The sequence below is a fragment of the Canis lupus genome, chromosome 1 (genome assembly GCF_048164855.1).
Source record: "Canis lupus baileyi chromosome 1, mCanLup2.hap1, whole genome shotgun sequence".
Taxonomy (NCBI): domain Eukaryota; kingdom Metazoa; phylum Chordata; class Mammalia; order Carnivora; family Canidae; genus Canis; species Canis lupus.
Window position 1 is genome coordinate 99115564 of NC_132838.1, and position 71617 is coordinate 99187180.

At 50.0% G+C, this 71617-nt stretch overlaps 1 long non-coding RNA gene and 2 pseudogenes across 1 annotated transcript in view; all 3 read left to right on the forward strand.

The window, feature by feature from the left end:
• Positions 1–21535: 21535 nt before the first annotated feature.
• Positions 21536–22777, forward strand: LOC140623272 (protein SEC13 homolog pseudogene; annotated as a pseudogene).
• Positions 22778–24082: 1305 nt separating this feature from the next.
• LOC140606485 (RNA polymerase II subunit A C-terminal domain phosphatase SSU72 pseudogene) lies at positions 24083–24650 on the forward strand (annotated as a pseudogene).
• A 44534-nt stretch (positions 24651–69184) lies between these two features.
• LOC140641750 (uncharacterized) overlaps positions 69185–71617 on the forward strand; it is a 7413-nt gene continuing 4980 nt past the window's right edge. Inside the window, exons 1-2 of the long non-coding RNA XR_012038349.1 lie at positions 69185–69695; positions 71318–71617. The exon at positions 71318–71617 is cut by the window's right edge and continues 763 nt beyond it. This is a non-coding gene — a long non-coding RNA (uncharacterized lncRNA). The remainder of the gene's footprint in view (positions 69696–71317) is intronic.

Genomic DNA, 71617 nt, shown 5'->3' on the forward strand with positions numbered 1-71617 from the left:
GATTTCTCTTATTATTTCTTCTTGAACCCCTGGCTATTTAAGATTATGCTGTTTAATTTCCATATATTTGTAAATTTCCCAGATTTTCTCTGTTACTGATTTTTAGCTTCATTCTATTGTGGTCAGAGAAGCTACTTTGTATATTTATCTTTTAAAATCTACTGAGACTTGTTTTGTGGTCTAACATATGTTGTATCCCAGAGAATGTTCCAGAGAAAAATGTGTATTTTACTGTTGTTGGGTTGAGTGTTTTATATGTTTATTGGATCTAGTTGGATTAGAGTATTGTTCAAGTCCTCTATTTTCAGGATGCCTGGGTGGCTCAGTGGTTGAGTGATCCTGGAGTTCCAGGATCGAGTCCCACCTCAGGCTCCCCTGTGGGAAGAGGGAGCCTGCTTCTCTCGCTGCCTGTGTCTCTGCCTCTCTCTCTCTCTCTCTGTATATCTCTTGTGAATAAATAAATAAATCTTTAAAAGAAGTCCTCTATTTTCTTATTAATTTTCTGTCTATACATTGTATCTCTTATTGAAAGTAGAATTTTGCCGTTTACAATTATTAATGTAGACCTATTTCTTCCTTGAAATCTGACAAAGTTTGGAGCTGTTTTTTCCATCTTTATTGAGACATAATTGATATATAACAATGTGTAAGTTTATGGTGTATAACATTACGATTTGATACATGTATATTGCACAATGATTACCACCGTAGGGTTATACCTAACACCTCCATTACCTTACATAGTTATCCTTTTGGTAGTGGTGAGAAATTTTAGGACCAGAGCAACCTTCAAGTGTACGTTACAGTACAGTTAACTACAGTCATCATGCTGTACTTCAGATCTGCAGAATTATTCATCTTATAACTGGAAGTTTGTACCACCAATGACTTTCACATCACACACCATCCCACCCCTGACAACTATCAATCTACTTTCCCTTTCTAGCTTAGTTTTTAAAAGATTACACATATAAGAAAGTTCATACAGTTATTTGTTTTCCTCTCTCTGATTTATTTCACTTAGCATAATGTCCTCAAGATTCACCTATGTTGCTACAAATGGCAGGATTTCCTTCTTTTCTTTGGCTGAATAATATCCCTTTACATCAAGCACATTTTTTTTATCCGTTTGTCTGCTGATGGGCTCTTAGGTTGTTTCCATGTCTTAGCTGTTGTAAATTGTGCTGCAACAAACATGGGAAGGTGGATATCTCTTGAAAATAGTGATTTTGTTTCCTTTGGATCTATTTCCAGATGTGGAATCATTGGATTATATGGTAATTACATTTTTTAATTTTAAAGGAATTTACATATTATTTTCCATAGTGGCTGCATGAATTTACATGCACCAACAGTGCATGAGGGTTACCTTCTTTCCAGATTCTTATGAACACTTGTTGTTATTTCTTGTCTTTTTGATAATAGTCTAATATGTGTGAGGTGATGTCTTGTCGTGATTTTGATTTGTATTTCCTTGGTGATTAATGATTGAGCACCACTTCATGTACCTCTTGGCCATTTGTGTGTCTTTTTTAGAAAAAAAATGTCTATTCGTGTTCTTTGTCCATTTTTTGATCAGATTTTTTTTCGCTTTTGGATTGTATATGTTCCTTAAATGTTATGTATATTAACCCCTTATCAGATACATGGTGGGCAAATATTTTCTTCCATTCCATACCTTGCCTTTTCATTTTCTTGATTACTTCCGTTACTGTGCAGAACATTTCAGTTTGGTGTAGTCCCATGTATTCATTTTTGGTCATTCCTTGTGCTCTTGGTATTAAACAAACAAACAAACAAACAAAATCATTGTGATGACCAATGTCTGAAGGTTTTTCCACATGTTCTCTTCTAGGACTTTTACAGTTTCAGTTCTTATATTTAAGTCTTTCATCCGGTTTGAGTTGATGTTTTGCTATGGTGTAAGATAGGGATCCAGTTTCATTCTTTTGCATGGGGATATCCAGTTTCCCCAACACCATTTATTGAAGAGACTCTCTTTTCCCCTATTGAGTATTTTTGTCATCCTTGTCAAGTATTAGTTGACCATCTATGCATGAGTTTATTTCTCAGGTATTGCTCTGTTCCATTGGTCTATGTGTCTATTTTTATGCCAGTACCATACTGTTTGGATGACTAGAGCTTTGTAATATAGCGTGAGATCAGGAAGTGTGATACCTCCAGCTTTGTTCTTCCTTCTCAAGATTGCTTTGGCTATTGAGCTATTTTATGGTTTTATACAAATTTTATGATTGTTTTTTCTATTTCTGTAAACAATGCCATTGGATTTGATAGGGATTGCACTGAATCTATAGATGGATTTGGATAGTGTGGGCATTTTAACAATATTAATTCTTCTAATTCATGAACACAAGACATATTGGCACTGACTTCTTGGCTTCCAAGGTTTTTGTTTTTTCTTTTTTAATTTAAAGTCAATTAGCCAATATATAGTACATCATTAGTTTTAGACATAGACGTCAGTAATTCATCTGTGGTGTGTAACACCCATTGCTCATCACATCATGTGCCCTCCTTAATGCCCATCACCCAGTTACCCATACCCAGCTTCCAAGATTTCTGATAAGAAATCAGCTGTTGATATTTTAAAAGATCCCTTGTATGTAATTAATCACTTCTCTTTTGCTTTGCTTTCAAGATTTTTTTCTTTGTCTTTGTTTTTCAGCAGTTTGATTACAATGTATTTCAGTGTGGGGTCTCTTTGAGTTTATCCTCTGAGCTTGTTGAGCTCCTTGGATTTGTAGATTTATCAAATTTGTGAAATATTTGGCTACTACTTATCCAGAGTATTCTTCCTACACCTTTCTCTCTCTCCTCTTGGTTTTGAGACTCCCATTATGCATATGTTGGCCCACTTGATGCATTCCACAGGTTCTTTACGCTTCACTCACTTTTCTGCATATTTTCTTGGTCTATGTTTCTGCTCTTCAGATTCAATAATTTCAATTGGCCTGCCCTCAAGTTTGATGATTTTTTTTCCTGCTCAAATATGCTGTTAAACCCCTTTAGTGAATTTTTATTTCAGTTATTGTACTTTACAGTTCCAGAACTTTTGTTTGCTTTCTTTCTATAATTTCTTTGTCTTTATTCAAAATCTCATATTGTTTATGTATTATTTTTTTCTGATTTTCTTTAGTTCTTTGTCCATGTTTAAAGTCTTTGTCATCTAGTAAGTCTGGTGTCTGGGCTTCCTCAGGAACAATTTTTGTCAATATATTTTTTCCTTTGAATAGATCTCTCTCTCTCTATCTCTCTCATATGCCTTGTGATTTTTTTGTTGTTGTTGAAAAATAGACATTGATGTTATACTGTGGTAACTTTGAAAATCAGATTCTTCCTCTTTCTCAGTATTTGCTGTTTTGTTTTGATTGTTGAAAGATGTAGTTTTAGTAGTATATTTATTTAGGGACTTTCCCAAAGTATTTTTGCAAAGACTTCAATTTTTGTCATGTGTGCTTATTAAACTCTTGTTCTTTACCTCATGTTCAGCTAATATTTTGACAGAGATTTCCTCACATGTCAGGAACTTAAAGAAAAGGAGAGAAAAAAACAAACAAACAAACAATAAACAAAAGCAAACACCTCTCCCAGCCTTTTGAATTGTCTCTCTGCTGGGGTCCTCCAACACTTAGGCAGGCTTGCACTCAGCATCAGGATAATCCCAGCATGAAAGCTTATGATCTTCTCATGTTATTTCTGAGCAAGTATCTTGTCCTGGGTATTTGTGTGGCTTTCAAAGATCCTCTGTATTTTTGATGCTTTTGAATATTCTTTTTTTCCCAAAGAATCAAGAATCTCCCAGTTTTTCCTCTTGGGCCTTAGGCAGTTGTTATAGGTCTCAACCATAATCTTTGTCCAAACCATTTGTGGGTTGTTAGTTTGCCTTGCAAAACTAAAGGCAACACTCACCCCTTTTGTAGACTGAGGTCTGAGTCAGGGGAAATAGAGATGGCTTCCTTGCGTCAGTCCTCCAGGTGGCCCCCAGACCAGTTAGAACAGACATACACATTAATTCTCAAATAAGGTCTTTTTGCTCCCTTGAATCAGGGACCAGAACTTCAGACTTGGAATTTGGGCTGCTGCCATGTGAAGACTATCACCACACCAGGGAAGAGGTAGGTAGGCCAAAGGCAAGTAAAATGCCCCAGAGCTTTCCTGCTGTTCTTCTTGATTTGTTTTTTATTTGGTTGGCGTAAACCTTTGACTGCTTTCCAGAGTTCTGACAGTTTCTGCTTGTTTCTCGATGTTTCTGTAAAGGGACGGACATTTGGAGCTCCTCTGCTGACTCCCTGTCATCATGCATTCTTAATCTCGTTGGATTATGTCTATCAAGCCCTACTCTTACTGGTTCCCTCTTTCCACAAAGATCTAGCAGCTGTTGCCAGAGCCCTTCTTGGTGATGGTGAGCTGAGCATAATACAGTGTCCAGATTCATAGCAGTTCCTCATCCTTATTGCTCCAGAGAGGAAACATCCTCTGAATCCTTCCTGGGAGCATAGTCAGCAGGAGGGTTCTCAGGACTTAGGAGACGTTGTTTCAAGCACCCTAACTTCTCTAAGTGTCTGATCCCAACCACATCACCAAGCCAAAGTGTTCTGACATCTGCATCTCATTCAGGCAGACCACCATTTCTTCCAAGCTTCCAGGAGCTGTCCCAATGAGGCATTAAGACCAGCTCCGGGCACCCTAACTGGTGTGGTCTTAGTTTATAGCTCAGGCTGCTATAATCAAATGCCACAGGATGGGGGTGCCTAAGCAGCTCCAGGAGGGGGTACAACCTGGCTATCACCATGGGTCAGCCCTGGAGACCCTGCGAAGAGGGTCTTAGCAGTTGTTATAGGTTTTGGGACTCCTGACCTTCTGGCCTATGCAACAGTAAGAGGATGATTTTTTGACCCCCCTGAGGACTCAGGGTGAAGCTGAGAATTCAGTCTTCCCTGTGGTTTGGCCACTCTCAGCTCCTCCCAGTCCACTGTCCAGCTGTAGGCAATGAGAGGCTTTTAACACAGTCACGAGGCCTGGTGTACCCTGCAGGGAGACAGATGGACAGTCCTCCAGAGCCCTCTGGTGGGGATGAGGGACTGAGTGGCCATATTGCCCCACTTTGTTGAATGAACAAAAGGACATTGAGATGTTCCCTGTTGGGGTCACTTACTCATCTGAGCACACCTGCCTCTTCTGCTTCCGATACCCAACTATGCACATCCCGGCTTGGAAAAGAAGATGCTCTGAGTCCTGGGGTTGGCTGGCAGGAGGTGCTGAGGAAATCTTCCTGGAAGAAGAGTTAGCAAAGAGGATCTCTTACATAAAGACAGCAAGTAAACCATCCTGCAGCAGCAAATGGGGATCCCTTTGCGCCAGAGGCCAGGAGAGGCTGTGAGTCTGGTGGTGTTGGGATGACCCTGTCCCCTGCCAGCTCGGTTGGTCAGGGGAGTCATCAGCCCCTGGACTTCAGTTTCTGCACCCATAAGAGGAAGGAATTCCTGAATTGGAGCAGGTTGTCAGAGGCGCCTGGGCTCAATCACAGGGTAAGCGTGTGACTGTGGCCAGGCATCATAGCCTCACACATTGAGTTCCCTGTTTGGGAGCCCCAGGGCCACTGGGAGGGCTGAGAACCATGTGAGTGTATATGAATGTGTGTACGTGTGTGGTATGTGTGTGGCAGGGTGTATGTGAGGGTCTGTGTGTGCCTATGTGTCACATGTATATGTGGTGTGTACATGGGTACATGTGTGGTTTCTATGCATGTGGTGTGTATATATGTGTACATGTTGTGTGTATACACGTGTGGTGTGTGTGTCTGTGAGTCATCCCTTACCCTCCTGTTCTCTCCCAGGTGAACCCTACAAGCTGCAGGACCTTGGCTGGGGCAGGCAGTGGCCATGCCCCTGGGCCTGTCCCCTTAGACTGCTTCTGCCCCAGCGCTGGCCTCTTGAGTAGCAAGCAAACAGGTGGAGCCCAATGTCCAGGGCCTGGTCTGGGGCTCTCAGAGGAGGAAAGGCAGGACACAGAGGACAGCCTGATGGTTGGCTGGCGTTTCCTCCCCACGGGGGCAGTCCATCAGGGCAGGGCTCCCTGGCAGCCACCTCCACTAGTGTGCAGCAGACGTAGGAGCTCTGGCTCATCCTTGGCCCTCGCCATTGCCAGGCCAGGAAAACGGGAGGGGCTCACAGCAGAACGTGGCCTTGTCCCCCACGTGCTTTCCAGAGGCCTCCACCCACAGCTTCAGTGCACAGGGAGCCCAGGTTTTGATGGTGAGGGCTCTTTCCCTACAAATGTGCCACTTCTCAGGTCCCAGAGGCCTGCTCCAGCTCAGAGCCAGGACTCCTGGTGGGAGCAGGCAGAGGAACCTGGCAAGAGCCAGCCCTATGGTATAGATCGCATCCCACCACACACAGCCTGAAGCAAAGTCCGGGAAGCCCCAGGAGCTCCCAGGCTGGGTGCCACCCTCATGCCTCACTTGGACAGTGGTCACAGGTTTGTGCCTTTTATGCATAAATTGTGATTATTTGTGTGTGAAATGCTAATTGTTTTCATCTGGGTGAGTTAACCAGAGCCCCAGTGCCTGTTCTGGGCCCCACCCCAGAGGCCTGCTCTGACGTGCTTACTGTTGCTGTTTGTCTGGGGTCTGTCCCCTGAACACACAGTGTTTTATGCAAGAGAGTTCTTGATTTGGGTTATTACATTTTCCACTCAGCCCTGTGTCTGTGAGGCTCATCCCTGTCTCCTGGTGCTGTTCAGCCCTCTGAGCTGTGTGTGCTGCATGCACCCCCTTCCCCGGCCACCTCTGGTCTCAGCCCTCCTGGTCCCCCCAGGACCTGTGTGAAATGGGGACACTCTTGAAAGTAGCAGACGCCCTTAGTGTCCCAGCAAACTCAGAATGGAGTCCCAGTAAAGACCCCCATGTCCTATGGCTTTGAGCCAATGGCAGCCAGGCCCCTGGGGAAACGTCTGAGATAAAAGTGGGTTCTGGAACTGAAAACCCATAGGGCTGGTGTGATAATGAAAACACACATACACAAGTACACACATATATACATGCATAGACTCACACATGTACTTCAAACACACACAGTATAAGCACACACATACACACAGACTCATACTATTCACATGCAGAGATGCACACAAAGCATTGTACACACAATATAAATATGCATGTGCACATATCCACACACACTTGAATGCACATACATTCATAGGCACACAACACACACACGCAGGAACATACCCACGCCCACTGCACACACCTAGTGCCAAACACTCTGCTTCATCACACTGATGACGTCTGTGGGAACTCATGACCATCCAACAGATGAGAAAGATGAGGCCCATGAGGACTGATGGCCTGTCCTCACAGGGTGCTGTCTGGGGGACTGGGGCAGCACGTTCTGGCCACAGGTTCCTTGAAGGAACAAGGGGTGATCTCAGCTTTGTTTTGGGGAATTGGAGAAACAGGTAACACCCCCAATGTGGGAGGAGGAGGTCTTGCGGGATTCCTGGTCAGAAGTCAGAGGCCAGGGTGGGGACACGCTCCTGAGGAAGTGGCCTCCAGAACCGAGGGGTGTCCGCCGGAATGCCCCCATGGGCACCAGTACTTTGAGGGCTGGGGCAGGCGCCCAGGGCCCCCCAGGAGAGGCGGCCCCAGACTCTGCTGGCCTCCAGGGATGAGGGATGAGGGACACGAGGGGATGGTGCCTGGACCTGGGCCCCTCAGGAAATCACTTTCAGATCTCCCTCCAGCTCACTAACGTAAGTGCTGCTGGAGAATTGCCTTTTACCTAAATTGCCTCAATTTTCAATTTGCTTGACATTTGAGCAGCACGAGGCCTTCTGGCTCCCTTCCTGGGGCAGCTGCTGCATGGGACATCCCAGAGCCCAGTGAGTGGGGTGCAGGGCACCTAGGGGCCAGAGGTGCCACAGGGAAGGGTGCAGATCCCCCAGCACTCCCCAAGTTGCTACATGCACCCCAGCCTCGTCCCCCAGCCTGGAACCCCCCCATCACTTCCCACCCCAGGCTCCTCCACAACACCCAGCCGGCCCCCCTGGGCTCTTTTACTGCTGAGGTGAGGAGTTTGCAGGACTGAGCAAGGAGCTCACTTGCCCCACAGACAATGTCCATGTCAGGGAGGGACCCCAGAAATAAGTGGACTGTGTGTCCCTTGTGGAGGAGGGTGCAGGGAGGGGAGGGAAAGGGAGGAGGGGCTGAGGGGCTGAGGGCTGAGGACGGGAGCTCCCGCAGATCTGGATAGCAGGTAGAGGAAGGGCAGAGGCTGCTCCAGGCCTGTGTCCTCCAGGCCAGGGCAGGTTTCAGGGCAGGGGATGCGCTGCTGATGCAGTCCTGGGCGAGAGACAAGTGGGGGTGAGACACAGGGAGAGAGGGGGAGGAAGACAGACCCAGCAGCTAGGGGAACTCCCTGCTCTCCCCCAGGAGGAACCAAGAGGAGGAAGGAGGAGGAATAGGGATGAGAGAGAAGGGAACAGAGGAGGGAGGTGGGGAGAGGGGCAGGAGGGGAGGCAGGAGGGGAGGCAGGAGGGGAGGAGGCAGGGGAGGAGGGAATGAGCAGGGTGAGGAGAAGGGGAGGGAGAAAGGGGGGAGAAGGGGAGGAGGTGGGGGGAGGAGGGAGAGAGAAGGAGGGCAGGCGGGAGGCGGGAGGGGGGAGGCCAGCAGCCTGCGTCCCCCGGGAGCCCTGACCCCACTGGGCGCCCGCGGCCCCCCTCCGGCCGCTCAGGTTTCGGGGCTGCGGAGGCAGATTGGGTAACGGGGCATGTGCTCCGCATTACCGAGAAAGCCTTAAAAAGCCCTCGTTTATCGCTGTTTACGTTCCGTGATTGAGAGGAGAATTCACCAAGACCAAAGGTTACTGCTGGTGTTTCTGTGACCAATATTGCCTCCAACTAAAGCAATTAGCTTCAAGGAAAGGCGCGTGGTCGTCGGGGCTCTCAGGAGCCCCCGGGTGCGCGACACGCCCCCGCCCCGCCGATCCGCCCCCGCCCCGCCGGGTCACGTGCCCCGGGCCTCGGTTTCCCTCTCCGTGGCACGGGGACCCCAATTCGGAGCTCCCACCGGCCGCGCACCTCACTTCCTCGGTTCAGTCCCGGGGCCTGTGCCGCTGGCTCTTCTCCTGAGGCTGTTTCTACTCAAATTCGCCGTTAAAATCCCAAGACATTTATGGAGAAAGCTGGACGGGTAATTAGCAGATGCGCTCCTTCCGAGGAGGGCGACGTGGCCGATCCGTAGCGTGTGTCTGTCTGTCCCAGGCCAGGCCGTGCGGGGGACGGCTGCGGCCAGGGGCTGGGCGTGCCTCAGTCTCCCCGGCTGTCAGCAGCGGGGTGATGGAGCGTGCGCGGCGCCAAGCGCTTAGAGCAGTGTAGGCAGTGTAGGCAGTGTAGACCGGCGAGCGCATTCCCGCAGCTGCCACCAAGAATCCGGAGGACTGGCCAGCGGGTAGGGCTGCAGGGAGAGAGGCGGGGCAGGCGCTCCCCTAGGGAGGGGATGGAGGCCAGAAGCTGCTCTGGGGGTGGGGTGGTCCCGCCACCGCTTCCCACCCCGCCCCCACACCTCCTGCCTAAGTCACTTAAGGAGCTGCCACCGTGCCCCCCCACCATAGCACGTCTCCGCCTCGCGGTAAGCTGGGGTGCCAGCCCCAGAGCGCCCCAGCTCTGCCCCTCACTCCCTGGGCACCACACAGCGGGAACCTCTCGCGACAGAGGACTGGGTAGCTGTCTGCCTCCTAGGGTCAGAAGGCCCGGGGGCTAGACAGGCGCACGCTCAGAGGTGGGCTGCCGGAGCGTGGCCCCCAGGGGTAACACCCGCCGGGAGGGGCCGGGCCAGGCCCGCGCAGGGGTCACTCGGAACACGGGACCTCTCCCCGCAGGACTGGAAGCAGCGCCCAGGCTCCTCCCTGCAGAGGTCCCAGGAGCCCAGGGCTCCTGCTCTTACACTTCGCTGGCCGGGGCTGACCGAGGGTGGGTGGGCAGATGGTCCCCGGTTGGGCCAAGGTTAGGGCAACGGGCTGCAGGGAGACAGGAGTCCGTCGGGCCGGTGCTCTGAGCTCCATCAAACCATGAGCCGGGCGGCCGGGCTCCAGGCCTATAGGGACACAGGCTGCGTGTCCTCCACAACACGAGGACTTCGGGGCTCCCCCAGTTGGCCAGTTGTCTGTCTGTTCCTCCCCTGTGATCACCCCACTTTACTGATAAGGCACCGAGGCTCAGAGGGGACATGAGGGCATTCAATGCTTCAGTAGACACTTGCCAAGTTGCTGGATGGTTTCGGGGCTTCTTCATATCCCTGTGACCCTTCTGGGAGCACGGCCCGCAGGGGAAGCCCACCTGGCCCCTCCTGTCTTCTCTGACTGCAGGGTCAACGGCATCCCAGCTCATGGGGTCCAGAACCTAGTCCAGGACCCGGTCCACCTGCACCAGCCCTGACACTGCCTCTCTGCCGTCTGAGGAGGGGGGGCGGGGGGGGGGACACAGGACAGTAGTGAGGGGCACACCCCAGGCTCCCATCTCCCCACTTTCCCGCCAGACCTGTGAATCCTCCTGGCCAGGCCATCTTCAGCTGCTCCTGGGTACACCCAGTCCAGGGTACCTGCAGTGTCCTCTGCTCCTCTGGTCAGTGACCACCACCCCTGTAACCTGAAGACACCCTGAGAGATCCCACAACCCCTCACGCCACCCTGCTTCTACCTCCAGAGAGACCAGCTCATTCTTCAAGGACGCCACTCACCCTCCACATAAAGCGCCCATTCTTCCCGGCGTGGGGCTAGGTGGGAAAATATTTTCCAAAGGTCAGTTTTCCAATTATACTTAAAATTTGGAAGCTTTTTTTTTCTTTCTTTTTTTTTTTTTTTTTTGCCTCCCGTCGGTGCAGCCACGTTCTGCTAATTTCATAAAGATACCATTTAGCTGAGGTAGGTGGGATTCTGGGCATCAGAACAGCTTCCCAACGTCAACAGCCAGCCCTAACCGTAACCACCGACTTCCCATCATTTGTGGGGAAAAAAACGTTTCTCTCCCCAAAAATTATGGCCTGTAGGAATCAGACAACATCCCCATTGCCCGGCGGGAAATTACAGAGATTTTCTTGCATACTTAACGTTAAGCCATGTTTATAAAGTCCTGCTCTGTCTTAATGACCTGCTCACGGTCTGCTGGGGAAGCAGGATGTTTGAGGTCGCTCGGGGCCTGGGACACAGGTGAGCGCCCGTGTCATAGGACAGTGCTCCCGGGGTCTGGCGTGCAGCTGAGGCCTGTGTTGGGGGACGGGGCAGGGGGCACAGGACTGTCTTGCCCGTGTCCCCTCGAGTGCCAACAGGATGAAGGGGTCATAGGCACAAAGTGGGGACTTGGCCCAGATGCCCCTCCTCTCCCCCACCTCTGCCTCCATGGGCCCCCATGGGACTGGGGAACCTGCCTGTCCCCACACTCCATTCTCCACCTTAGCTGGACCTTGTCCCTCCCCATGCAAACCTTCAAGGTCCTTGCATGTCTGAGAGGGATGGGCGCCTCCCGGAAGCCTGCCAAGCCGCTCCCCCTGGCAGGTCACTTGGCCCCTCCTGCCTAAGATGGGGGCACCAAAGTTGCTGAGGGTGCCAGATGAGGCGAGGGATGGAGAGGATTTCAGAAGCCACGGGGAAGGTAGGGGAGCCGTGAGGGGGCCCAGGGGTGTGTTCCCCTCCCACAGGAGGAAGGCCTGTCTTTTCCCAGGGTGGAGAGGGGGCAAGCTGCAGGATAGGATGCAGCCCCCCTCCCCTCCCATCCCTGCAGGCCCAGCTGTCCAGGGATGAGGAGCCTGCAGACACACAGGCCAGAGCTGAGCTGAGGAGGAGGAGAAGCAACAGTGGGAAGGTGGAAGCAGAGGACAGACTGTAGCCAGCAGGGCAGGAGCAGTGAGGGCACAGGTGCCATGAGGGGTGGGGCCCATCCCTTACTACCCAGCCCAGTGTGTGAGGTGGGGGTGGGGGTGGGGACAGCAGTCTCAGCTCCAGCCAGTGGGCCTGATGGCACCAGCCATTTCAAATTTTAAAAGCTAAGAGTCTAGTTTTTAAAAACTTCATGTCCCAGGATGCCTGGGTGGCTCAGTAGTTGAGCCTCTGCCTTCAGCTGAGGTCATGACCCCGGGGTCCTGGGATTGAGTCCCACATTGGGCTCCCTGCAGGGAGCCTGCTTCTCCCTCTGCCTATGTCTCTGCCTCTCTCTCTGTGTCTCTCATGAATAAATAAAATCTTAAAAATAAATAAATAAAAATTTCATATCCCAATTTTCCAAGTTTGGTGACTTATTTCATGTTTTTAAACCGTGGGCATCACAAACCACACACCTCCCATCCTTCCCCTCACTCCCATGCTCCAGCTACCTCTTGTCCCTGCCTTAGGGTCTTTGCACCTGCTGTTTCCTCTACCCAGGACACCCCTGACCCAGCAAAGGCCCCCCACCCTGGAGAGAAGGAGGGCCCTGACCTGGGGCTGAGGTCCCTGGAAGCCCCTCCTGCCCTACCCCTCTGCCCTGTAACCCTATCTTGTTTTGCCTACAGGTGACTGGGTTTACCAAGCCTGTCTGTTCAGCTATCCTAAAGCAGACCTGAGCTGAGCCTGTCTATAGGATGGCAAGGAGGTCGATGTGTCTGGGTACAGGCATGAGGGCTCCAGTGGGGCTGGTGAGGCCATAAGGCCTGTGGGCAGAGTGAGGAGCTGGGATTTTATTCTAGGGAGTCATTGAAGGATTGATGCAGACCCTGTGGGGTATGGAACAAAACCTGTGTCCTCGGCTTCCAGGTGGTAAAGACATAGAGAACAACTCATTTCTGTACAAAGGCTCTAAATGCGTAAGATGAAGGGGGTATGGCCTTCAAAGAGCTAAGACCCTAGAGAGGCAAATAGGATAAATACTAATTCTCCTCTTTATGCATCCACCCACCCATCCACCCACCCAGGGATATCCCTGCAGGGTTTGACTCCACTGCCTTCTTGATTGCCTGGACACCTTTCAGGCTGTCCGTTGCTCAAACACTGGGTGAGGAAGAAGATAGGAAATAAAGAAACAAGGCTCATGGGACACTGATACTATAGCCTGGACCATGGTAGGGACTTCAAAGAAAGGACTTCTTCCTGTTTCTCAAAACTACCGTAGGACAGAGGGATTATCTGCTCTATTTTTCCCAGAAGAAAGTGGAGATTAGAGAGACCACACGGCTTACTCGAGGCCAGAGAACCACTAAGTGACTGCACCAGTATCCATAGTGAGGCTAGCTCATTTCAAATTCCCAAACTCCCCAGTGCAAAGTGGGGGTTCAGGGCAACCCATGTAACTACTGTTAGGCAAGCAGCCTGTAAACCAGCAGGCAAGCTAGCACTGTCTGCACTAGGATTTTTTATGCCATCATTTAAAAAATTGATATAAAAATAATACATGTACAGGTTTAAAAAAATAGTTCAAATAGAAAAGATGGAACCATAAAGAGGAAGTCTTAACTTCCAGCCCCAATCATGATGAAGTGCTTTCGTGTAAGATTTACCCTGTCCCCACAAGCAACTATGAAACTAGACAACGTCTATGTGAGGCAACTGCTCAGGCAAGAGTCATCAGACAAAGCAGGGCTGTAACTCGAGCTCCACATTCTGGCTTCACGCCTGATGCACTCACCCGACTGTGGTACAGGGTTGGAGAACCTAAACAGACAGCTCACTGGGAAGAGGGAACCTGCTAGTGCTCAGGACTGCGGAGGTAGCTAGAGCTGCAGGGCAAGGGCTGGAAGGAGGAAGCGATGTAGAGACGCACCAGAATTCCGCAGAGAGTACCTCTGAGTCTTAGCAGAATACTGGCTGTAGGTGCACAGGGCTGTGCTCCGCTAGGTAAGCAGAGAGCAGCCAGGGCAAGCTGAGAGCTGGATGGGGACCTGGGAGGTTGCACAATGCTGAGGACACTGGTGCTCTGCTTCGCAGCGAGGGGTTACTCTACACCCACCCAAAACACCTACCAGCAAACCCCAACAGGATCACATTCATTGGCCAGTAAGCTAACTGCCTGTAGGGAAAGTGGTCAGCTCTCTCTAAAGACAAATAACATCTTTGAAATGCAACCAAAAATTTTAATCTAGAATTCTATGGCCAGCACAAAATCACCCCTTAAAAATAAAAGGAAATAAGGACATTTCATGCAAACAAACCTGAGATAATTCATGTACAGGCAGGTTTAAACCAGTGCAAATGTTAAAGGAAGTTCTTCTGACTGAAAGGGAATAATATCAGGTGCAAACTTACTTACATGAGCAGTGAGGAGTACCAACAAGGACAAATGTGTGAAAAAAAAAAAAAAAGGACAAATGTGTGGGAAATAGAAAGGACGTTGAAGTACCACTAGAGAAAGAGAATGGATTCATAATGATAAAAGTGGACCCTTTAGGAAGATACAGACATTCTAAACATTAATGCACCTAATAACAGATGTTCAAAATGCAGAGAAGCAAAAACTGAGAGAACTAAAGAAATAGGCATATTCACAGAGATTTAACCTCCTTTCCAAGTAACTGATGAAAAATAGACAATCCAATAAAGAATATGGATGATCTGAACATCACAAATCACACTAACCTAAATGAAACCCACAAAACACAATACTGAGGAATACACATTTTTAAAATGCACATGGAAATTCAGCAAAATGAGTCATACTCAATGAAAAAGCATTTTGCAATAATACAGTATGTTCTCTAGACACTAGTAGAGATGAAGAAATCCATAAGAAGCTAATAAGAAAATCCTCAAATCTTTAAAAGGAACACACATCTAAATAATTCATAGGTCAAAGAGGAAATCACAAAGGAAATCAGAAAATATTTTGAAGTGAAAGTTAAAACAAAACCTATCATAATATGTGGAAGGACAAAAGTCAAGCTTAAAGGAAAATTTACAGGGACCCCTGAGTGGTTCATTAGTTGAACGTCTGCCTTCGGCTCAGGGCGTGATCCTGGAGTCCCACATCGGGCTCCCTGCAGGGAGCCTGCTTCTCCTTCTGCCTATGTCTCTGCCTCTCTCTCTGTGTCTCTCATGAATAAATAAATAAAATCTTTTTAAAAAGAGAAAGATTTACAGCTTTAAATGCCTACAATGAATTATCTAAATTCCATCTTAAGAATTTTAAAAAGGACAAATTAAATCAAAATAGAAAGAAGGAAATAAAGACAACAGCAGGAATCAATAAAGTAAAATATGAACAAACCATAGAGAAAGATCAAGAAAATACAAAATTGGTTATTTGAAGGATCAATAAAACTGAAAAAACCCTAGCTAGCTCAATTAAAGAAAAGAGAAAATACAAGTTGCTGTTATTAAGAGTGAAAGAGGAGATGTAATTACAGGTCCTGAAGACAGTAAAACAACAATAAAGGAAAGTTATGGACAACCTTATACCAATAGATTTGACAACTTAGATAAAATGGGCAGATTCCTTCAAAGGCATAAAATTCCATAATTCACATGCATGTGCATGCACACACACTCACTCACATATGTTATACATGAGTAGCACTACACTTATAAAACTTTGAAATTTCCCCACAAAGAAAGGTCTAGGCTCAGGTGGCTTCATTAGTGAATTATATCAAATATTTAAGGAAGAAATAATACCAATCTTAGACTAATTCTTTCAAAAAATACAGCAGGAAGAAAAAATTTCTAACCATTCCATGAGGTAATCATAACCTTAATAACAAAACTAGTGAAGGACGTTATAGGAAAAGGAAATTATAGACCAATATTCCTTAAGAATATAGGCACAAAATCATTAACAAATATTAGCAAATCAATTGCAGAAAAATTGTGTGTGTGCATATGCATGCACATGCATATATGTTAATACTAGAAATGCAAAATGCTTTAATATTTTAAAAACACTACATTTTGCCACATTAACAATGAAGGAAAAAATATATTATCACATAAATAAATGAAAAAAATTTTGACAAATTCAACACCTATCCGAATCCCATGATTTTGGGGGACAAAAAAAAACTCTTAGCAAAGAGCTTTTGGAACAGAAGGAAACTTCCTCAGCCTGATAAAGGGTATCTATAAGAAACAAAAGTATTTTCATTCTTCAGTTAACACATTGTGTACATAGAAAAGGCTAAAGAATTTACAAAAAAAAAAAAATCTACTGGAAATAATAAATGAATTAGGCAAGATTTCTTGATACAAGGTCATCAGACAAAAATCAATTATATTTCCATATAAAAGCAATGAACAATTAGAATATGATTCTTAAAAAAAAAAAAAAGTCAGTACTATCTATGTAGCATCAAAAATGTACAAAGATGGGCAGCCCGGGTGGCTCAGCAGTTTAGCGCCACCTTCAGCCCAGGACCTGATCCTGGAGACCCGGGATCGAGTCCCACGTTGGGCTCCCTGCATGGAGCCTGCTTCTCCTTCTACCTGTATCTCTGCCTCTCTCTCTCTCTCTCTCTCTCTGTGTCTCTCATGAATAAATAAATAAAATCTTTTTTAAAAATGTACAAAGACTAGGGGAAAACTTAGCCAAAGTTGTGCTGGGCTGGTATACTGGAAACTACAAAACATTGCTAAGAGAAACCAAGGAAGATCTAAATAAATGTGGGTGGATACATATCATATTCTTGGGTTGAAAGACAACATCGCTAAGATGTTGATTCCCAAACTGATCTAGAGATTTAATACAATCTCAATCAAAATCTCGCAGCCCCTTTCTTAGAAATTGTCAAGTTTCTTCTAAGATTTATGTAGAAATGTGAAGTACCTAGAATATCCAAAGCCATCTTGGAAAGTAAAGAAAGATTGATGGACTTAACACTATTTAATTTCAAGACTCATTATGGTATTGGCAGAAGGATGGACAAACTGATCAATGGAATAGAAATGGTTCTGGAGTAAACCGAACCTTACAGGGTTAACTGATTTTTGACAAGAGTGCCAAAGGAATTGAATGGAGAAAGAAAAAGGCTTTTTAACAAATAGGTCAGGAACAACTGTGTTTTTACATGAGGAATCACTGTCAGTCACCAAGATAGCAGTAGCAGTCTTAGGTGAGAGCTGAAGTGTGCTAGTAACACCTGGCTGTGGCCACACCATATGCCAGGCCTTAAGATGTTCCTGCCTACCATATGTGAGGAGATAAAGATACCCTGGGAGAAGAAACACTCAGGACAAAGCTTTGTTCAGATACAAAAGGGGCCAGAAATAGGTCCTTCCTCCCCAGGATGAGATGGTCATAACCCCCATGCAGAACCCTTCTTGCCAAGTCTCCAACAACCCTGAGCCACAAGTCTGGGGCAATGGCTACAAAAGCAGAGACCTTCCTGGACCATGAATCATGAGTCAAATCCCAATGTGCCTGGCTGGAGACCTTCTGGTCTCTCTCTTCTTGCTTGACTCCATGCTCATCTCAGAGTCTAATCCAGCCCCTTCAAACTCCAGCTTTTCAGTCCACCCTCTATGTCTCCCAAAGTAATATTTTTTATGAAAATTAACTTATATTAAATAACGAAAAGACTTCTACTTCTGACCAACAGAGAGTAACAGAGTCCAAATTTACCCTCCCACATGAGACAACCAAAAAACAAATAGCATGTATGAAACAACGTGTTTTTTTTTCCCCAAGACATAAGACATTGAACATCAGACAATGAAGGAAAGTGATTGATCTCTAAGAGCCAGGAAACAAAGGAGGTGACCTATGATTACTCCAGTTTACTTCCTCTGATAGTTTCCAGCTCATGATGCAGGGAGAGGGAAAAGATAGAGTACAGTGGGTGCATCAGAGTACACCCATCAGAACATGAGTTGAGTGACAAAGCTGAGACCAGGGAGACCAAATGGCAAGAGTCATCAGACAGGGTACTAGAGAGTAGAGACCTGCATGGAGAAAGAATGTCAGAGGGCTGCCTTCAAGGATGTAGCAGAGTATGGGCCAGCATATGCATGTGAAGAAGCTATCCAAGGATGGAGAAAGAGCCACCTGAGAGGATTAGAAGCTCTCCCAAGACCAGGAAGAGTGCCTGTTCCCATCAGCTAGATTGGAAACCTCATGATTCACGGGGCACAGTGGAGAATACAAGAAAAGTCTTGTCTTGTCAGTAGGGAGTCATTTGCCCTAGACCGAATGTTGTTGTGGCCCCACGTAATAAATCTTAAAGCAAGACTTCAAATCATAAAACTGTTTCCAAGTAATTTTACTGTGTTCCAGAATGAAGCACAATAATATTTGTAGGAATACAAAATTATTCAGTACCGAACAAGGTAAAACTCACAATGCCTAGGATAAAAAATAGAAAGAAAAGAAAAGAAAGAAAAGAAAAGAAAAGAAAAGAAAAGAAAGAAAAGAAAAGAAAAGAAAGAAAAGAAAAGAAAGAAAGGAAGAAAGAGAAAGAGGAAAAAAAAAGAAATTACCAGGCATTAAAAGCAGTAGGAATACACAACCCACAATGAGGAAAAAAGCTAATTAACCAAAACTGACCCAGATGATATATGAATAGTAACTTTCTGAAGTTTAGGAGACTTAAGATGAAATTGGATTCAAGTACAAAGTGAGACTTTCTTTGTATTTATGATTGCATTCAATTCACATATGGACATAATAGACTCATATTACATTTCTAGGAATATTTTTCACTTTTTCAAATTAATTCAAAATAAATATATATTCTTTTCAAAGATTAAAAAAAAACTGATCCAGAAGTGAAAACTATATTAACATTAGCAGAGAAGAATATTAAAGCAGTTATTGTATTCTTTATGTTTAAAAAGTTAGAGATGTGGAAGATATAAAAAAACCCCAAACCAAAATTCTTTTCTAAAAAATAAAAATGAAGTTGAAGGACTAATACTAGCTGATCACATGACTTAGCATAAAACTACAGTAATCAAAACAGTGTGATATTGGCACAAAAATGGTAAAGATGTCCAGAAATCAATTCTCACAAATATATAAATATAGTGAGTGGACTGTTAACAACAGTCAAAGGCAAGTCAGGGAAAGAAGGATAATCTTTTCCACAAATTATGCTGAAAAAATTGGATATCAGTAGGGGATAAAAATTGAAGTTCCATCCAAAATTCATATCTTCAAATTGAACTAAAAATGGATCTATAGTTAAATGTAGAGCTCCAAATTATAACACTTTTAGGAGAAACCTTATGATCTTAGGATAGGCAAAGATTTATTAGCTACAGCACCAAAGCTATATAAAACAACAAGTTGATAACTTGGAGTTCATCAAAAGACATCCACTTTGCAATAGATACTTTTTTTTTAATGAAGATTTTTTTAATGCATTCATGAGAGACACACAGAGAAAGGCAGAGACACAGGCAGAGGGAGAAGCAGGTTCCATGCAGGGAACCCGATGCAGGACTCGGTTCATTGATCCCAGGTTCACGACCTGAGCCAAAGGCAGACACTCAAACCGCTGAGCCACCCAGGCATCCCTACAATAGATACTCTTGAGACAAGCTACAGACTGGGAGACAAACTTCACAAAGCATATATCCAATAAAGAACTTGTAGCCATAATAGATAAGGAATTCTCAAAACTCAATACAAAAATAATCCAACTTAAAAATGGGAAAAAGCAGGGATCCCTGGGTGGCTCAGTGGTTTGGCTCCTGCCTTCAGCCCAGGGCATGATCCTGGAGTCCTGGGATCGAGTCCCATGTCAGGCTCCTTGCATGGAGTCTGATTCTCCCTCTGCCTGTGTCCTTGCCTCTCTCTCTCTCTCTCTCTCTCTCATGAATAAATTAATAAAATCTAAAAGAAAAATGGGAAAAATCTTTGAACAGGCACTTTACCAATGAACATATATGGATGGCAAATAGACATATGCAAATATGCCCAACACCATTACCCATCAGAACATGAAGTTAAAAGCATAAGGACATACCATTACATACTTATGAGAGTGGATAAAATTGAAGACTGACCAGAAACTGACTGAGACTGTATAGAAACTGAGACTAGTAGGGATATAACATGGTATAAACATTCAAAAACAATGTGGCAGTTCATTAAAAATTTATGGTGGGATGTCAGCATGAGGAACTCCATGGACTCACTCACCAGAAAAAAGAAATGTGGTAATAACTATTAAAAAAACAATTATTTAAAGTCTCTGGAAATTGTCCCAAGGGCATATAAAAAATGACGAAAAGTTTATTCAAGGAAACATACTAAAACTTGGTAAGAACAGCAAGAATCTGTGACATTTGAGGTATGGCCCATTCCTTCTTTCCTTCTCCACTCTCAGCTTGATAGAAGCACCACTCTGTAAGAATGGCCAAGAGGATGGTTGGGAGCTAAGGGGAAGGGGGGCACCAAGTCTTAATATACCTCACCCAGAAGCGCAGGCCACCAGCATTTCTAATGCCCTCCAATTATAAATTGGCCTGGGGAGTGTGGCCAAGAGATCAGGAGCTCCTTTCCTGCACCAATTCCCACCCATGGCATAGACGCTCTGCCCTAGGTATAGCCAGCCAAGAATACTGGGGCCCTCACCACCCTTGCCCCAGATTAGGGCAGAGTTTCCAGAACAAGAGAGTCAAGTCATGCAGACCAGAGTCTACTGCCCCATTCAGAGCCCAGAGTAGTGGATCAGAGATATTGTCTAGGAGGAGAAGCATCCCATAAGAAAACAGGGCTCCAAAACTCTTCACAAAGCAACTGACATTATTTGAAAAAAAAAAAAAAAAACATGGAGAAATGTAAGCTTAAAGTGGCTTAAATTAATAGGACAACAATTCCTCTCAGTTAGGAGCAACAAGCTAAACCACAGGCCATCTAGTTCATAGGCCTAGAGAGAACTAGGGAAAGAAACCGCTAAGAAGACACCCTGGGGACAAAACAAAGCTCAAAGATTGACTTCAAAATATAGTCACATTGAATTGGATCAGACTACCAAGAAATACATGGCCCAGGGGATTGTCGAAAACTATAAAGCAAGCAATTAGTGATCAGTTGCACCTAAGGGGTGGAGAGTAACACCAAATAAAGAAAATAGCCTAACAGAACTCAGAGAAAGAGACAATTGAAAGAGAGCCCCATAAGCTACCACCTGAGATTTCCCCCCTCTCATAAAACAGGAAGGCAGCTCAAGGTTTGTGCAGCTGCTTGAATATGTCCTAAAGAACCAGGTTTGTCTTTCTGTTCCACCTTCCTTAGCACAGTCCTCCTCATGGTCTCGAGATGACTGTGGCACCTCTAGGTATTGTGTCTGAATTCCATAAATGAAGTAAGAGAATGGGAAGTAAAGGTCTCCAAAAGCTTCCTTTTTATTCCAGAAGGGAGGCTCTCCCTTAGGACTCCTGTCTATATCTTATTGGCCAGAACTTCATTCGGTTGCTATTCCTAGCTGTAAGGGAGGTTGGAAACTATATACTTTACTTTTTAGTCTCTAGTTCTGAAAGGCAAGGGATAAGTGGTTGGAATAGATATTGAATGAACCTCTTACAGTATTTGTCACACTTTGTTTAATTGAAATGCAGTAATTAACACTGTGGACACCTCCCATGAGGATATGATTCATGATGCCCAGATGGACTACCATGGCACCCGCCTGGCAACCTGCTCCTCAGGTCCGTCAAAATCTTCAATGTGCGAAATGGAGGACAGATCCTTATTGCCAACCTCAGAGGTCACGAGGGTCCTGTGTGGCAAGTGGCCTGGGCCCACCCCATGTATGGCAACATCCTGGCATCCGGCTCCTATGACCGGAAAGTCATTATCTGGAAGGAGGAGAATGGCACCTGGGAGAAGACTCTGAGCACACAGGACACGACTCCTCAGTAAACTCTGTGTGCTGGGCCCCCCATGACTACAGCCTAATACTGGCCTGTCGGAGCTCAGATGGGGCCATCTCCCTGCTGACATACACCGGAGAGGGCCAGTGGGAAGTAAAGAAGATCAACAATGCTCATACTATTGACTGCAATGCCATCAGTTGGGCCCCTGCTGTTGTACCTGGAAGCCTCATAGACCAGCCATCGGAACAGAAGCCCAACTACATCAAGGGGTTTGCTTCAGGCGACTGTGACAACCTCATCAAACTGTGGAAGGAAGAGGCGGATGGCCAGTGGAAGGAGGAACAGAAGCTAGAAGCGCACAGTGACTGGGTTCGAGATGTGGCCTGGGCCCCCTCCATTGGCCTGCCCACCAGCATCATCGCCAGTTGCTCCCAGGACGGTCGTGTGTTCATCTGGACTTGTGATGACACCTCAGGCAATACATGGTCACCCAAACTTTGCACAAGTTCAATGATGTTGGGTGGCATGTGAGCTGGTACATCACAGCCAACATCCTGGCTGTCTCGGGCGGAGACAATAAGGTGACCCTGTGGAAGGAGTCCGTTGACAGACAGTGGGTGTGCATCAGTGATGTCAACAAGGGCCAGGGATCTCTGTCTGCTTCTGTCACAGAGGGCCAGCAGAACGAGCAATGACAAGACAGGCAAGCCCAGCTCCTCACCTGCTGACTCCAGGACTGCCCTTTCCTGGACCAACTGACCAAATAGCTGGGAGGAACAGCTCCAACATGATTACTTTCCCAGGAGTAGTTACAAATGCAACCAGATTGATCATCTGCCTTAACATGATTTGATATGGTTTGTAATTTATTGTCCTGCTGAAAGCATTCATATTATGAGGAAAAAACTACAAATGATCTTCAGATCTATTATTTTAAAGTATTTTTGGCCATTTTTATGTACCTTTTGGGTTCAGGCATTATTTGGGGGCGGTTGTTTCCAAAATAGTTAAATAAATTCATAAAAAAACAGGGGACTGTTCCCGTTTTTTGGGGGGGGGCTCTTCCACAAAAGAATGCTTTATTGACAAATTACCCATTATTCACTTTAAGGAAAAGTTACACCTTACTACACTTGCATCCCGCCTTCTCACCACACCCCATCCATGATTCTAACCCTGAAGAAAACACACAGAATGCAGTTCTTCCCATGGCACCAGCCTGGATTGCAGTCCCCCAGGTGCCTGAATCGACCAGCAGACACTCAGGTTACCCAGAGCATACCACCGTCCACCAAAGTGGACTCTGCGGGTGGCTCCTTCCCCAGGGAGTGCACAGCTGCGACACTGGAGAGGTCTCTGCCTGCTGGGAGCCAGTAAGGCACAGAGCTGCCCCTCCAGACACACCCCACAAGTGGGGCCCTGAATGCAAGGCTGCTGGGGTCTGGCAGTTTTAGAACGAGAATGAGATCTTTGTAGCTCCTGAGAACAGGTGACAGCAGAGTTCCAGCTGACCCCAATGCAGGGCCATCCCCAGCGTGCGGAAAACAGGCAGGCTGAAGCTGAAGACGTAATGCACCAGCCATCTACCTGTGGGGGGTGCTGGCTCTTCTTCCTCCTGCCCCACCCCCACTCCCACTCCCAGAGGCCCAGGAGCCCTCTGGCCAGCAGGAGTTGCCCCTGTCCTTGAGAGGAGAGAGAAGCAGGCTTCACACACTGGGGTGAAGTGCATCGGCGAATAAAACACCAATGGTCCAAGCATGCTGCCCTTCGGGCTAGATGCAGAATTCTACACAGTGCCCAAAACCCACTAAAGAACCCTTATTTTTATATATAAAAACATTATAAACAAATAAAGCATAAGGCGATGTAAGGCTTGTATTTCAGCTTGAGTCCAAAGAACTCACTCCATCTTCCCTGGAGCTTCCAGACATTGGAACCCCAGCCCCGGGCTCTCCCTGAGGTAGGCACAGGGCACAGGAGAACAGACTCCTGTTTCACAGCTGGGGAAACCCAAGGTTCAGGGCCCGAAGGAGCTTGCCAACAGCCAGCAGACAGTTCTAGAAGTAGAGTCTAGAGCTGTGCCATCCAATATGGTGGCCATGATGGGGCTAGGGCCCTGTGCTAATATTTGGAGCCATTGAATAATGTGTATGATACAGTACCTGGTTTTTTTGGCTTTTATTAACGTGGTGACTAGAAGGTTCAAAATTGGGTATGTGTCTCACATTCTATTTCTGCATGGCTGGGTGGCTTCCCGGAGCAGTCATGTTGCGGTCCTTGTGGCCACTGCTATGCGGTCGTCGCCACTACGGGTGGTGGTGGTGTGCTCGAGCAACCAGAACCGGAGCATGGAGGCGCACAACATCCTCAGCAAACATGGATTCAGTGTCCGGTCCTTTGGAACAGGAACTCACGTGAAGCTCCCAGGACTAGCACCTGACAAGCCAAATGTTTATGATTTCAAAACTACATATGATCAGATGTACAATGATCTCCTTAGGAAGGATAAAGAACTCTATAGCAGAATGGCATCTTACATATGTTGGACAGAAATAAGAGAATCAAGTCTCGAACTGCAGAGACCTGTTCCATCTGATCCTCACCTGTGAAGAGAGAGCGTACGATCAGGTGGTAGAAGATCTGAATCCCAGAGAGCAGGAGACCTGCCAGCCGGTGCACGTGATCAATGTGGACATTCAGGACAACCACAAGGAGGCCACCCTGGGGGCGTTCCTCATCTGTGAGCTGTGCCAGTGTATTCAGCACACGGAGGACATGGAGAATGAGATTGGCGAGCTGCTTCAGGAGTTGGAGGAGAAGAGTGGCAGAGCCTTCCTGCACACGGTCTGCTTCTGCTGAGCTGCCTGGCCCGGCGCACTGCCCCCTCCTGAAGCCATCTTGTTGAGCTTCCCTTTGTTAATACTTTTTCCCTCCTGATATTTGTTTTTACCTTTAGGTATTCTGCCGACCGACAGTAGCAGTACCCAATAAATTATACATATGAAATACAAAGCTACACATAAATGCCAGATTAAAAACAATCAAGTTTTTCTGTTCACTTTGACTTAACGAGTGAGATGTTGATTATAAAATTTTTTTTCTTTAACCAAAACAATACACAACAGTTTCTAGTATCTTCCCCCCATGCATTTGTGGCTTCATTGTGGCTCCTTCTCTCCACCCCCAAACTTGCTGTAATGTACAAATAATCTGAATAAAGCAATGGGCTTGGTCTTACTAGGAAAGAAAAAAAAAAAAACAGGGGAACTGTGTACATGCTCAAGACTCTGCCCCTCCCAAAGGAGCAACAGCAATGGCCTCATGCTATAGGGGAAGCAGACTTTACTAAAATGGTCTAGCCAAGTCACAAAACAAATAGCAAAAATAAGTCCCCAAGAGGAGGAAGGGCAATCCAAAATTCCTATAATATATATTACCCAAAATGTCTGATTTTCAACAAAAAATTATGACTTGCAAAGAAACAAGAATGGCTGAAAAACTTCTCAATTACTGAAATACATTAATCTACATGTTCACGAAGCTTAGCAAAGTCCAAACAGGACAAGTACAAAGAAATCCATGCCCAGATACACCAGAGTAAAACTGCTGAAAGACAAAGACAAAGAGAAAATCTTGACAGCAACAAGAGAAAATGACTTATCACACACAAAGGGATCCAAATAGGATAACAGCTGACTTCTCATCTGAAACAATGGAGGCCAGAAGGTAGTGGTACGACATATTCAAAGTGCTGCAAGAAAAATACCCAGAATCCTATACCTACCAAAAATGAAGTGGGGATGCCTGGGTGGCTCAATTAGTTAAGTCTCTGCCTTCAGCTCAGGTCATGATCCCAGGGTTCTGGAATTGAGCCCACATCAGACTCCCTGCTCAGTGGGGAATCTGCCTCTTTCTCCCCATCTGCCTCTCCCCCCACCCCACTCCACCCCCATTCATACTTTCTCCCTCAAGTTAAAAAATAAAATAAAATCTTTTTTTAAAAATGAGAGTGAAATAAAAATATTCCCAGGAAACCAAAACTGAACAAATTTTATTCTGGCAGATCCATCTTATAAAAGAAATATGAAAAGAAGCTTTTTAGGCTAAAAGGAAGTACTCACAGATGAAAATTCTAATCCACATGGAAAAAAGAGCACCATTAAAGGTAACTATGTAACTATTTCCAAAACAAAAACAAAAGCAGAATACATATTATTTTATTTTTCCTCTTAGCTGATTTAAAAAATATATGAAACAACTCATATATCAATGTATTATTGAGCCACAAAAGTCATATATTTGACAATAATAACATAAATGAGGTACATAGGAGCTGAGTTATATTGTAGTAAGGAAATGACACCAGATTGTAACTCAAACCTGCATGAACCAATTAAAAAAAACAAAGATTGTAAATAATAAGATAAATAGAACAATTCAATAAATACATCCTTCCTCTCCTTTGCTCAGCTTCTTTATATAAAACAGCAATTAGGGGGGTGAGGGGTGGGGGTGAATGGGTGACAGGCACTGAGGGGGGCACTTGACGGGATGAGCACTGGGTGTTATTCTGTATGTTGGCAAATTGAACACCAATAAAAAATAAATTCATTATTAAAAAACAGCAATTATAACAATGTACTGTTTGGTTTGGAACATGTATAAATTTAATATATATAACAATAATACAAAAGGGCTATTCTGTAATCTATTTAGGAATAGATCTATTAAGGAATATAATTTCTGTATCACATTAAAATGGAGTTAAAAGAAATCCAAATTAGATTTTTTTTATAAGATTTGTGTGGTAGGCCCTAGAGCAACCACTAAAATAGTAATCAAAAAAATCTAAAGAATCACTAAATGAAGGAAAATCTTATACTAGAAAACATTCACTTCATGCAAAAGAAAGAAGTAAAGGAGGAAGAGAGGGACAAAAGAAGTAGAGGAGACAGAGTAAATAAAAAATAAAATGGCAGATATAAGTCTAACTATATCAATAACCACATTAACTACATTAACTACAAATGGATTAAACTATCCAATCAACAGGCAGGGAATGACATATTTGATAAAAAACTTCATCCAACTATGTGCTGGTTATATGACTCACAGCATTACATCCAGAGATTCACAAAGGTTACAGCAGAAGGATGAAAGGAGTTAGATCATGTGTATACCAACCACAAGAAAGCTGGAGTGGCTATATTAATATCAGATGAAGTAGCTTTAACATTTATTACTAGAGACAAAGAGGGACATTTTATAAAGCTAATCCATAGGGAAATTATAACAATTATAAACATATATGCACCAAACAACAGAGCCCTGCAATATGTGAAGCAAAGGCTGACTGAATTAAGGGTAGAAATAGACAATTCAGGGGATCTCTGGGTGGCGCAGCAGTTTGGCGCCTGCCTTTGGCCCAGGGCGCGATCCTGGAGACCCGGGATCGAATCCTGCATCGGGCTCCCGGTGCATGGAGCCTGCTTCTCCCTCTGCCTCTCTCTCTCTCTCTCTCTCTCTCTCTCTGTGACTATCATAAAAAAAAAAAGAAATAGACAATTCAACGATAATCATCAGAGCCTTCAGTACTACACTTTCTCTTAAAGATTTTATGTATGTATGTATGTGTTTATGAGAGACAGAGATTGTGACAGAGATAGGAAGAGGGAACATGAGCAGAGAGGAGAGGGAAAAGCAGGTTCCTCACTGAGCAGGGAGCCCAATGCAGGGCTCGATCCCCGGACCCTGGGTTCATGACCTGAGTTGAAGGCAGATGCTTAACTGACTGAGCTCCCCAGGCACCCCAACACTAAACTTTTAGTAATGGATAGAATGAGGTAGGAGATCAATAAGGAAACAGGAGACTTTGAACAACAATATGCACAAAGTAGACCTAACTGATATGATAGAACGCTGCACTTAACAAGAGCAGAATATACATTTTCTTCAGATGTACATGGAACATTCTACAGGACAGATAATAAGTCACAAAACAAACTTCAATTACTTTTTAAAAACCTGAAATTCTACAAAGTATGATCTGCAATCACACTGGAGTAAAACTGAAAATTAATAAGAGAGAGATGTTGAGAAATTCACAAATATGTGCAAATTAAACAACAAATTACTAAATGCCAATGGCTTAAAGGAAAAAAATCAGAACGGAAATTAGAATATATTTTGAGATTAATAAAAAATATAAAAATTACACATGAATAATTCTGGATGCAGTTTAGAGGGCGATTTGTAGGTATAACTTACAAAGAAGAAAAAAGATTGCAAATCAATAAACTTCTACCTCAAGATCCTAGAATAAGAAGTGCAAACTGAACCCCAAGCAAGCAGCAGGAACGAAATAATAAATACTACAGTAGAGATTAATGAATTAGCATAAAAGCAATAGAAAAATCAACTAAATCAAGTGTTTGTTCTCAGAAAAGATGCACAAAATTGATAAACCTTAAACTAGACCAAAGAGGAAAAGAAGAGAGAAGATTCAAATTACTAAAGTCAGAAATGAAAGAGGGGACATAACTACAGACCTTACAGAAATAAAAATAATTTAAAAGAATGCTGTGAACTGTATGTCACAGATGAGATGAGTTAGATGAAATGGACAAATCCCTAGAAAGAAGAACTAAAAATAACCCAATAAGAAATAGAAGATCTAAGTAACCCATACAAGTAAGTAGTTTGTCTTAGTAATCAACTTCCACAAAGAAAAGTCCAAGACCAAATGGCTTCATTGGTAAATTCTTCCAAACATTTGAAAAGGACTTAATACGAATTCTTCATGAACACTTCCTAAAATTAAAGAGAACAGGGCAGTTTCCGACTAATTCTATGAGGCCAGCATTGTCCCTATATCAAAACCAGACAGACATCACAAGAAAATGAGACACCATTCACTTATATTTTCCTATGAATATAAACACAAAATCCTCAACAAAATGTTATTAAGTGGAACCAAGCAATGTATAAAAAGAATTATGCACCATGACCAAATGGGATTTATCCCAGGAATGCAATGTTGGTTTAACATCTGAAAATCAGTTAACATCGTATGCCACATCAGTAGTATGAAGGGGAAAAAAGCACATTATCATTATTTTAGAGACTGTATTTACTTGTTTATTTGAGAGAGAAAGAGAGAGCGGACAAGCAGGGAGAGCAGCAGGCAGAGGGAGAAGGAGAAGTAGGCTCCCCTCTGAGCAGGAAGCCCAACACAGGGCTCAGTCACAGGACCTCAGGATCATGACCTGAGCTGAAGACAGATGCTTAACTGAGCCACCCAGGCATCCAAAAATCACGTTATCATTTCAATTAATGAAGAAAAAGGTATCTGACAAAATCTAACACCTTTTCATCATAAAAACACTCAACAAACTAGAAATAGAATTATCTCAACTTAATAAATGCCATACATGAAAAATCCACATATGTAATGGTGAAAAAACAAATACTTTTCTCCCACAATCAGAAATAAACAAGTTCTCACCTCTTTTATTTAACTTGTATTGAAGCTTCTAGCTGGGGAAATTGGGTGAGAAAATGAAATAAAGGGCATCTACATGGGAAAAGAAGAAGTAAAACTATCTCTAGTTGCAGATGACATGGTATTGTATGCATACAATCCTATGGAATCCATTAAAATCTATTACAGCTTACAAACAAGTTCAGCAAAACTGCAGAATACAAAAAAAATAGATAAAAATCAAATATATTTCAAAAACAATTTTATTTATAATAATATCAGAATAAAATTAGGGGATAAGTTAACAAAAGTAATAGAAAACTTTTATTCTGACAATTGAAAAATATTGCTGAAAGAAATTGAAAAAGATCTAAATAAGTAGAAAGACGTGTTTCACACCAAGCCCATGTTCATGGACTGAACAACTTAATATCGTTACAATGCTGATATTCAACACAATCCCTATCAAAATCCCACCTGAGTTCTTTTCAGAAATTGACAAGCTGATCCTAAAATTCATATAGAAATTCAACAACATGGGGATCCCTGGGTGACTCAGTGGTTTGGCGCTTGCCTTTGGCCCAGGGCGCGATCCTGGAGTCCCGGGATCGAGTCCCGCGTCGGGCTCCCGGCATGGAGCCTGCTTCTCCCTCTGCCTGTGTCTCTGCCTCTCTCTCTCTCTCTCTCTCTCTGTGTGTCTATCATAAATAAATAAATCTTTTTTTTTAAAGAAATTCAACAAGAATCTTGAAAAAAGAGCAAAATCTTGCCCATTTCAAAACTTACTACAAAGCTATAGTAATGAGAACAGTGTGGTGCTGACATAGGAAAGATGTGTAGACTGAGGGAATGCAATTGAGAGTCCATAAGTAACCCTTCACATTTTACAGCCAACTGATTTTCTCTAAGGGTGTCAAGGTGATTTGGTGGAGAGAAAATAGTCTTTGTAACAAATGATGTTGGGACAACTGCAACCAATATCAAAGAATGAAGGTGGATTCCTACCTCACACCACATACAAAAGGTAACTCAAAATGGACCAAAGATCTAAACACAAGAGCTGAAGCTATACAAGCCTTAGCAGAAAATACCACCATAAGTCTTCCCAATATTGGATAGAAATAGTTCCTTAGATATGGTCCCAGAAGAATAAGCAACCAAAGAAACAGACTGGGGATCATCAAAATTAAAACTTGTTGTGCTTTAAAGGGGACCATCAGGGGATCCCTGGGTGGCTCAGTGGTTTAGTGCCTGCCTTCAGTCCAGGGTGTGATCTTGGAGTCCTGGGATCGAGTCCCACATTGGGCTCCCTGCATGGAGCTTGCTTCTCCCTCTGCCTGTGTCTCTGCTTCTCTCTCTCTCTCTCTCTCTCTCTCTCTCTCTCTCTCTCCCTCTCCCTCTCTCTCCCTCTCTCTCTCTCTGTGTCTCTCATGAATAAATAAAATATTTTAAAAAGGGGGACCATCAAGAAGATAAAAAGACAACTGCAAAGTGGGATAAAATACCTGCAAATCCTGTGTTTTATAACGAACTAGTATCCAGAATATATAAAGAACTATTATGACTCAATAAGAAGACAACAGATAACCAATTTAGAAATGGACAGAGGATCTGAATAGACCTTTCTCCAAGGCAGACTACAAATACCCAGTAAGAATACAAAAGGATGTTCACCATCATTGGCCATCAGGGAAATGACCATCAACCTATGAGATACCACTTCATGCCCACTAGAATGGCTGTAACCAAAAGGACATGGCTGCAGGTGTTGGCAAGGGTGTGGAGAAATTGAAACCCTCCTACCTCCTGGTGGGAATGTAAGATAGTAGGGCTGCTCTGGCAAGCAGTTTGTTCCTCAAAAAACTAGACGTAGAACTACCAGATGACCCAGCAATTCCACTCATAGGTATTTACTCAAGAGAAATGAAAACATAAGCCCATGCAGACTTGCCTAGGGATGTGTAGAGCAGCCTTGATGGCCAAAGTCATCAGCTAAACCTGGAACCAATGCAGGTGAGATGTAAGAATATGAATGAATGTCCACATAACTATGCAGAGTGAGGAAAGCTGTACACAAACTTTCCAGGGCAATGAACATGTTCAGTATCTTGAGTGCAGTGAGGGTTCCATGAGGATGGTTAGAGGAAGGAAGAGAGGGAAGGAGGGAAGGGGAGAGAGATGTGTATGTGTGTGTGTGTGTGTGTGTGTATGTGTGTGTGTGTGTGTGTGAAAACTGTATCAACTTCATCAGAAGTTGATGAAGATGAAAGACAACCTATACAATGAAAGAATGTATTTGTGGCACAGCTGGGTGGCCGGTGAAGCATCTGCCTTCGGCTCAGGTCATGATCTCAGGGTCCTGGGATTCAGCCCCTGCATCAGGCTCCCTGCTCAGTGGGAGTCTGTTTCTCCCTCTCCCTCTGCTGCTTCCTGCCCCACTTGTGTGTTCTCTCTCTCTCAAATAAACAAAATCTTTAAAAAGAAAAAGATGTTTGCAAATCCTATACCTACTGATAAGGCTTTAAGAACCAGAAATATATAAAGAACTACAAACTCAACAACAAAACAACAAACAACTCAATTAAAAAAACAGGCAAAGGACTTGAACAGACGTTTCTCCGAAGAAGATATACAAGCAGCCAACAAGCACATGAAAAGACACTATTATTAGTCATTAGTGAAATGCAAATTAAAACCAAATGAGTCACCACAATTACAGAGATGACTATGAACAACCAATGGAAAGTGACAAGTTGGAGATGGACATGGAGAATTGGAACCCTGGCGGTGACATGAAATGGTGCAGCTGCTGTGGAAGACAGATTGGTGGTTCGTCAAGAAATTAAACATGGAATCACCATAGGGTCTGGCGATTTCAGTTCTTGGTACACACCTACAGGAACTGAAAACAAGGACTTGAACAGATACCTGTATATATGTTAATGTTTCAAGCAGCATTAATTATTCACAACAGCTAAAAAGTAGAAACAACCTGTTCCCACTGAGGGTGGATGGATAAACAAAATGTGGTCTACACCCAGACTGGAACAGTACTCAGTCTTAAAAAAGGAGGAAATCCTGGTCCCTGCTATGGTGTTGGATGGACCCTGACGACACTAGGATAAAGGGAGTCAGCCAGACACTGAAGGACGATCCTGTGGGGGTCCACGTGTATGAGCCACACGGGCCAGGTGAATTCACAGGGACAGGAGGGGGACTCCAGGCCATTGGCGGGGGGCAGTTGGTATTTAGTGGGGACACAGTTTCTGTGTGATTGCAAGATGCTGTGACTGTAAGCAAAGCCGCTGAATTGTATACTTGAAATGGTTAAAACTACAAATTTTATATTGTATGTATTTTACCACAATTGAAGATTATTAATACTGTGATAAACAAAACCCTATCCAACTGTGCACTTTAAGTGGGTGAACTCTGCATGAAAGGTATCACCTTTTACACTTTACATGTAAGCATTTCATTGTATGTCAGTTATATTTCCATAAAGCAGCTAGCAAAACTATGCAACTGTTACTTTGATAAAAATAAAAATTTTCTTAAAATTTAATTTTTATGGGCAGCCCTGGTGGCTTGGCAGTTTAGCACCTGCCTTCGGCCCAGGGTGTGATCCTGGGGTCCTGGAATCCAGTCCCACGTCAGGCTCCCTGCATGGAGCCTGCTCCTCCTTCTGCCTGTATCTCTGCCTCTCTCTCTCTCTCTCTCTGTCTCAAGAATAAATAAACTCTAAAAAAAAAAAAAAAAGAAATTTAATTTTTATGAATGTAGTCTCTAAGTAATTCCACATCACAAATCTCTACCGAACAGAATCTACCATCTCTCACCGGGGCCCTGCTGCCCTGGGACTCACTCACTCAGCTAAGAATGAGGCACAGCCCTGGGGCGGGGGCGCAGGAGGCAGGGGCTGGGGTTCCTGGTGCTGAGAGGTGGCAGGGTGCTGTTGCCTTGTTAGTTCTCCCACGAAACAGGAATCACAATAATCGCCACGTCAAGGGATTTATGGAGGCGTCTTAGAGAAGGCCTAGCAGCGTCCCAGCATGTCAGCCCTGAGCACAGGGGGCTCTGGGCCCAGTAGAGGACAGGTGGAAGGAGCCCAGAGGGGAGAAGCCGGGCCAGGCAGCCCCTGAGGTCCCGGAGCGGTGGGTGGGGCAGTAAACCCCAGGGCGGGGCGGGGGTGGCAGTGGGAGCTGGGTCCTGTCCTGGGGACCCTAGGTAGAGACCAGGGCCCCTGTGACCACCAGCTTCTCAAAGCGCCTGCAGTCCCGTGCTGACTGTGCTGAATTCAGCCCCATCCTGCATGAGGCACACCGCCACCCGCCCCTGCTCTGTCTCCCTCCCAGGGCGCCAGGGTGCTGTGGGGCCTCCATCCCCGTCTCAGCCCCCGCTCCTGCCACACCTCCTGCTGCACTCCTGGATCTGCCACCAAGCCAGGCCCAGGCCCCGGACCCACCTCCGGACAGCCCGCCTGCGCTATGAATAGCAAACGGCCCCTTTCCTTTCCAAATATAAAATGTTTGCTTTCAATCAGGGGCGTCTGGGGAAATGGAAATTATAGGATTGGAGAGTGTCCTTGGGTAAAGAAATACGTGGAATGCCGAAACCTCGCAGGGCCTCTGATTAGGGCTGAAATAATTCCTGCTGTAATATAAACAAGCCTCGCTCGGCTAATGGGGGGCGGGGAGCAGCCGGGAAATAGGGCGCACGCGGCCTCTTTGTTCTCCCCTGGCATGCCGGGGCGGCGGGATCCCCCAGCGGGCCGGTGCGGGGCAGGCCAGCCTGGGGGCTCCGGGCGGTGGAAGCCGGGCTCCCAGAGAGCTGAGCGGCCGCTCTGAGACCCTGGCTTGTGTTGGCACCGGGTCACACGGGACTGCCAGTTCTGCGGGGTGGGGGTGCTACCGGTCCCACCCGTCCAGGCTTCTGCACCCTGGGCCTGGTCTGGGGGCTGCAGGAGCAGAGGCCAGCGGGGTTCGGGGCCAGGGATGAAGGACAGGAGCCTGGGGAAGCCCATCTGAGCAAGTTTCCCGGAAGAGGCAGTTAGTCAACAGATGCTCGTCAGTGTCCCCTTGAGGCATGTGAAGGGGTGAGGACCCGCTCGCCACCTCGAGGGGCACAGACACCGCCAGCAGGCCAACCGCAGGCCGGGCAGCAGCCCCAGGCTCCCAGGTCAGGGACGCCCGCCACCACCAGGACAAGGCCAGGCCTGGGAGGCTGTCTGTGACCTGAGCCTGTGACCCTGCCCTGTGTAAGGGCACCACCCCCACCTCCCCAGGGCCAGGGTCAGTGAGCACCCCAGGTACCCACAGCCGGAGAGTCCTGGAGTCACCAACACTCCTGGTTGCAACACCAAATGGATCTTCTCCATTGCAGACAACCTCCGGCTGCTCCCCCCGCTGACAGGGCTTTTATGTCTGCTGTCCCCCACCTCCCAGGAGGTGGCGTTCATAAGAACCCTAATCAGAGAGACAAGACCTCGGGTCAGTGCTCCCCGAGGAGCCAGCCACAGTGACTGCAGGGGCTCACAGTGTTTCTGTGGCACCATCTACCACCTGTAAAATGGGCACAGATGGCAAAGCCCACCGAGGTGGCCCTGATGGAGGGGGTGTGCCATCGGGTCTGACCTTATGAGGCCCCCCAGTGCATCCCCACACCTGGCTCCCAAGTGTGCCCAGGTTGGCCCCAGGTGGCGGCCAGGGTCTTTGAAGGGCCTGAAGGAGCACCGGCGAGGGAAAGGTAGGAGCTGGATGGCCCGGGAGCAGGGCAGACTCACCCAGTTTGCGGACCCCAGCCTGGCCATGGGTGCAGAGCTGGGAGGAGGGAGATGTGGTGGGGGCCCCCACCCAGGGCTCCCCAAGGGTGGAGACGTACCAGCCAAGGGGGCCCAGGGCTGCTGCCAGGCCTCTGCCGAGTGAGGGAGTGACGAGGACTCGACCCTTTGTCCTGCTCAACATCTGAAGTGAGAACGTGCTGAAAGCCCCACATGTGGGGCGTGTGGAGCTGTTTGTACCTGGGCCCAGGAGCTCACGGGGAGGGGGGGCGAGGGGCAGCCCCACAGCCTGGCCGGTGCGGGCCCTCCCAGGGCACTGCCAAGGCTGGGGCGGGGACAAGCCCCTCCCCTCCCTTCATCCCCTCCTCCCCCCTCCTCCCCCTCCCCCCAGCCCGCCCGGGCCGCCAGCGGTTCCGTGTTTACACTACATTAATAATGGTTTAAAGGTTCTCATAAATAGATGCTGATTAATTGGCAATCCATTTGCTGAAGCCTGGCCTGCCAGACGGTTTCCTGGAGGCCCCGCTCCACGTCCCTGTTTACTCCCAGGGCGCTGCCCCGGGTGCTAATGCGGCAGGCTGTAGGCTCCCAGGCCTGAGGGGGCAGACCCATGGCCCACCACGCACCCTGGTGCCCGCCCCTGGGCCGTCGCCCTGTTGGCTGGGGCGGCCGAGCATCCCCTGAGCTGGGCGTGCCAGGCCGTCCCGGGCCGTCCCGTCCCCCTGCCGTGTCAGTCAGGACCCGCACCTGCCACTGGTGGGCCACCCGGTCACACAGGTGGTCACTCGCTCTTGCTTCGGGGAGCCTCCCCCTAAGCCGGCCCTGGCGACGGTCAGGGGAGGGCCTGGACCTGGCAGCCCCTTACTCCTGGAGGCCTCCTGGAGGCCACGGTCCCTTGGGCGGGGGTGAAGCGGGGTGAGCTCTGCACCCCAACGGTGTGGGGGGGGGCTCAGCTGAGTGTCACTGCCCTGAGGGTCCTCTCAAGGAGGCCCCCCAGCCTGCACTGCCTCCTTCCTGGCCGCCAGGCAGACACCCCTGCATGCCAGGCCCAGCCCCGGGTGGGTGGGGTCTCCACTGCCCTTCACCCTGGTTGTGGAGGGCACAGAGAGGGCACAGGGAGAGCCAGGCCTGCCGCCCCCATGCTGCAGCCTGAAGCCCTGCACGGTCCTCCAGGACCTGAACTGCACTCATCTGTGTGTACGGAGCGCTGTCCTCATCAGGCCACACGTACCATTTGTGCAGATGGGCACATGGCACTCTGAGGGTCACCCGTCCCGGGGCCACCTGTCCGGCAAGCGCTGGCCAGGACAGGGGTCCCAGCCGGCTCCAGAGGGCCCTAACCACCAGGCCATGCTGCCCACACCACTGCTGAAGCGTGAGGGAGGGAGGGGTGAATGCCAGAGCGAGTGGGGGAGGGCCTCCCTGGTGATTGGTTTTTAAAGCTCCTCAGACCCCAGCTCAGTGGGGAGGTCAAAGGTGATTGCTGATGGTTGTCACTCAAACAAAATAGGCCCGTTTTCATTTTTCACTTGGGCCCAGACCCCTCCAAACAGACAGTGATTAGGCCCTGATTGAGCCTTTCCTCTGCCTGATGACTCCCACATGTGACCCACGCCTAAATTACCTGCAAATGTTCCACGATGAGCTGCCGAGAGCCCTGCAGCCCCACCAGCTCCTGCCGCAGCGGGAGCCCAGCACACAGGTGTGTGCAAGCCAGGACTCCAGGGGAGGCACCTGCGGCCCTGCGCCCCGGAGCCCTGGGGGTGGCGCCCCTGAGCCTCCATCCGCCCTGTCCCATCCCTCCATGCAGAGGGCAGGTTGTAGCCAGGGCAAGCGTGGAGGCACTGCGGGCCGGGCCCTGCAGCCCCCCACCCCCAGGAGGCCCCGGCTCCAGTTCTCGACTCTGCTGCAGGCAGGGAGCTCCGGAGGTGTGGTGCAGGACAGATGGGCCGCTCAGCTGCGTGAACAGTGCTGGGCAGGGGCACGCACCCCGTCACGCTCACCGTGACTCCCGGGATGCAGGGAGGGTTCCAGGTGGCCCCCCACAGAGAAGCCTGGAGCTGTCCAAAGGCACCTCCCCACTCTCTACACAGGGGCCACCACTCGACATGCCTGACCTGCCGCCACTCTGAGGCCACGTTCAGAGGAGGACACCGTGGTCTGAGAGGCCCATGGTCACACAGCCACTCAGTGGGGATGTGGCCTGTGGCCTCAGCCCACACGAGCCACTTCAGGGCCGAGGCCCCGGCCTGCAGATGGCAGAGGGATGTCCAGCAGACGCTGCTGTGTGCGTTCTGACAGCCCACCCAGCCCCACGCCAGGCAGGACTCCCCGAACAGCATCTCAGCTCCAGCCGCACACCCCCAGTGACGGGCAGCTCAGTCCAATCCCTATAGAGCCCTGCAGCCCTAGGCTGGGGGTCAAGGTCTCCCCAAATAACAAAGCATTCCTGGCGGTCCTGGGTCTATGCTCTGAAGCCCCAGGAGGATCTGGATCTCTTCCTCTCATTCATTCATTCAAGCGTACGTTTGTGCAGCGAGGCCGCTCTGACCACCCACCTAGCTGTCCCCTCACCGGCACGTGCTCCACTGTAGTCTCGGTACTCACTCCTCTCCACGGTGAGCCAGTTCATGGGTTGCTTGCGGTTTGTCCCCATCCCTGTTAGAACATCAGCTGCTCACCCCCCTCACAGGGCCAGGGTCACTGTGGGACACTTGACAGACACAGAGACAGAGAAAGGAAGGAGAGACAGAAGATGAATCCGTGCTTCAGACTGGGGAAAGCAGGGCATCAGATGGGGAGCAAGGGAGGCCAGGCCTTAGAGACAGGGAGCAGGTGGGTGGTTGGAAGGAGGCCTGGGGGTCCAACCGCAGGAGGTGACCAGACCCGTTTCTGGAGTTGGGCCCAGTGGGAGGCGTGGGGACGTGGATGGAGGAGGCAGGAGCACAGCCAGGCTGCAGGTCATGGCGGTGTGCAGGTTGTACACTGCACATAGGGGCTGTGTGGAGTCCAGCCATTTCCCACCTGCCTGCCTGCAAGAAGCCAGCAGGGGCCTTGGGTGGGCTCTGGGGTGGGGAGGGCTTGGGCCCCGGGTGGCTGGCCTGGCGGTGCGTCTGCTCTGAGTTTTAGGGTGAGGACCGGACCGCGTTGGTGGGGGAGGCAGTCTGCACAGAGGGCTGGGCCCTGCCCCGTGGCCCCCACACCCCCTCCTGAAGACCCACATGCAGGGTGTTACCTGCCTGGCCAGCCCACACTGTCCCCTCCGTCCCCGTCCCTGTCCAGTCCTGGGCAGGAAGCAGCTCAGAGCTCGGCCCCTCCTCAGCAGCAGGTGGGTGGCCCCTCATCAGCCTGATGTGGAAAGTGGACTAACTCCTCCCAATTACCCTCGAATCTGGAAACTTTTTGTGCCTCCGACATTTCCTCTAGCCTGAGAGGTAATCAGCCCCTTGGCCCTCCCCCTCAGGGCTGGGGCGTGGGGGCACCAGGGGCAGTTGTGCCCCAGAAAATTATTTCTCATCGCCAATTATTGCCCATTAGAGCTAATGGTCGCGCTTAATCACCGCACACTTATCTGGGGTTTTTAAGCCACTGGAACAGCCCCCTCCCCCACTCCGCTCTCCTGTGAGCAGAGCTCAAGCCATTGCCAGAAAAAAATTTTTTTTTAACCAAATCACACATCTGATACCGTTTTGTTTGAAAAATGAGTTGCCCTCCCCTTTCTCGTGAATGCCGGTCACACAGCCAGTGAGGTTTGGGGGACAGAGATGAGATCGCCCTGGGGCTCATTCTGGGGGAGGTGGGGCTCCCTCCCCCATGATCCTGCCTAGCCCCAGTTACAGGTAAGGAAACTGAGGTGAGGCAGCCACAGCATGCGCGTGCAGGCCAAGCGAGGGCCCAGGCAGAGGGTTGGACCTGACAGGGTGGGGACGGGCCACAGGGCAAACCCTGGGGATCCCTAACCCTTGGCACTGGGACAGGCACGTCAGGGGGCTCGCCCATGTCAGCCTGCCATGCTAGACGTCCACTGAGGACTACCACATGTCCAGTGTCCATCTGAGAAGCAGAGGGGCCCCAACAGGCCAAGGCTGGGTTGTCTCTGCGCAGACAGGGGACCCGGCCCCTGGTGCGTGTCCACTATGCATCAGGGAGATGCCCTGGGCAGAGTCGGCTCCATGACCTCTTTCTATGGACATGCCGGAGCCTCTCTGGGTTTTGGCTTCCTTATCTGAAAAATGGGGCCCTGGCTCCCCCAGGGGTGGGGCCACTGCAAGGACATGGGCACTGGCCCCACCGTTGGCGTGGACGCCCCGTCCCCATTGGGGAGAGAGCTGGGAAGCAGGTGCCCGGGACACACACTGCTGCAGGGCAAACGTGGCTGCCCAGCCTCCGGTCACCAGCCCAGTCCCCCTGGTCACCCAGCCCGGCCCCCTAGCCACCCAGCCCAGTCCCCCAGCCACTCAGCTTGGCCCCCTGGCTTGATGCATGGACCCCACTTCTCACCCGTGACCTCAGGCAAACCTCACGGTCCCCCAAGGTCCAGCCTCTTAAAGACACCCTCCTCCCCGGGCATGCTGTGAGGACGTCAGCCAAGCCCTGTTTCTGGGGGCCATGGGGGTGGGCCGGCGGAACACTTCAGCATAGCAGATGGTCCCAGGGGGTCGTGCGCACCCAGAACAGGGCAGCACCAGGGAGCCCACACATAGGTCAGGTGTTGGTCACCACCCGTTGCATGTACCTGGCTCTGTGCCATGAAGGACACATGAGGCAAAGGTGGCTGTGGAGCTGTGAGCACGCCCGTGCCCAGGGAAAGGAACCTGGAGCCTGGGAATATGGCCCGTCCCAGGGTTGGGGTGGGGTGGGCGCCATATGAATCTGGACCGCGTGTTCTGTGTGTTCTGCGGGAGCATGCAGGAAAACGGTGGCCGCCGTGGAGGGTCAGAGGAACCAGCCTGCGGGGTCACCCGCAGCCCCTCAGGACAGCCACGGCTGTGAGCAGTGGGCCCCATCCTGACCTGTCCCGTCATACATAGATGGGGGGGGGTCTTTTAAAAAAAAGATTTTATTTATTTAGTTATTCATGAGAGACACAGAGAGAGAGAGAGAGAGAGAGGCAGACACAGGCAGAGGGAGAAGCAGGCTTTCTGCGGGGAGCCTGATGGGGGACTCAATCCTGCGACTCCAGATCTGCCCTGGGCCAAAGGCAAGTGCTTAACTGCCGAGCCCGCTAGGTGTCCCAGGAGAGGGTGGTGGGGTGGGGGGGGGGTGTCTTTCTTACAAGGCAACATGCAGGCTCTGTCACCAGCTGGCGACTGTGGGGGGACCTGTGTTGAAAATTGGCTTCTCAGCAGCCTCTGTGAGGAAGGCAAGCTCTGGCAGGGTCCCTTCCCCCCACTTCCCCCCCTTTCCCCCCTATGCTGACCAAGCCAGGAACCCTCCCAAGGAGCAGGGAGCGGATCAGATGCGAGGAAGGGGAGCGCAAGAGCAAACGGCAGGCAGGCAGGCAGGCAGGACCTTAGCGGGTGGAAAATTTGCCGCCTCCATGTGGTGCCCCAAGAGGGACCTTCCCTTGAAGGGAAGCCACAACTGCGAAGACACAACCTGAACCCAAGCAGGAGGCAATGCAGACCCACGAGGGAGTATCCCTCAAGAGGCCACCTTCTTCCAGGCTGCTGCTGCTGCTGTTGCTGCTGCAAAGAAGGCCTGGGCACCCCGTCAGACTGCAGGAGACAGTGGGGGAGCAGCCCCGGAGGGACACCACAGGGTCAGCTAACAGAGTCAGGGCGTGCACATGGCACATGGGGGACGTGTGGCCCCAGGGCCAGGTTTCCTGCAGAGGGAGCTGCGGGTGTGCTGGGGGCGCCCTGATGCCTGTGGTGCCCGGCAGGCTGGGTGTGCACGGAACAGCGGGAAGGGAGCCAGTGGCACCGCGCATGAACCAGTCTGCCCTCATCAAGGTCGGCGTCCTCCACACCGTCCTTATTCCTGCAGCTTTCTGTAAATGCTAAATGGTTTCCCTATAAACGAAGACAACGGAAGGGCCTGGAGAACAGAGCTGGGACCCCAGGGAGACGGCAGGACGGGCATGGGGAGGGAGGGAGGCATGCCGTCAGCGGTAAGAAAGCAGGGCCGGGTGGCTGCACCACAGAGGATGAGCTCCCCATCACACAAGGCATGTAAGCAAGGGCAGCGCCCAAACTCTAGGGACCCTGTGCAGGGAGCTCCTGGACGCCAAGGGGTCTGTGTTCCCCAAAGTCTGCGTATCCTGGAGAGAGGGCAGGTGGCGGGTGGCTGGGGCTGCGGGTAGCTGGGGCAGTGGGAGGCCCTGGTGGCGTCCGCAGGCCTGCCCCACTGCTCAGTCCTGGGCAGGGCCCTCGGGGTCCCCATCAGGAGTAGTGCCGTCCCCCTAGGTCTGGCGGGGTATCCCAAGGCCGTGGAGCCCTCGCAGAGTGACCCCATGAGGTCAGGCCCCAGCGCTGCTGTCGCGCCGCTGCTCTCTCCCTAGCCGTCAGCACTGACTGCAATGGCAGGAGGACCTGGGCCGTGGTCAGGGCGGAGGCCGCGGGGGTGGCTGTGCTGGGGTCACTTGGGAGTCCCTGGAAGAGGTGGAAGATGCAGCTGCTGTCGATGGGTCCCTGGAGGTCTGGCCAGCATGCTCTGCTCCCCTGCAGGCCCCCTGCCAGCCTTCTCCTGCCAGTTGGTCCCGTGCTCTGCCTGCATCCAGGGGGGACCCTGGAGGGCTGCCCGGTGGTGGTGTCAGCAGGGTGTGAGCAGACGGGTGGTTGGTGGGTCACCCTCCACCTGGATTCTTCTTGCTGAGGCCCCCAATGTCCCTGGGCTGCCAGATGTGGCACCTCTTCAGGGAGGGGCCCATCCATCAAGGAGCCGTCAGTGGTCAGGTGCAACCTGCACACCCCAGCGGGGCCCAGGCGGCGTCAATCCAGGTTGCAGCCAGAGCCGCGGGGTCCATGAGTGATGGATGGCACCACCCAGCCACTCTCGGCCCTTGTTTATGGGCCGGGCAAACAGCGGTCAGTCCTCTGAGACCATCACTCATGCAGCTACCAGGCAGCCCGTGGCCCTGGGGCTCCCCAGCTCTCGTCTCCCCGTCAGCCTGACCACTGCCCAGCCACGGAAAACAGAGGGGCACACAGCCCCTCCAGGGTGCACGGGGCCATGATATGGCCTGCCACCTACACCCCCCACCCCCCACCCCCCGCTGTCTGCTGTCCCCCAGGGCCCTCCTGGGTCCCGTTGGGGTCTACATGGGGCGGGGGATCGGGCTCTGCTCTGAGGAAGTACCATCCTCCCTCCCTCCTTCCCTCCTTCCTCCCTCTTTCCTTGCCTCCTTCCCTCCCTCCTTTCTTCCCTCCTCCCTCCCTCCCTTCCTTCCTCCCTCCTTCCCTCCTTCTTTCCTTCCTTCCTTCCCTCCTTCCTTCATTCCTCCCTCCATCATTCCTTCTTTTCTTCCTTCCTCTCTCCTTCCTTCCTTCTTTTATTCCTTCTCTTTTCCCCCCTCCTTCCTCCCTCCCTTCCTTTTCTTCCTTCCTTTCTTCCTTCTCTCCTTCCCTCCCTCCTCCCTTTCTCCCTTCCTTCCCTTCTTCCTTCTTTCCCTCCTTCCTTCCCTCCTTTCTTCCTACTTCCCTCCCTCTCTCCTTCCCTCCTTCCCTACTTCCTTCCTTCCTCCCTCCCTTCCTCCCTCCCCCTCCTCCTCCCTCTGCCTCCAGGAGCTTCAGTCACCCTCCTCCCCTCAGCCTAGAGCAGAGTTGTTGAGGGTCACACAGGGCAGTGGTGGGGAGGGCAGGGGGTATGACATCTCCTTCCTCCCAGCGAGCGTCCTCACAAACTCAATGGCAAACGTGAACCAGGCCCGCAGCCTCAGCTCCCTGAACCTGGTAAAGCTCGGGCTAGGAGTCTGCCTTCAACTGCAAAGACTAATGGAAGGCTCAAGTGTAGGAGACACAACGGGGAGGCTCCTAGAGGAAAATGCAGTAGGTGTGTGCTAAACTTGGGGTGGATGGTGTCCCTTGGATGTGATGCAGGCAGCACGCGCAGGGGGAAGAAGCATGACTACAGTAGAAGTCATCAAGATTAAAAACTTTTGTGCTTCAAAGGACCCGGTGATGAAAGTAAAAGGACCACCGCAGAGTGGGAGACGATATCCGCAGATTGTGGGTGCGCAGGGCTCTCCCGCTCAGGACACTGCAGCCTTGGCCGAGCTGCAGGGAGCCCGTCCCTGTCATCAGTCATCATTCGTCAGGGACTCGCCCAGTCGCTCACCCCCCAGCGCAGGGAGCAGCAGGTTGTGCAGAGCACAGAGGCCCCTGGTGATCCCTGCTCCCGAGGACACAGAGCAGCCACTCACCCAGGAATTCACCCCAGGATGTGGCAGGGCAAGTGCCCCCCTCCCACTGGCTGTGGACCTAGGCCCGCTGGCCACCAACGTGTCTCGGGCCACCTTGGGGCTCAGTGCACGCATAGGCTGTGCCTCCCCATCTCCCCTTCCCTGGATTTGCTCTGTTTCCCTCAAATTGATTCACTTCCAAGGAGATGTTTACTCATAAAACCTGTAGATGGAAACAGGTTCAACCCTAGCTAGAGACTGGAACTGTGGGGCTTGCTCCTGGAGCCCCCAGAGGTTCCCGAGGGGCTGGAGAGGGTGAACCACACTCACCCCCCCTCAGGGCACCCCCGATTCTCCCCTGGGTCAGTGCTGTGGGGCTGTGCCCACCCTGCACCCCTTCCTGGCCTTCCTGCCTTGTTTTGCTCTCGAGTGTCCTTTGTGTGGGGCAGCGGGGCAGGGGTGGGGGTTTGGGCAGGAGGTTGCACCCTGATGTCAAAAGCCTTTCCCGAAAGCATCTCGCAGCTGTCAGGGGCCGCCCTGGGCGGGTGGAGTGTCCATTAGCAGAGGCAGGTGATTTGTCCTGCGGCTGCTGCTCATGTAAACATGGGGCTCAGGGCGCGGGCTCCGGAGGGGGCGGGGGTGCACCTGGGACACCTGAGTGGAGGTGGGCCAGGTGCCCCACAGGGGGCTCTGAGCGCTGGGGAGCTGCCGAGTGCCCAGCACCCACCCACCCCCACTCAGGCCGCATCCCCTCCCACACCCGCCAGGCACCTGGGCGCCCCCACTCTGTGTCCAGATGGTGTTGTGTCCCCCAGCCCCGGGGTTCACGGGCAGCCCTGTGCCCCCAGCACTCACCATGCGGCCTGATGGTCTGTTTACAAGGCTGTCTTCCGCACCAGACGGAGGGGCTCTGGAGGGAGTTTAATGACCTCCACCTCCTCTGTCAGCGCTAATCAGTGTTTCCTGAATGAATGCGCAAAGGAATGAATGAATTCCTGAGCACACCACCCCCCACCCCCACCAGACCCTGGGTGGGGGGGGGGGTGCAGGCAGGAGCAGCATGTCAGGGGGCAGGTGGTGGTCCTGCTGCGGGAGACCCCGGGGGAGCCCCGGGGTCGGCTGGGGAGGGCGCGTGCTGGAGACAGACCTGAGGGGGTGAGGGCAGGCATCTGGGGAAGGGGCCCCAGGGAAGGGCCTGTGCAAAGGCCATGGGGCAAGACTGGGGATTCAAGGAACAGTGAAAAAGCCGGCAAGGCTGAGCCTAGGGAGGGTGGGAGGTAGGGGGGGCGAGCGGGTTCTGAGCAGCCCGGCCACAGGACCATCCAGCCCTCTGCTAGCCCCAGCCCCCTCACTCCCTTATTGTCAGGGATAAAGGGCCAGACCCTCACTTCACCCTGCAGCAGTGCAAGGCGGAGGACAGCAAGCAGCTCTGGTCCCCCAGATGTCGGGAAGAGTCCCTGAGGGTGGGGAGTCTGAGACGTCCATCCTCCTCAAGGAGATGTCCCGACCCAGGTGCTCCATGCCTGTCCTCCGGCTGTGGTCCTGTGTGCGTGCGTGCTGTCGGGAGTGCTGGCAGCCACCTCGTGCCCATCAGGCACTGCAGAGCCCTCGCCCGGTGCCAAACGGGGAGAACAGCTGCGCCCCCGGTCCTCACCCTAGCCGTGCCCTGTGTGACTTCTCCCCACAGTCGTTGTCTCTCCCCCATTGGCCTCCTTGACAGCGCAGGGCTGGGCTCTTGCACACCCGGGGTCCCGTGTGTGTCTGTCGCCCGGAGCAGGGCCTGGCACAGAATGGGTGCCCTGAAACATCTAGGACACAAACAAGTGCTCAGCCTGCGCCCCAGGGCCACCCCCACTTGGTCTGCCCCAATGGAGTTCCCAGGGCTTCGTGCGCAGTGTGAGCCTCCTTTATGCAACACAGAAGCTCGCCTGCTGGCCTGTCCCCACCACAAACCCACCCATGGGGCCGAGCCCAGGTACCACCACGGCCACCCTCTAGGGGAGCCACCGAGGGACACAGCCACAGGACCTTATGGGCCCGGCCAGAGCCAGTACAGACCTGAGCCAGGCACTTGGCCAGGCACTGCTGACCCCGTTGTTACCGCGGGAGGCCAGGGGACTGGGGCTCCATTCCCACAACACTGCATGACGTGGCCCAGCACACGGGGCACGAGCTCCCGCAGAGCTGAGAATTGCCTGGGGAGGCATCGCAGAACGCGGTGCCGTCGTCCGTGGAAATCTCAGGACCGGAGAAAGGTCCTCTAGGTTTCCACGGGACAAAGAGCTGAGGGTCCAGCTGGGACCCTGAGGGACCCTCACCACGAGTGTGTGCTGACCCCAGCAAGAGGCCTGGGCTGGACCTTGCACAGGTGTGGCGACACCCCGGGCATCCCCTTGAGGGCCTATAGGCTGCCCTAACCCGCACCCTGACCCCCCTGCCCCTGTCCCTCTGGACCCAGCGAGCAAAGCCTGGCCCACTCCTTTTGAATGGCCGTGCCTTCGGGCCCCAGCTGGGCGGGAGCCCCTGTGTCAGGCCTCCACCCCCCAGGCGCCCCCGGCCCCGCTCAGCGAGGGGCAGGCGGTGATGGATGGGGAGGGAGGCTCCATTCCCGAAGACATTCCTCCTGCAGATAAACGGCCTCGAGCGGCCGCCCCCGCAGCAGCCAGCGGAGAGGCCCTCTTGAAAGGCAGGAGATGAGGGGCCTCTGTATATAATAAAGGTGAAAGAGTGTCATCCAGACATTTTTATGCTCCTCCCGAGACCCCAGCTGCCGCGCGGCCGGAAGGACCCAGGGCTTTTAACTGTGGCCTGAGGAAGCGGCTGCTTTTAGCAGGTTCCAGGCCTGAGAGGGAGCTTGGGGTCGGGACGTGGGCACGGCCCAGGGCCCCTCCAGGGAGGAATCCGGGAGGACTGGCAGCCTGACAGATGCACACTGGGGGCACCTGGTCTCAGGAGCCCCCAACAGGGTGTGGGCAGAGTCCCGGTTTGTCAAAGCCTGGCTGTCCCCAGGCACCTGGCCCGGTGGCATCACCATTCCCAATACAGAGGCTCAGGGCCTATGACTCCAGTGCCTCCTTGAAGTTGGAGGGTCAGCAGGACCCTGCTGAGAGGGAAACCTCTCACCAGGGCCAGCACCTCACACACGTTCACTGGGGTTCTTCCTGGGCCCCTCCCTAAGTCTCGGAGCTCAGGAAAGGAGGGTCCACCTGACCTGGGAGATCCCCAGGCTAAGGGTGGCCACACCATGTCCAAGCACACGAGATGGAGCAGAGCCTGGGGCTGCATCCAGGGGCCCAGACACCCAAGGGTCCAGGACGGAGACCCCCCCAAGGGGGCCCGAACACTCAAGTGTCCAGGACAGGGACTCCCTACAAAGGGGTCCAGGCCCCTAACACCGGAGGCAGGTAACAGGCAACAGGCTGCAGTGGGGGGTGCCGACCACAGCTGGCAGCCCCGCCCCACGGGAGTGCTGAGTGTTCCGGAAAAGTGGATGGAGCTGTTTAGGGGCCACTCGGGAGGAAGACACAGAAGGTTCCTAGATGTTTCAGGTCACCTGGACAGACCCTGTGTCCCACCCCAGGGCCCACCTCAGTGTCGGGATCTCCGCGGCAGGGGTGCCCCAGCCCCCTGGTCCCCGGCTGGGCATTGGTGGGATGCCAAGCCCTCCAAGCCCTGGAAAGCCACAGTTTCTACTCAACAGCCTGGCTGTCCAGAGCCCCAGGGCTGGGCGGGCCTCAGGGCCCCTCTCCTGGGCTCCTTTCATTCTCTCCTCACCCCAGAGTCATTGTTGGTCCCTTCCCCAGGGGCCCCAAGACACCCAGCTCCATCTCTTTAGTGGGTCTGGGTTTCCCCAAACACCGAAGGCGCTGGTGGGGAGAAGGGGTCCTGACCAGCGTGGGGACAACAGATGGTGGGGCGTGGGGAAGTGGGTGGTGACCCTCCCCAGAAGCCGTCCCCTCTGCTGGCTCTCCGCCCCACCAGGCCTGCCCCGATGCTCCTGGGGACAACAGGTAGCAGCGGGTTCTTGCTTGACGACTCTGTGCGGCTCCGGCAGGTCCTCCCTGACCCTCAGAGCCTTCCGGCCTTGGTGACACAGGCATGTGTACTGGCTACCGGCAGGCCAGGTCAGCAGGTGTCTCTGACCCTGGGGAGGGATCCAACCACCAAGGGAAGACAGGCTGTGCTGGTTATTCAAAAATTTTAATGGGTAACAGAAAACTTGGTTCAAAATCCAAGGAATAGCCAGTGACAGACCCCCTCCCCGTCCCTGACACAGTCCTCCCTTGGGGGCACAGTGTGCGCAGTGGTGTCCATGGGGCGGGAGGGTGCCCAGAGTGCTTCTTGGCCACACCACACCCTGCCTGCTGCCCCTCCCTGTCCCATCCCTGGAGTCAAACCCCAGAACAAGGCCTGGCTTCTCTGAGAACAGCAGGGGCATCCCCCCAGCTGACCTCTTCCCAGCCAACACCCCCGCGGGTCCTCCAGCACCCTCCCCCTCCACCCTGGCCCCCCTGCAGATCCTCCAGGGCCCTCCACCAAGTCCACCTCCCATCCACCCGCATTCTCAAACAGGAACCTCCAAAGGCAAGGAAACCGGGCTGCAGGAAGCACAGAGTAGGCCCCCTCGGGCTCCCCACTGCCCCCCTGCCCCTGCTGCCCTTGCCTGCGCTCAGAGGCCCGAGGCACCAGGGCTGCCCGCCCACCTGGCACAGAGCAGGCCCAGAATGCACAGGCCGCCTGCCCCCAAGAGGTGGGCTGTCCCCTCTGCACGGACAAGGGCTCCAGCACTGGAGCCGCTCCACTCCCGGGGCAGGCTGCGCCGCCTGCCCAGGTCAGGTTTCCATCCGCCACCATCAGGCAGATGTCAAGCTTGAAGGGGCAGCAGTAATTTGGACAATTATAGTCACTATTATTGCTTCCTCTCCTTAAACAGGGGCCCCAATTACTCAGACACGGCCTGCAGCCACTCCCCAAGGCTGAGGGGACCCAGAGGAGGGAGGACAAGGTGGGGGGAGGGGAGGGGAGGCAGTGGACATGGGGGAGGGGGAGGGGGAGGGAATGGACATGGGGAGGGAGAGGGGACCCACTGGGTGGGGGCAGGGATGGGGGCCGACTGGGAGGGGTGGGAAGCGCCCACCTGCTGCAATTGTCCAGTGTGAGTGCTTGCCCCCTGTGTGAACCCGAAGGTCATGGGCCAGGGGACGGGCAGCGCCACGGGCAGGAGACACAAGTGGTCACTGCAGGCCTGGGGGGGCAGGTCTGTTTGAGCCCAAAGTACCTAGGTAGTCCTCCTCTAAACCCCAGGGTAGGTGAGGCCCAGACCTGGGTGGGGGAACATGAGGGCATCGCTGGTCTCAGGGGACTGCACACCCACACCTGGGGCCGGCAGCCCGAGGCCAGGACTCGGTCCCTGGGCCAGGCAGGCCCAGGAGCCCCTTCTGCTGGCACACAGAGCCTGGCACCAGCTCCCAGGCGGGTGGCCAGAGGGGCTCCCCAAGGTGGCTGTGGTACAGGGACCCCAGACCTTCCCCCTTCCTAGGGCTAATGGGCCACAGCCCCAGGTAGAAGTGAGCACTTATGCAGTGCCTGCTTTGTGCGGGTCGGACCTGGTTTACAGGTAGCATCAGTGATCCTCAGGACAGTCGTGTTGGGCGGGCATTTCCTGCTGCCCAACCTTCCAGAGCAGGGAGTAAGGCACTGAGGGGCTGACCAGCTAGGGGTCACACAGCATGAGCTCACCTGGACCCGTGGGAGAAGCAACTCCACCAACACCTGCAGTGTACAGGTGGGTGGGAGGGGGCACTGCCGAGCAAAAGCAGGGTCTGGGCGTGCAGCCGGGGGCCAGGGGACCAGGACCATGATGCCCGTCCTGAGCCGGGGTGCTGTGAGCCAGCTGTGTGCCGCGCCCCCACCTCCACTGGAGCCCTCACCCCAAACACTCATGTCACATCCCTGGATCAACAGGCATGACTGACACTATTACATTTTAATGTTCAGCATCCATTGAACAAACATTAAAGCCTCTTTATCACTCGTGTGCCCCATGAGCACAATCAGGCACCACTAATCCCATTGCCAACCTAGGTCAGCAGCACTGTCCTCCGCGTGTGGGCGCCCTTGACACCAGGGCGGGAGGGACAGCTCCGGGGACATCCCCAGCTCCACACCTACAGGCCGGGCGCCCAGGGCCAGTGGCTGAGCCCCTGCTGTCAGCTCTTTCATCCATAATATGGCACGATGACCACCTCAGAATGTCTCAGCACATGTGCAAGAATGAGACAGCACAGATGCTTGCATTTGACTCTCAGGGCTGTGGAGGCCACCTTGGGGTGGGGGACCCCACTTGCAGACACGACCCCTTGCCATGTCCTCATGTGGTGGTGAGAGGGCAAGCTCTGGTGTCTCTTCTCCCCAGGGCACCAATCCCATCATGGCCACAGCCTCTTGACCCCATCTTACCCTAGTCATTCTGCAAAGTCCCCTCCACGCCATCCCCCTGGGGGGCGGGGCTGCAGTGTGTGGGTTTTCAAGGACACAGCAATCGGTCCATTGCAAGGATTAAATAATACAATCTGCATACAAGACTTTGAACATGGTGAACCCTGCTTGGGTCAAAGGGAGTCCTTGGGTCACAGAGCTGGATGCCATTCCTGGTCATCACCTGCCTGCTGTGTGACCGTGGACACATCATCTCTGATATCAGTCCCAGGAGAGCTGACAGGTCCTCACAGCAGCCCTGCTCCTGGCGTGGCATGATGGCAGGTGTACCTAGATGAATATATGTGAAACAGGTGGCCGAGGTCAAGATGGCCAAGATCTGGCATGAGTTTGGGCCTGGAACTCACTGTCCCCTGGGCGACAGCCCAGGAAGGCAGCACCAAACCCATCCCTGCTTCCCCAGGATGTGTGCCTCCAGGCCCAGGGGAGCCATCACAGGGGGCCCAGGTCACAGACTTCCCTGGCTAGCGGCCCACCTCAGGGACCCAGAGCGGACACCCTGCAGGGTTTGAGGAGCCTGGGCCTGAGGTCGCCATCCTGAAAGCCACATGAGCTCCAAGAGAGGCTTCAGGATGGCATGCGGTCAGCACTCGCTGTCACCATCAGCCACCACTGCTGCGTGGAGCTGGCCACTCCAGATCCTCCCTCTCCCTACACCCCCGCCCGGCCCGGGGCCAGGGAGACCACTCTTCCCCGCAGCCTGCAGAACCGGCTCTGCCTTCTGTCCAGGGGGCACCGCCACCTGCTATCTCGACCCCTTCCCTTTGTAGGAGGCCTGCTGACCTTCCCAAGCCTTGTTGCGTTGTCTGCATCTTCATATCTGTCCCCAGCTGTGTGCCCAAGGTGGGAACAGTGCCCTGCCAGCCCTAGGGGTTCACAAGCCTCACTACGGGATGGCACGTGAGGTCCTGCATGTCCCCAAGGCCGCAGCCGCATTTGAAAGTGCTAACACCTGCTCCAGCTGTACAGGGTGTGTGCCATATGTGCTACGGGGCTTCCAGGGAGGCCTGGAGGCGGGGTGCACCTTGTGAGCCCGGCTGGCTGACCACTGCTGTGTGCAGCATGGAGGGAAGGTGGGCAGCTCCTGTCTGCTCCCTGCCAGGCCTATCCCTCCAATGGACCCCGTGAGGCCTGTGACATGCACACAGAGCAGCCAAGCCCGGTGAGGCACAGAGGAGCCACATAGCCGAGGGCAGAACCCACAGTGAAGCTAGGGCCTGCTCCACACCACGAGGCCTGTCCCAAGAAGCATGGGGCTGTCCCTGGGCCTGCCCTGGAAGGGATCCCGCTCCCTGCACTTCTTCCAGCAGGCTGCCCATGTCTCCCTTCCTGGAAGAAGGCTGGACCACCCACACTTGACAAGGTGAGGTCTGTGGGGCACTCGCTCTGAGCACACGGCCACATGCCACTGGCCAAGGACAGCCAGAGACACCAGTTGCCAGCTCGTAATTAACTGCAAGCTGGCAGGCCTGCATCCTGGCAAGGCCCCCAAAGGGCCAGCGGGAGAGGCCTGGCGCCTTGTATACCCTGTGTACTCCTGTACCTGTGCTGGGCTCTGGGTCACCTTGGTCCCTGTGGGGGGTGATCGCAGCTACAATGAGAGCTGCATGCACTCCACTCTCACTGCACGAGCTCACACCATCACGATCCCATTTTGCTGGTGGGGGGACTGAGGTCAGAGTGGGGGCATTGCTACCTGGGGTCACACACCAGGACCAGGGTCTGGCTGGTGACCCACAACACCCAGAGCAGTCTGGGAGGCCACAGCCTCCTTCTCCGAGCCACCTGCTGACCCCAGGAAACAAATGCCTTCTCCCCTTTCCTCCTCGGGGTGGACCTCAGGCAGCACACCGATTTTCTTCCAGAACAGCAGGGAGCTGGGTGCTCAGCAGTTGGTGGGTCCCACGCCCACGGTTGGCTGATGACTTTCAGAGGCCGCTGAGGTGTGGGATGGGGGTGCTGGCCTTGGCCTGGAGCTGACGGCAGTCCAGGGGTAGGGGGGAGGCAGCGTATGTGTCCACCCGGTGAGGCCAGGCTGCACCCCAGGACCCTGGGCTTCTGGCTCACATACACCTACAGGCCTGCAACCGGGTGCGCTCAGGCCTCAGGCCTTGGGTGATCATTAACCTTAGACGTGGTGCCAAACTCAGGGTAGGACCTTACTGGCAGGGCTGAGGTCACCTTCCTCAGTTTCTACGCTGGAAGTCCAGTCCACAGATCAGGGAGCCGGCCCCTCGATCCTACAGCCTTCATTAGCACCAGCTCTGGGACATCGCTGCCCTGGGCTCGGGGACACTGGGAAGCAAGGCCACCCTGGGCCTCAGGAAGCTCAGGTGGGACGGCATGGACCTCTTACAAGTGGAACCTTTGCAAGGCACACCTGAACCAGGGAGTGTGGCTGGGACAGGTGATAGTCACAGCTCTGCTTTGTGCATGGGGCGGTGATTCTCATGCCTGCCGTGCTGGAGAGCACAGGCCAGGCCAGGGGAGACCCTGCAGCTTTTTCCCGCAGCCCCAGGGTACAGAGCTGGGATCTCAGCTGTGTGTTAGGTAGGGCAGACCGAAGCACGAGGGCCTGGTGTGGACCGAGGCCAACCCCGGAGGCAGAGGCACCTGCTTGGAGGTCTCAGCCACAAGACCCTCCTCAGAATGCTCTGAGAAATGCATGATGGAACGTGTCCCTCGGGGACAGCCTGGGGGCTCTGGAGTGTCCCCGAGGCAGAGTTGAATGACTCAGCATCATCCAGTGAGAGCATCTGCAGGTCTGTTATCCTGACTCTGATGTTACCAGGGAGGAAGTTTCCGTTCATGATCACATCCCCTGAACGCCTTTCTAGGCATTTGGAGTGAAAAGAGCATCACCTCGGTTCACTCAGCCACCTCAGTAACAGGTTGCCCCAGGTCAACACCCACATTAAGCTTCCGTTGGCTCATTGTGACAGGTGACTTCAGTTCCTGGAAAGCGATGCTGGTTGTTGCTTTATGAGCATGACTCAGTTTCCCTTGGACAGAAAGCCAGCCAGCCAGCAAGATAGTGCGGCGGGTAGATGGCAGAGTGGTTCCGGAACAGGCACCAGGTGCTGGCAACAGAAAGCAGAGGGGGGCGAGGGGGGGCAGCTCACCTCTGGGGGCAGGGCGGCTCCAAGAGACATTGGGGACCTGTCCAGGGTGCTGGAAACTCTGTGTCCTGGTTATGCGAGCGATCGTGTCAGGAACCCAAGGGGGCCCTTTGATGTTTACGGAAGGTGCTATTTCTCTAGTTTAAAATACAAAGTGATTTTCACACTAACAGCACAACACGCAAGACTTTGCTTCTTTACAGTTAAGGTTCCGACTCCGTTTCAAACTGTCAGAGGAGCTGCGAATCCGATTCCATCACCACTGGCATGAGTTACACACACAACTGGAATCCAACGAGGGCCAAAACCACCCGTGACTCTCGGCACCCACCGTTCCTGCTCTACCCGCAGCCGCTTCCTTCTCGTAGCTTATCCTCCTCGCCTGCTGCCCTGTTTTACTCCCAGGCACCTCTTTTCTGCACTCGCAGATGCATTTCCGCTCGCTCCATCAGCCACCAGGCGAGAGAGAGAGAGAGAGAGAGAGAGAGAGAGAGAGAGAGAGAGAGAGGTGCGTGAAAGTCTTCCACCCAATTCTGGGCCTGGCTTCCTTTCAGTTTCGTCCATGGTGGGCATTCGATATCTGGAGGCTCTATTACTAAGGTGTACGGACACTTAAAACAATAAAATTGAATGATGTGTGTTGCCCTTCTTTTTAAATTATATTTATTACTAAATGTGTCTCTTGACTGGTATTGGCTCATTTTTTGATAGCTTGAAAGATAACACTTTTTACGTCCTTTCACTTTTTAACCTTATAACCAAAGCATATTTCTTGTAAGCAACGTATTGCTGATTTTCTTTTAAAGATTTTATTTATTTGTTCATGAGAGACACACACAGAGAGAGGCAGAGACACAGGCAGAGGGAGAAGCAGGCTCCATGCAGGGAGCCTGATGTGGGACTCAATCCCGAGTCTCCAGGATCACACCCCAGGCTGAAGGCAGTGCTAAACCACTGAGCCACCAGGGCTGCCCCGTATTGCTGATTTTTTAAAAATCCAGTCCTGTATCTTTATATTTTACGTAGGATACTCAGCCCACTTATATTTGACACCATTTTATGTAATTACTGATATATTTGCATCTAAATATACATTTACTATTATTTGTCTCACCTGTTCTGTGTTCTTTTTTTCTCTGCTTTCCTGCTTTATTCTGGATTTTATCTTCCCCCTCCATTCTTTTAGCTTCTTAGTAATACAATATATTTGTTTACTGCTCTTTTCATAGTAACGATAGAGATTACAATATGCAACCCTATTTTATTAAAATCTAATTTAAATTGGTATTTTTACCAATTGCTAGGCAGTGCAAGGATCTTATGACACAAACTCCATTCACCGCCTTCTGCCTCTTGTATCATTGTTGCAGTGCACATTCATTCTACATTTTTTTAAAGATTATTTATTTATTTATTCATGAGAGACACACAGAGAGAGGCAGAGACACAGGAAGAGGGAGAAGCAGGCTCTATGGAGGGAGCCCAATGCAGGACTCTATCCTAGGACCCCGGGGTCATGACCTGAGCTGAAGGCAGACACTCAACCACTGAGCCACCCAGCTGTCCCCATTCTACATATTTTCTTTCTTTTTTTTTTTAATATTTTACTTATTTATTCATGAGAGACACACAGAGAGAGACGCAGAAACACAGGCAGAGAGAGAAGCAGGCTCCATGCAGGGAGCCTGATGCGGGACTTGATCCCCGGATTCCAGGATCACGCCCTGGGCCAAAGGCAGGCGCTAAACCGCTGAGCCACCCAGGGATCCCGCCCCCCCCTATTCTACATATTTTCATGTAAACTTTGTATTTTGAGATGATGGTAGATTCACAATCAGTTGTATGAAATACCAAAGATCCAGGGTATGCTCCACCCAGTTTTCCCACTGATAACAACCAGGTGCAGTCAAGCTGCAGAACATTTCCACCATAAGGACCCCTTACATGGCCCTTTCAGAGCCACATCCAATTCCCTCCTCCCCCCACACCCTAGTTTCCTCTTTGAAGTAAACTTGTTTAAATAAAAATAAGATAGGTTTAAATAAAATATTTCAAAATGACAGTATAGATATTATGCTGATACAGCAAAAATCGGGGGGAATTTCACAAATGGGTAAAATGTGGGAAACACCAGCTGAAGGCTTTTGGAAGTAGCACTAGTTGGGCTGAATTCTGAAGTGAGGGGCAGAGGTCAGGGCCAAAATGGTGGCAGGAAGGTGGCACATCACAATGCCCTGAAGCCTCTGCAAGCTCAGCCTAGTGTGGCTGGAGGGCAATGAACAAGTGGGAGACCACGGAAGGGTGGTCAGGAGTCAGAGGTCAGCAGAGACCTAGAGGCCACAGAGGAGTGTGGATTTCCTCCAAAGTTAACAAGACACTGCTGTGGGGATGTAAACAAAGAGATTATGAGATTTTGATGTATGTTTGTAAAGATGCATTCCAGCACTCTACAGTGTCCAACAACCCTATGGCTGTGTATGGAGAATGGACAGGAGGGGTCTCCGGTGTGGAGGCAAATGCAATTGCCTTGCAAGAGCCCAGGGTCATCAGGAGATGGCAGTAGGGGATGGATTCGGGATATGGCGTCTAAAATCAGCTTTATTGAGATATGAGAGCAACGCTGAATCATGAAGAAATAGATAATCTGAAATGACCAATAATGAGTGAAGACATTGAAACAGTGATCAAAAACCTCCCAACACAGAATAGCCCTGGACTAGATGGTTTCACTAGTGAATTCTACCAAATATTTTAAGAATTAATACCAATCCTTCTCAAACTCTTCCAAAAAAACTGAAAAGGAAATAATACTCCCAAACTCATTTTATGAGGCCAGAATCACTCTGATGCCAAAGTCAAATAAGGATGCTACAAGAAAAGAAGACTAAAGGCCAATATCCCCGACTAACACAGATGTAAGAGAACTCAATAAAATACTAGCAACCCAAATTCAACAATACAATAGAAGGATCATACACCTTGATCAAATGGGATTTATCCTGAGGTGCAAGGAAGTTTCAACATATGCAAATCAATAAATGTGATATACTACAATAATATCATGAAAGATAAAAGTCACATGATTATCTCAATAGATGCAGAAAATGCATTTGACAAAATTGAACATGACCAAAAAACCTTTAACTAATTGGGTATAGTATGAATTTCCCTAACATAATAAAGGTTATATATAACAAACACAGAAAATGTCATACTCAAAGGTGAAAGATTTAAAGTTTTCCTGGCCAGATTAGGAATAAGACAAAAATTCCCACTTTTATCACTCCTGTTCAACATAGTATTGAAAGTCTTCGACAGAGGAATTAAATAAGAAAAAGAAATAAAAGACATCCAAATTGGAAGGCAAGAAGTAAAAATGTCTCTGCCTGCAGACGTTATGATTTTACATGTGGAAAACTCTAAAGACGCCACCAAAAACTATTACTACTAATCAATAAATTCAGTTAAGTTGTAGGATACAAAATCAATACTTAAAAACCAATTGCATTTCTACATATAACCATGAACTACCTGAAAAAGAAATAAAGGAGGGATGCCTGGGTGGCTCAGCAGTTGGGCGCCTGCCTTCGGCTCAGGTCATGAACCCGGGATCCGGAATTGAGTCCCACACTGGGCTCCCTGCAAGAAGCTTGCTTCTCCCTCTGCCTGTGTTTCTGCCTCTCTCTCTCAGCCTGTGTCTCTCATGAATAAATAAATAAATCTTAAATCAATCAATCAACCAATCAATCAATCTCATTTACAATAGGGTCAAAAAATAAAAATAATTAGAAAAAAATTTAACCAAGGAGGTGAATGATTTGCACACTAAAATTATAAGATACAGATGAAAGAAATTTTAAGAGACACAAATAAAGGGAAAGATAGTCCATATTCGTGGATCAGAAAAACTAACATTGTTAAGATGTCCATATTGCACAAAGCCATCTATAGATTCAATGCAATCCTTATCAAAACACCAATATTTTCCACAGAAATTTTTAAAAATCCTAATTCATATAAAATAACAAAAGACACAGAGTAGCCAAGGCAATCTAGAGAAAGAACAAAGTTCAGGAATCATAATTCCTGATTTTAAACTTTATTACAAAACTATAGTAATCAAAACAGGGTGGCACTGGCATAAAAATGGATGCATAGACCAATGGAAAAGACTTGAGGGCCCCAAACCCATGCATATTCAGCCAACAAATATTTGACAAGGGAGCCAAGAAGATTCGATGGGGTGTAAATAGTCTTTTCAGAGAATGATGATGGGGAAAATGGACCAGCACATGCAGAATGCAGTTAGAATCCCATCTCAGACCACTCACAAAAATTAACTTGAAATGGATTAAAGGCTTAAATGAAAGACCCAAAATTATAAAACAACTAGAAGAAAATATGGAGGGAAAGCTCATTGACATTAATCTATGCCTAAAATTTTTGGATATGGCACCAAATCAGAAGCAATGAAAGCAAGAATAAACAAGTGGTACTACATCAAGCTGAAGAACTTCTGCACTCCAAAAAACAATCAGCAAAATGAAAAGGCAACCTACAGAATGGGATAAAATATTTGCAAACCCCCTATCTGATTAGAAATTAATATGTAGACTATATAAGGAACTCCAACTCAATACCAAAAATTAAAAAATCAAATTAAAAAACAGGCAAAGGACTTGAGACATTCTTCCAACGAAGACATCCAGATGATCAACAAACACATGAAAAGATGCTCAGCATCATTCATCACCAGTGCAATTACTGCTCTATTTTTAACTCTTTGAGGAACCTCCACACAGTTTTCCAGAGTGGCTGCACCAGTTCACCTTCCCACCAACAGTGCAGGAGGGTTCCCCTTTCTCCACATCCTCTCCAATATTTGTTGTTTCCTGTCTTGTTAATTTTCCCCATTCTCACTGGTGTGAGGTGGTATCTCACTGTGGTTTTGATTTGTATTTCCCTGACGGCAAGGGATGTGGAGCATTTTCTCATGTGCTTGTTGGCCATGTGTAGGTCTTCCTCTGTGCATTTCTGTTCATGTCTTTTGCCCATTTCATTATTGGATTGTTTGTTTCTTTGCTGTTGAGTTTAATAAGTTATTTATAGATCCTGGATACTAGCCCTTTATCTGATATGTCATTTGCAAATATCATCTCCCATTCTGTAGGTTGTCTTTTAGTTTTGTTGACTGTTTCTTTTGCTGTGCAAAAGCTTTTTATCTTGATTAAGTCCCAATAGTTCATTTTGCTTTTGTTTCCGTTCATAGATGTATCTTGCAAGAAGCTGCTGTGGCCAAGTTCAAAAAGGGTGTTGCCTGTGTTCTCCTCTAGGATTTTGATGGATTCTTGTCTCACATTTAGATCTTTCATCCATTTTGAGTTTATCTTTGTGTATGGTGTAAGAGAATGGTCTAGTTTCATTCTTCTGCAAGTGGCTGTCCAATTTTCCCAGCACCATTTATTGAAGAGACTGTCCTTTTTCCAGTGGATAGTATTTCCTGCTATGTCTAATATTGGTTGGACCAATAGAGTTGACCATAGAGTTGAGGTCCATTTCTGGGTTCTCTATTCTGTTCTACTGATCTATGTGTCTGTTTTTGTGCCAGTACCATACTGTCTTGATGATCACAGCTTTGTAGTACAACTTGAAATCTGGCATTGTGATGCCCTGGTCTGGTTTTCCTTTTCAATATTCCCCTGGCTATTCGGGGTCTTTTCTGATTCCACACAAATCTTAAGATTATTTGTTTCAACTCTCTGAAGAAAGTCCATGGTATTTTGATAGGGACTGCTTTAAATGTGAATTTCCCTGGGTAGCATTGACATTTTCACAATATTAATTCTTCCAATCCATGAGCATGGAATATTTTTCCATCTCTTTGTGTCTTCCTCAATTTCTTTCAGAAGTGTTCTGTAGTTTTTAGGGTATAAATCATTTACCTCTTTGGTTAGGTTTATTCCAAGGTATCTTTTGCTTTTGGGTGCAATTGTAAGTGGGATTGACTCCTTAATTTCTCTTTCTTCAGTCTCATAGTTAGTGTATAGAAATGCCACTGATTTCTGGGCATTGATTTTGTATCTTGCCACACTGTCAAATTGCTGTATGAGTTCTAGCAATCTTGGGGTGGAGTCTTTTGGGTTTTCTACGTACAGTATCATGTCATCTGTGAAGAGGGAGAGTTTGATTTCTTCTTTGCCAATTTGAATGCATTTTATTTCTTTTTGTTGCCTGATTGCTGAGGCTAGGACTTCTAGTACTATGTTGAATAGCAGTGGTGAGAGTGGACATCCCTGTCATGTTCCTGATCTTAGGGGAAAGGCTCCCAGTGTTTCCCTATTAAGAATGATATTCACTGTGGGCTTTTTGTAGATGGCTTTTAAGATGTTGAGGAATGTTCCCTCTATCTCTACTCTCTGAAGAGTTTTGATCAGGAATGGATGCTGTATTTTGTCAAATGCTTTCTCTGTATCTATTGAGAGGATTATATGGTTCTTGTTTTTTCTCTTGTTGATATGATCTATCACCTTGATTGCTTTATGAGTGTTGAACCAGCCTTGCATCCTGGGGATAAATCCCACTTGGTCATGGTGAATAATCCTCTTAATGTACTGTTGGATCCTATTGGCTAGTATGTAGTTGAGAATTTTTGCATCTATGTTCATCAGGGAGATTGGTCTATAATTCTCTTTTTTGGTGGGGTCTTTGTCTGGTTTTGGAATTAAGGTGGTGCTGGCCTCATAAAACAAGTTTGGAAGTATCCCATTCCTTTATATATTTTGGAACAGCTTTAGTAGAATAGGTATTGTTTCTTTTTTATTTTTATTTATTTTTATTTTTTAATGTATTTTTTATTGGTGTTCAATTTGCCAACATATAGAATACCACCCAGTGCTCATCCCATCAAGTGCCCCCCTCAGTGCCCATCACCCAGTTACCCCCACCCCCTGCCTACCTCCCTTTCTACCACCCCTTGTTCGTTTCCCAGAGTTAGGAGTCTCTCATGTTCTGTCTCCCTTTCTGATTTTTCCCACTCATTTAGTCTCCTTTCCCCTTTATTCCCTTTTACTATTTTTTATATTCCCCAAATGAATGAGACCATATAATGTTTGTCCTTCTCCGATTGACTTATTTCACTCAGCATAATACCCTCCAGTTCCATCCACGTCGAAGCAAATGGTGGGTATTTGTCGTTTCTAATGGCTGAGTAATATTCCATTGTACACATAGACCACATCTTCTTTATCCATTCATCTGTTGATGGACACCGAGGCTCCTTCCACAGTTTGGCTATTGTGGACATTGCTGCTATAAACATCGGGGTGCAGGTGTCCTGGCATTTCACTGCATCTGTATCTTTGGGGTAAATCCCCAGCAGTGCAATTACTGCTCTATTTTTAACTCTTTGAGGAACCTCCATACCATTTTCCAGAGTGGCTGCACTAGTTCACATTCCCACCAACAGTGCAGGAGGGTTCCCCTTTCTCCACATCCTCTACAACATCTGTTGTTTCCTGTCTTGTTAATTTTCCCCATTCTCACTGGTGTGAGGTGGTATATCATTGTGGTTTTGATTTGTATTTCCCTGACGGCAAGGGATGCGGAGCATTTTCTCATGTGCTTGTTGGCCATGTCTATGTCTTCCTCTGTGAGATTTCTGTTCATGTCTTTTGCCCACTTCATGATTGGATTGTTTGTTTCTTTGCTGTTGAGTTTAATAAGTTCTTTATAGATCTTGGATACTAGCCCTTTATCTGATATGTCATTTGCAAATATCTTCTCCCATTCTGTAGGTTGTCTTTTAGTTTTGTTGACTGTTTCTTTTGCTGTGCAAAAGCTTATTATCTTGATGAAGTCCCAATAGTTCATTTTTGCTTTTGTTTCTCTTGCCTTCATGCATGTATCTTGCAAGAAGTTACTGTGGCCAATTGTTTCTTTTTTAAACGTTTGATAGAATTCCCCTGGGAAGCCATCTGGCCCTGGACTTTTGTGTCTTGGGAGGTTTTTGATGACTGCTTCAATTTCCTCCCTGGTTATTGGCCTGTTCAGGTTTTCTTTTTCTTCCTGTTCCAGTTTTGGTAGTTTGTGGTTTTCCAGAAATGCGTCCATTTTTTCTAGATTGCCTAATTTATTGGCATATAGCTGCTCATAATATGTTTTTAAAATTGTTTGTATTTCCTTGACATTGCTTGTGATCTCTCATTTTTCATTCATGATTTTATTGAGTCTTTTCTCTCTTCTTTTTAATAAGACTGGCTAATGGTTTATATATCTTATTAATTCTTTCAAAGAACCAACTCCTGGTTTTGTTGATATGTTCGACAATTCTTCTGGTCTCTATTTCATTGAGTTCTGCTCAAATCTTTATTTACTCTCTTCTTCTGCTGGGTGTAGGTTTTATCTGCTGTTCTTTCTCCAGTTCCTTCAGGTGCAAGGTTAGTTTGTGTATTTGAGTTTTTTCCAATTGTTTGAGGGAGGCTTGTATTGCGATGTATTTCCCTCTCAGGACTGCTTTTGCTGTATCCCAAAGACTTTGAATGGTTGTATCTTCATTCTCATTAGTTTCCATGAATGTTTTTTAATTCTTCTCTAATTTCCTGGTTGACCCTTTCATCTTTTAGAGGATGGTCCTTATCCTCCACGTGTTTGAGTTTCTTCCAAATTTCTTCTTGTGATTGAGTTCAAGTTTCAAAGCATTATGGTCTGAAAATATGCAGGGGACAATCCCAATCTTTTGGTATCGGTTGAGACCTGATTTTTGACCTAGTATGTGGTCTATTCTGGGGAAATTTCCATGTGCACTTGAGAAGAATGTGTATTCAGTTGCATTAGGATGTAAAGTTCTGTAAATATCTGTGAAATCCATCTGGTCCAGTGTATCATTTAAAGCTCTTGTTTCTTTGGAGATGTTGTGCTTAGAAGATCTGTCATTTGCAGAAAGTGCCATTTTGAAGTCTCCCAGTATTAGTGTATTATTACCTAAGTATGTCTTTACTTTGGTTATTAATTGATTGATATACTTGGCAGCTCCCACATTAGGGGCATAAATATTTATGATTGTTAGGTCCTCTTGTTGGATAGATCCTTTAAGTATGATATAGTGTCCCTCTTCATCTCTTACTACAGTCTTTGGGATAAACTTAAATTTATCTGAAAAAAAAACTTTAATTTATCTGATATGAAGATTGCTACCCCAGATTTCTTTTGAGGACCATTTGAATGGTAAATGGTTCTCCAATGTTTCATTTTCAGGCTGGAGGTGTCCTTAGGTCTAAAATGAGTCTCTTGTAGACAGCAAATAGATGGGTCCAGTCTGAAACCCTGCATCTTTTAATGGGATCATTTAGTCCATTCACATTCAGAGTTACTATTGAAAGATATTAATTCAGTGTCATCATAATACCTATTAAATCCTTGTTTTTGTGGATTTTTTCATTGGGCTTCCTATTTCTTTTATTTTTTATTTTTTTTTATTTTTTTTTAATTTTTTTTTTTTATTTATGATAGTCACAGAGAGAGAGGCAGAGACACAGGCAGAGGGAGAAGCAGGCTCCATGCACCGGGAGCCCGACGTGGGATTCGATCCCGGGTCTCCAGGATCGCGCCCTGGGCCAAAGGCAGGCGCCAAACCGCTGCGCCACCCAGGGATCCCTTTTTTTTTATTTTTTTATTTATTTATGATAGTCACAGAGAGAGAGAGGCAGAGACATAGGCAGAGGGAGAAGCAGGCTCCATGCACCGAGAGCCCAATGTGGGATTCGATCCCGGGTCTCCAGGATCGCGCCCTGGGCCAAAGGCAGGCGCCAAACCACTGCGCCACCCAGGGATCCCTTTTTTTTTTTTTTACACACACACACACACACACACACACACACAAACATAAACCCAAGTCATTTCTTTTTTTTTTTTTTAATTTTTTATTTATTTATGATAGTCACAGAGAGAGGAGAGAGAGAGGGGCAGAGACACAGAGGGAGAAGCAGGCTCCATGTACCGGGAGCCTGACGCGGGATTCGATCCCGGGTCTCCAGGATCGCGCCCTGGGCCAAAGGCAGGCGCTAAACCGCTGCACCACCCAGGGATCCCCATGGGCTTCCTATTTCTTTTACAGGGTCCCCTTAATATTTATTGCAGAGCTGGTTTGGTGGTCACATATTCTTTCAGTTTCTGACTATCTTGGAAGCTCTTTATCTCTCCTATTCTGAATGAGGCCCTTGCTGGATAAAGTATTCTTGGCTGCATGTTCTTCTCATTTAGGACCCTGAATATATCCTGCCAGCCCTTTCTGGCCTGCCAGGTCTCTGTGGAGAAGTCTGCCGTTAATCTAATATCTCTACCCATATAAATTAGGGATCTCTTGTCTCTTGCTGCTTTAAGGATTTTCTCTTTATTTTTGGAATTTGCAAGTTTCACTATTAAATGTCAAGGTGTTGAATGGTTTTTTATTGATTTTAGGGGGGGCACCTCTCTGTCTCCTGGATCTGAATGCCTGTTTCTTTCCCCAAATTAGGGAAGTTCTCAGCTATGATTTGTTCAAATATGCTTTCTGGTTCTCTGGCCCTCTTGGTGACCTCTGGAACCCCAATTATACATAGATTTTTCCTTTTGAGGCTGTCATTTATTTCCCTTAACCTTTCCTCATGGTCTTTTGTTTTTCTCTTTTTTCCTCAGCTTCCTTCCTTGCCATCAACTTGTCTTCTATGTCACTCACTCTTTCTTCTACCTCATTAACCCTCGTTGTTAGGACCTTCAGTTTGGATTGCATCTCATTTAATTGATTTTTAATTTCTGCCTGATTAGTTCTAAATTCTGTATTCATGAAGTCTCTTGATTCCTTTATGCTTTTTTCCAGAGCCACCAGTAGCTTTATAATTGTGCTTCTGAATTGGCTTTCTGACAACGAATTGTAATCCAAATTCTGTAACTCTGTGGCAGAGAGTACTGTTTCTGGTTCTTTCTTTTGTAGTGAGTTCTTCTTTCTAGTCATTTTGCTCAGTGCAGAGTGGCTGTATGAATAGGCTGCATCAAGAATATCAACCACAACCTAAGTAAATTTCACCCTAGATGATTCTTGTTAGAAGCAAAAACCCTTCTCTCTGTAGCGTTCCAGCTGTTCTCTCTTTAAATCTCAGCTCGAATTTGTAGGTTTTCAGGATGATTTGAAAGTTATCTTATTCACTTATTTAATAGTTGTCTATCCCCATTAGAATATAAGCTCCAAGAGAGAAGGTACCAAGACAGCTCTGATAGTTGCAGGATCCCAGGTGTCTAGAACCTTGACTGGCACTTAGTAAGCCCTCAACAAACATTTGTCAAATGAAAGAACAAATGAGGAAATTAAAAGAGTAGATCTTAAATGTTATCACCACCATTAAAAAAATAAGTAAATAAGGCAACTATGGAAGGGTAGTCATTTTGCAGTTTGTCCATGTAATAAAATACCACTACACATTTTAAACTTACATATGTTGCATGTCAGTGATATCACCATAGAGCTGGGGGAAAATATCAAGGAGCAAAGGGGCTGGATTGTAAAATAAGAAAATGTCTGGGACTCTAAAATACCACCAAAGCTATCTTCCAAAGTGGCTGTGCCATTCTGCATTACCACCGACAGGAACTGGGCACTCCTGGTGCTCCACATTCCCTCCAGCACATGGTGTTGTCATGCTCTGTATTTTGGCCATTCCAGTACCTCTGCAGTAGAGGCTCCTTGTTTAAATTAGCACCTCTGAATTATATATGATAGTGAGCATCTTCTCTTATGTTTATTTTCCATTTGCGTATCTTCTTTTGTGAGTAGTCTATTCAGATACTTTGCTCCTTTTTCTTAATTAGGTTGTTTTCTTATTGTTGAGGGTTTTTTTTTAAAGATTTTATTCACTTATTCATGACAGACACACAGAGAGAGAGAGAGGCAGAGACACAGGCAGAGGGAGAAGCAGGCTCCTTGCAGGAAGCCTGACATGGGACTTGATCCCGGGTCTCCAGGATCACATCCCGGGCTGAAGGCGTCACTAAACTGCTGGGCCACCGGGGCTATCCTTATTGTTGAGTTTTAAGAGCCCTTTGTGTATTTTAGAAATAGGGATTGTATTTTTTTTAATCAAATGTTTACTCTGAGTCTGAGGCTTCTCTTTTCATTAGCTGTATAGTGTCTTCTGTTGATCAGAAATTTTTAACTTCAATGAAATCCAACTTATTAAGTTTTCCTTTCATGGACCATGCACTGGGGCATTTTATCTAAAGACTGTTCATCAAACTCAAGTCATCTAGATTTTCCCTATGTCATCTTCTAGAAGTTTAATAATTTTTTCATGGTCAGGGAGGACAGAATGCTCTGGGTTGCCCTTCCCCTTCCCTGCTGGAAGCATGCGAGCTTTCTTCTCTGATCTTCATCCTGAGGATCCCGTGCTGCTCCAGGAGGTGGAACTCATAAAAGTGAACGTTTCATGTCTCAAGCTAGCCCATGCTCAGTCCCTGGAAGTTTGTCACTTGGCCCTGATGCTTCCCCAGTTGCTGGCTCTGGCAGTGGCTTCAGCTCAGCAGAAGCTGCGATGCTGTGTGTCTACCCAATGCTCCAGGCTCCAGGTGGCCATTTGCCCTATGACCTCTGATTACTGCCTCCATGGTTTTGCCTTTACTAGAATGTCATATAGTTGGAGTCATGTAGTACACTTCCATTTCAGATAGGCTTTTTTCACCTAGTAATATGCACTCAAGTTTCCTCCATGTCTTTTCATGGCTTGGTGGCCCATTTCTTTTTTGGGTCATATTCCCTTGCCTGGATGCACCACAGTTTGTCTATCGATTCACCTATTGGAGAATATGTTGATTGTTTCCAGTTTGGGGCAGTTATAAATAAAGCTGGCATAAATGCTGATGTGCAGGATTTGGTGTGAATATAAGTTTTCAACTCATTAAGCAGCTAGGGGAGTGATTGCTGGACAGTATAGTAAGAGTACACTCAGTTTGTGAGAAATCACCAAACATTTCCCAAGGTGCTTCACCATTTTGCGTTCCTACCAGCAGTGAATGAGAATTCTTGTTGCTCCACATCCTTTCCAGAATTTGGTGTTGTCTTTGCCTTCATTTTCAAATATAGTTTTGCTGGGTGTAGAAACCTAGGTTGACAATGTTTTCCTCTCTGTGCTCTAAGATTGTCTCCATTATCTTTTGGTTTGCACAGGTTCTGACAAGAAGTCCTCTCTTTTCTTGTATGATGTTACTTTTCTCTTTTATCCTTTATAATCATTTTTAAGAAATAGGATTATGATATATAAAGCCTCTGAATGTGTTTTGAAGTCAGAGCCAGCAGATTACTGATGATGGATCAGATGGAGGAGTCAAGGAGTAAAGGCATCAAAGATGCTGCCAAAAGTCTGAGCTTGAGCAGCTGGGAAGATGGAGTGCAGGTTGCCGAGAATGCAGCTGGTATGGGCTGTGAGAAATCACAGCTTGGTCGATTCAGAGAAGAAGGTGGCATGTTCCTCAGGCTGCCTCAGAAAGCAGAGCCTTGGACAGAAATTACAGGGCAAGTAGTTTGAGAGACGATCCTAGGCAGCACCAGATAGGAAAGGGACATGGGCAGAGGAGGAAGGCAGGTGGATGCAGGTGTATTGTCCAAGTTAGCACTGCAGGCAGTGGGTGCCTCCTCCCACCCGAGAATTCCAGAAACCCCTCTGGAACACACTCCTCAGAGGTGGCCAATGCAGGGGACAGGGAGAGGGAGCCATCCAGGGCATGAGGGCTGGTCCTGGGCACTGACGCTCAGACACTGCTGGCCTGCCTCACCCAGGCAGAGCAAGGCTCTGGGGGCAAATGACCTTGGGTGGAGACGTGGGTGCTGGCAGCTGGATGTGGGCTGTTGAGGTCCAAAGGGGTAAGGGAGGAGCTGGGTGGTGGAGCAAGGACAGTCCTCGGTTAGCCCTGCATGAGCCAGGGGCTCCCAAATTTAGGAGTGAAAGTTCCCACCCCTGATAGATACCTCCCATTGGCTCGGCCATTGGCCTGGGTGCTCCCATCACCTCATTTACTCCTGGTCAGGGCACGGCAGCTCTTCACAGAGACTCCAGCTGCAGACAAGGGAGCCCGGCTTTGTGAGGCTCCCACCCAGCCCTGATGCCCACTGGCTGACCACATTCCACAGAAGGGACTGAGAGCTGCCCTCGCCTATACGAGGCCATGCGGCTCGCTGCTCACAGGGAAGCTGCAGCTGGCCCTGACACGTATCCACCTGCTTGGGCCTCTCCCCAGCCCAGCGCTGCTGCCCCCAGGAGCCCAGTCCCCCACTTCCACTGTCCAGCAGCAAGTGTCAGACACAGTGGGCGTCCCGTTTATCACCATGTCCTGCGAATTAAAAACAATGTCCATGAGGTCATATCCATGGGCTTTGGGGTTGGCTGTGTAAATATTTGGCCTTCAGGACTCTTCTCGGCCAAGCTCCTCAGGGTGCTGACGTTAAACACACTCCTTCAGGAAAAATGCAGTTGGTCTCAGGAAGGCCTCGGGGTCCGGCTCTCAGAGAGTGTCTGCTCAGGCTAATGTTTGACAACACAAAGCCCATTTTTCCTATGACTTTTTCTCATTTAAGACAAGAAAGATTGCCCTCTACTCGCCAACACACATACTCACAGTCATTAATACGCAGGCATTTTAAAACATTTGTGATCAGAAAGGTCTGTGTTTTCTCATTTCCTTACAGTGTCAGGGAGATTTGAGAGGGAGGGAGGGAGGGAAGGAGGGAGGGAGGGAGGGAGGGAGGGAGGAGGGAGGAGAAGGCAATCTTAGTACCCACCGCCGGGGCTTTGTGGAAAGATGCTCTGTGCATGCCCAGGATGCTGTGGCCATCTGAGGCGGTGCTGCAGATCCCGGGTGGGTCCACACCCCATCCTCAGGTGGCAAGCTGGTCCCTGAGCCACTGGACTCTGTACACAGGAACTCTGAGGGCCGTGGTGGTCAGAAGCATAGCCGCCTTTCCTCTGTGGGGGCAGGGGGGCTGCAGGTGCCTTTACCTGCACTCTGAGATGTGCCCTCAGGTGTGTGGGTCTCTTGTGGCTGCTGTGAGCAGACAGGTGGCTTCTGGGACAGGTGTTTATTCCCTCGGCTCTGCAGGCTTGGTTCCCTCCTGCTTGCCGCTGACGCCTCACTGATCTCTGCCTTCTTCATCACACGGCCTTTTTTCCTCTGTGTCTGTGGCCCTGAGTTCATGTCTCCTCTTCTTAGATGGACAACAGTCATGTTGGGTTAGGTGTCCCCCCACCCACCAGTGTGACCTTGTCTTAACTAGTTGGCATCTGTAAACACCTCATCTCTCAGCAAGGGCACCTCCTGAGGCCCTGGGGTCAGGACTTCTACACAACCTTCAGTGTGGGGATGCCCTGGTGAGCATCGGCCAGCTGTAGACTGTGGGCAGGTCGGGAATAGGGAGATGGAACTGAGGACGATCCTCTGTTCCTGGAGTCACAGCTGTGCCCCGTGCTGTGGGGTGCCCCCAGGCAGTGTCCCAACTGCAGAGCCGCTTTGCAGGGAAGAAGGGGCCTGGGTGCAGGGGGAGAAGCTGGCCCTGCCAGGTGGAGGCCACATCCCTGGCAAGAAGGGTGAGGGCGCCAGGTGGGGACCTGACAGCTACTGCCGCGTGTCCACACTGGTCCCCGTGAGCCACCAGGACTTCTGCGCCCTGGCAGCTGGGGTGCTGGGCAAGGTCCCGTGAAGGGGAGTGGGAGGGGTGAGGCCCGGGGACAGCTGACCGCCACAAGACGGAGGAACACTGAAGCTGAAGCAGAATAGCTTATTATGACCCCTCGCTGACTCTGAGGAGGACGGGGAACAGAGCCCGGTGACCAGGGCTGGGGCAGGAACCCCTGGGCAGTGGAGGCCGCAGAGCCAGCCTAGTGGGTGTGCGGACAGACAGTGGACAGACCTGCGGGGCCGGCGTCTCAGGCGGAGCGGGGGCCGTGACTGCGCAGACACCTTCCGAAACTCCTTCAGATCACTACTTCACAGCAGCGATCCCTTACGACATGCTTGCGGTGTAGACAACACCCAGGAGCGGGCCTGCCTGTCCCCCTGGGCCTCCCGGTCCCACCTGGGCGGCCGCTGCCGGGGCGCAGGGTCACCGTCCTCGCTTCCTGCAGACGCGCCCCGGACCCTCGCGTGCGCGCCCCTAACCGCCGAGCGCCACCGCAGACTCCGCGGGTGGACATCCCACGGCCTCTTGGGTGGCCCAGGCCGCCCCGCAGCGCCGTGCGCTTTTCACTGGGGGAGTTTGCGCGATTTGTCCCCCCTCCGGTCGGGGACACGTGGCTGCCCCACACGGTCGCCGCCACGAGAAAGGTCCTGGGGATGCTCGTGCGCGGACCCCGGTGCCCCAGGGTGGTCCCCGCCTGGGAGCGGGGCTGCGCGGGGCCGTGGGCAGGTGTCAGCTGTGCCGCCTGACCCCAGACCGGCCATGGGGCCCCGCGGGCAGGTTCACCGCTGCGGAGAGGGGAGGGATCTGCTTGGCTCCAGCCCTCCCCCCAGCCCTCCCCCCAGCCCTCTCCCACCAAGCCCCTCCCCCAGCGACCCCCGCCCTCGCCTCTACGTCCCATACTTTTCAAGATGGTCACAATACTGCTCACAAATGTCACAAAATGACCAGGAAAGCAGCAGGAATGGCTTGTTGGCTGCTCCAGTCTCGGGCTCCAGGGTAAGAGACACGACCGTATTTTCCGTATTTGCTCTTTCCTTAAACCCCAAGGCCACAGCCTTTCTCTGGGAGGCTCCCCAGGGTCCGTTCCCACCCCCCACCCCCCCCCCCACCTCCCCAGCTTCCACCACTGCCGGCTCTGGGAGGCTGTGCTCTGGAGCCCTGGCTGTGATGTGCAGGCTAAGATCCTGGGGACAGGGCTGGAAGTGGCAGCAAGTCCAGAGGCTTTGTGTGGGGCTGGGGGGATGTGGGCAGGTGTAGGGCTCAGGTCAGCGAGGATGAAGGTACCCAGGGCGGGGCTTGACCCCCCAACTCAGCTAGACCTGGCTATCTGGCTGGTCTCAGCTTCCACATCCACTGGGAAGGGCTCAGACCTCAGTGGGACCTAGGCCCCTCCCGGGCACACAGTGCCTGTTCTATAAACAGCCCTAAAACAAGAAATCTCCTCTGTGCGGAGCCAATGGAGAGGCCCCCGCAGAGGACACAGAGGGAAGTCCACTGCAGATGTGTGGCTGGGACCAGAATGGGATCTGGAGGCTTGAGAGGGAGAACAGGGCCATCGGGGGGCATCTGCTGGGCCCTCTGGGGGTCAGCAGGGGCAACGGGCTCATGTTGGGACTGCACTTGTGGAAGGAAAGAGGGAAGGAGCAGAGGGGCCCTCAGAGCACCCTGCTGACCTGGCAAGGTGTCACCCAATGCTTGGGGCACCCTGGGCAGGGAGAGACCAAGAAGGACATGGGGGCACCTAGCGGGAGGCAGGCAGCTGCCCACACCCCTCCACGGGCTCCTGGCACCACCCCTGTGAGCTCCCATGACATAGACCTGCATGTTGTCAGGACCACAGATGCGTGGCTGCCTGAGCCCCAGCCTGCAATGCTGTGTGGGTCTTCCAGGCCTGAGTGCCCCTCTTCTCCCCGGCCAGCCCCCTGGTGGGACCCTTCTGGATGCACCTGGGACTGTGTTAACCCTTCTTGCACCAGAGGCTGAAGCTGCTTGGGTTGGGCATAGTCCCTTGAGGGATAGCCTTCTTCTGGTCAGTGGACATGTGGAGCCTCCTGGAGGAAGAAGAGAGAAACCCCTGGGGCCAGGAGAGAGGGCAGGGGGCAGCCCTCCTGGTGGAGGTGTCCACGCCAGCCCTCCTAGGTGTTCCTATCAACCCCCCACTGCGGGGTCACTGCTGTCCCCAAAACAGACGCTGGCTCTCCCGAGTGGCTTCTCCTTGAGCAGAAAGCCTGCATTTCACCCGGTCTCACAGCAACACCAGGAGTCCAGCTGCTGTGGAAGTGACCCTGCATGTGCCCAGGAGCAGTAGGGTGGCTGGGAGTCCCCAGAGAGAGGGATGAGAAGGAGGCAGAGGGGAGGAGGGGTCCTAGCGGCCAGGCCCCCCTGCACATGGAGGTCCTACCCGCACCAGGAGGCAGCAAAGCTCTGACACACCCACAGGTTCCCCGTGCACACCTTCCAGCGGCTGCACACACCTCCTTATCCGCTGGTCCTGGGGGCTCGTGGGGCAGCAGGAGGGAGCGGAGCGAGGGCTGACTATGGGTGCCCTCCTCAGGGTCCCCGCCTTGCTCCGCTGGCCCTCACCCTCGTGCCTGCCTCTGACCTTGGTTGTCTCACAGGGACGGGGTGATAGGACCCCTGAGCCCAGAGCCTGTGGAGAGACGACTCCCTTCCCGGCCCACAGGCGCGTGGAGCTCTCGGTGACTTCCACGGGCTGGCTGGGCCTCCAGCCCCTGACATGCCTCTAACCCCGGCCTCCTAGCTGTTTATCCTCAACCGCGTGAAGAAGGCATAAACCGTGGAGCTTGCCCAGGTATTTATTTTAGTTAGTGAAAATGCCTTGGACTTTGCCAAGAGCCATTTGACTTTAATTGGAAACTTTTGAGGCATTAATACTGCACCGAGGTTTAAGATGTGTC